General features: G+C 35.2%; 7 protein-coding genes and 1 long non-coding RNA gene across 15 annotated transcripts; 5 read left to right on the top strand and 3 right to left on the bottom strand.

The window, feature by feature from the left end:
• The first annotated feature begins 2388 nt into the window (after window positions 1–2388).
• On the top strand, window positions 2389–7549 carry LOC116176341 (phosphoacetylglucosamine mutase-like). Its single transcript, XM_031494858.1, has 9 exons — window positions 2389–2569; window positions 2666–2736; window positions 2781–2910; window positions 5201–5296; window positions 5352–5712; window positions 5762–6043; window positions 6479–6636; window positions 6684–6876; window positions 6925–7549. Exons 1-9 carry the CDS (start codon window positions 2469–2471, stop codon window positions 7180–7182), a joined length of 1650 nt encoding a protein of 549 aa, XP_031350718.1. The 5' UTR covers window positions 2389–2468; the 3' UTR covers window positions 7183–7549.
• A 3679-nt stretch (window positions 7550–11228) lies between these two features.
• Window positions 11229–16584, bottom strand: LOC116175708 (melanotransferrin-like). The gene is made up of 9 exons (XM_031493957.1): window positions 16422–16584; window positions 16187–16365; window positions 14198–14473; window positions 13211–14152; window positions 13000–13164; window positions 12522–12777; window positions 12251–12473; window positions 11710–11897; window positions 11229–11661 (listed from the first exon to the last, which is right to left on the bottom strand). The coding sequence occupies exons 1-9, from the start codon at window positions 16480–16482 to the stop codon at window positions 11264–11266; spliced, it is 2688 nt and encodes an 895-aa protein (XP_031349817.1). The 5' UTR covers window positions 16483–16584; the 3' UTR covers window positions 11229–11263.
• An 81-nt stretch (window positions 16585–16665) lies between these two features.
• LOC116175709 (tripartite motif-containing protein 3-like) lies at window positions 16666–41082 on the top strand. 7 transcript variants are annotated; one of them, XM_031493964.1, is made up of 8 exons: window positions 16666–16814; window positions 36107–36216; window positions 36618–36638; window positions 36805–37235; window positions 37288–37503; window positions 39348–40289; window positions 40364–40502; window positions 40549–41081. In XM_031493964.1, exons 2-8 carry the CDS (start codon window positions 36126–36128, stop codon window positions 40788–40790), a joined length of 2082 nt encoding a protein of 693 aa, XP_031349824.1. In that variant the 5' UTR covers window positions 16666–16814; window positions 36107–36125; the 3' UTR covers window positions 40791–41081. The 7 variants fall into 7 exon arrangements, with proteins under 7 accessions (XP_031349824.1, XP_031349825.1, XP_031349819.1 ...); XM_031493959.1 differs by lacking the exon at window positions 16666–16814 and adding an exon at window positions 19444–19773 and having other exon boundaries at window positions 40549–41082; XM_031493958.1 differs by lacking the exon at window positions 16666–16814 and adding an exon at window positions 28012–28184.
• Window positions 41083–43847: 2765 nt separating this feature from the next.
• On the bottom strand, window positions 43848–46004 carry LOC116175761 (methionine aminopeptidase 2). The gene is made up of 5 exons (XM_031494046.1): window positions 45821–46004; window positions 45422–45771; window positions 44647–45121; window positions 44240–44417; window positions 43848–44191 (listed from the first exon to the last, which is right to left on the bottom strand). The coding sequence occupies exons 1-5, from the start codon at window positions 45948–45950 to the stop codon at window positions 43939–43941; spliced, it is 1386 nt and encodes a 461-aa protein (XP_031349906.1). The 5' UTR covers window positions 45951–46004; the 3' UTR covers window positions 43848–43938.
• Window positions 46005–46052: 48 nt separating this feature from the next.
• On the top strand, window positions 46053–47587 carry LOC116175762 (WD repeat-containing protein 91). The gene is made up of 4 exons (XM_031494047.1): window positions 46053–46380; window positions 46430–46570; window positions 46976–47091; window positions 47145–47587. Exons 1-4 carry the CDS (start codon window positions 46137–46139, stop codon window positions 47508–47510), a joined length of 867 nt encoding a protein of 288 aa, XP_031349907.1. The 5' UTR covers window positions 46053–46136; the 3' UTR covers window positions 47511–47587.
• LOC116175763 (peroxisomal membrane protein 2) lies at window positions 47492–48368 on the bottom strand. Its single transcript, XM_031494048.1, has 3 exons — window positions 48163–48368; window positions 47735–48113; window positions 47492–47688 (listed from the first exon to the last, which is right to left on the bottom strand). Exons 1-3 carry the CDS (start codon window positions 48249–48251, stop codon window positions 47596–47598), a joined length of 561 nt encoding a protein of 186 aa, XP_031349908.1. The 5' UTR covers window positions 48252–48368; the 3' UTR covers window positions 47492–47595.
• Window positions 48369–48470: 102 nt separating this feature from the next.
• On the top strand, window positions 48471–50795 carry LOC116175765. Its single transcript, XR_004146349.1, has 4 exons — window positions 48471–48574; window positions 48631–48734; window positions 48789–50279; window positions 50332–50795. It is a non-coding gene; the product is annotated as an uncharacterized LOC116175765 (long non-coding RNA).
• A 9718-nt stretch (window positions 50796–60513) lies between these two features.
• Window positions 60514–71019, top strand: LOC116175405 (anillin-like). Of its 2 annotated transcripts, none has more exons than XM_031493513.1 (6): window positions 60514–61168; window positions 62020–62113; window positions 69138–69715; window positions 69759–69945; window positions 69999–70318; window positions 70368–71019. In XM_031493513.1, exons 1-6 carry the CDS (start codon window positions 61121–61123, stop codon window positions 70938–70940), a joined length of 1800 nt encoding a protein of 599 aa, XP_031349373.1. In that variant the 5' UTR covers window positions 60514–61120; the 3' UTR covers window positions 70941–71019. The 2 variants fall into 2 exon arrangements, with proteins under 2 accessions (XP_031349373.1, XP_031349374.1); XM_031493514.1 differs by having other exon boundaries at window positions 61095–61204.
• The last annotated feature ends 13 nt before the right edge of the window (window positions 71020–71032 follow it).

Raw genomic sequence — 71032 nt, forward strand, 5'->3', positions numbered from 1 at the left:
CCTCCTTAAATAAGCATTGTTAGTATAGTAAATAGCAGTTAAGAAACTAGAATGTAAGTAGTTGGCAACAGTTGATATTTTTCGTTAAGGGTAATTTAATTAGAATTACTGATTATTTATTGTTCATGTTTTAAACTAAATGTTTTATGAAAGAGAAATTTAATAACACCCGTCTGGGTGGAAAGATCAAACTGTGTTGGTCAGATTATTTTGTAAATTTGTTGGAGAGAAATCTTGTCTTTTATTTTGTAAGCGTAATAATTGTTAAATTTATTAAATTGTACACACCTTGATCTTATCTTAATTGTGATTTTTGAATATTTGTTTTTTTGCTAGTGGTCCAATTTAATTTTATCGTGTTAATGCTTTCCCTACACGCAGTTATTTGTCAGTTTTCAGTCAGTTCAGTCCAGGCGTTTGGGACAACCCAAGGAAGACAGGTTGAGGCAAGAACTGAAGAAACTATATAGGACTTGTTCAAGATTGACTGTTGTTTGATCGAGGAATGAATGCTTGCAAAAGAAGCTGGAGTGTCTGAAAGTACAATATATTCGAGATTATACACAAAGCTTTGGGCTTGGAAAAAATCCCTGCTTGATGGATTTTCCAACCTTTTCCACCAGAGCAGAACTGGGAAAGAAATTTGTCAGGAGCATTTGGACGCTTTGGCGAACGATAATATTTTTCGCGGATTGTGATGTAGGCGATGAAATGTCATGTGTCTAGTCACTCTGGACCGCATGGATATGTGAATTTCAGGGTAAACGAATCTGTCCGATGTCACACGATTTGAGACTGTCAATCTCATAATTAAAAACGTTAATTAATTAATCATCTAGACCTGCCAAAAAAAGCAAACTTCTTATTTGTGGACGTATAGAAGGCAATGAAGAGTTTGAGGGTAAGTAAGTATATATAATAATTTATTAAATTATTATACAGGCTGATCATATTTAATTGTTATTTTTCTTTAGGACGATCGGACCAATATAAGTAGTGTCCATTATCAAGGCCATAGCTACAATGAATTTACATTAGTCGTTATGTTACAAACAACAACTAGGTAAGTATAACGTAAATTCATTGTAGCTATGGCCTGATGATAAACACAATATTGGTCCGAAATCGATTGCCTAAAAAAATAACAAATGTAAATGCATTTTAGCTATAGCACAGCACAGTAAGAGTAATACAAAAAAAAACAGGGCACTAAAAAAGACTAAGTAATAAAAAAAATTATAGCAGCTAGTTTAGACCATACCGCGTATTTCAGTTTGCTACCATGGTGTTGCGTAATCTGATTCACCAATTCAGCAATTCTGGGGTGAAAGTTTAGTCAAGGCACATCGCAAATCATGCTGCGGATCCAATCGGTGCCTGGGGTTTTGACCGCAACTAAGATTGAGAAGCCTTGTTCACATAGATATATGTTGCCGCTTGTCGAGAACGGCAAAGAGCCAGTAAAATCCTCTCGTCTCATCGCTCCGCTCCGCCCCACCTCCAAATTGCACTAGTTCGTCTTATTGCTTATCCTTTTCTAATTTGTTAACTTTTTTTCTATAATTCAATTATCATGAAAACATCAGGTCGCGACCCTAAGAAATCGGCCCACGACCACACTTGGGGTCGCGACCCCAACTTTGGGAACTCCTGAGTTAGAGGAAAAAAGAGGGTTACGAGTAGCATTAGCATATGGGGTGTCGCATTAGTACCGTGAAAAGACCGAATAGAACAGAACCTTGATTTTTTGTTTACAAGCAGAAGCACTGGAAGCCCCTACGGCTGTACCCAGGAAGAGAATTTTTGACCTCTGATCGCGGGAGTCGCTACACCATAAGGTTCATTGCATTCCTCTGTGTACCTTCTGAGCTGATATTAGTTATAAATTCAATGATAGCAACAATAAAGATGATACATATACATGTAAAATTTAAATGTTGTTGAATTATCTTTGCACGCACGTATTTAATTACGACACAAATTGTCGTCTAACAGATCTTTTATTCAAGAGGCAAAGAGTTTAGACCCCCGTTACTTACCAGAGCCCTTGTGAATTGTGATTATGATCTAAAAAAAAGTGAAAAGCCAAAAATGCAGGCAGTAGGCCCACTTTAGTGATTGAATTTAATAATTGAACTCAATTAGACTGCCGGAAGACTCCAGTGTGAGAGAATTTATTTAAACTAAGTATCTACCATTTGAGAATGATTGTTTTATGAGATAGAAAGACCGCACGTATTTTGTCTTAACGCTTTTTGAATAAACCGCGTTTTTAACCTACCCCTACCTACCTAAAGTTTGCCTTCGGCACCTTCCACAGAAAGTGAAAGGTTGCTGCATTAATTAAAGAATCCGAGGGTATATTGTATGAGTCATATAAGTCTTTCTCTTTCTTATTCCTACGTACATTTCGCTTCAACCCGAGGAAAGGAAAGTTCATTCATTCCATTCCATCGAACACCTTCATCATGAGCACATCATACAGAACGGTATACGCTTTTGCAAGGGAAATGCACCCCAAGACAGTGAAACACGATATCCATTATGGCACTGCGGGATTTCGCACGAAGTGAGAATTCATTTATTTACAAATGTTTACTTTGTGTACCCAAATTAGGGTTATGTGCTTAACAGATGTATTAATTAGCGGCAATTAATATTCTAGGGCTTCAAATCTCGGTTACATAATGTACAGAATGGGTCTATTGGCTGTCCTTAGATCTCGTTACAAGCAAGGTATGTGATTCATTAAATTCTCATCTTAATACCTCACTTTGTAGGAGTTATCGGAATTATGATAACCGCTTCGCACAATCCAGAATGTGATAACGGTGTGAAATTAATCGATCCGCATGGAGAAATGATGGAGCAAAGTTGGGAAGAATTAGCCACAAGAGTAGCGAACGTTCAGTAAGTAGTAGTCGATCTGCAATTTTATGTGTAATATATTTTAAAATCACATTCTAGTAGTTGACAACCATAATAATATTAATGGTCATGTTTACTCAGTAGTTATGTTTTCTTAATTAAGATTCTATCTTTAACAAACCTTAATATCGCTATTTATAAACTGTACAGTTTAATGAGCTAGTTTGCAAATAATTAGCTTCAGCTTTTCCGTTTATTATTACTCTAATTTTTTTCCCTGATGGTATGTAGGTAGGCGAAGGAATGTGCAAAGTTATGATCAATACTATGTTTTTGTTACCATGGTTTTACAGACTATGCAAAACTTTCTTGCAATATTTTCTAAAGTACTGTCTTTATAACTTAAATGCATTTCCTAAGTTTCGGAAGAAATGCATTCCTAAGTTTTTAATAAAACCTCAAGAATGCATTCGTGACTCTTCTCATTAATCTTAATTAAAATGTTTTTATTTCAACTTGTGGTGGTTGTGGGAAATAGATTACAAATTGTTCACGTCTAAATTATATTTGTAATCTAATTTAGAACATGTTTATCTGTACCTCTGTGATATAACTTTTAGGTAGGAAAGTTAAAATCGAATTATAAATTTGGCATGAAAATTGCTTTGCTATCAAAGTATAGCGTAAAATAAATTAATAATCAAATTAAATGTACATTGGCACGGGTAATGTTCGAAAATATATTGATTGATGCTAGTAAATATTTACCGAGAGAGATTCGGAATTAGTATTCCAAATATAGCACTTTTTCCAGTCCAACTTTTATCTTATAGTGCATACAGTCTGCTTAAAATGAAGTCTACTTTGTTATCTTTGTTATTACAGGTTTTTTTATGTTTTTATCCTCATTTGGCACATTTTTATGGGTACAATTAGAACAAACTACTCACGGGGTGTATGAAATAAAAACTTTTTTTTAGAAAAAAGCAGGCTGTATGTTGTCACTTGTTTTCTAATTTAATTATCCAACGGCCACTATTATAAAGCATACTTAACTAATGTTGTCAAGGCATGTGATTGGATGTTTTTGCGAAGATAGATGTTATTCTTTGAAAAAACATCCAATCACATGCCTTAACAACATTGTTAGCTGACAACATAGTTAAGTATGCTTTATAATACCAGTCGTGTATCTCATAGTTCATAAACCTAAGTGTTCACATAATATTTATAATGCTAGCGGCACAAATCCCCTGGTCATCTAGTACCCACTAAAATCCTGTCCTGATAGATATGTAGTGCTAACTAAAAAACCATGATCCGCATAAATGGCTTTGGAAATGCTCTTTCTCGCTAGCTGTACACCCGGAGGCAGAACTTGTTTACACTCTCCTAATTGGGCGCTCCCGGGTTCTCCGTGTGGTCTCTTCACCCTGCCCTCACGCGTGTGAAGCCGCGAGTCTCTCAGTTATCATTGCACCTCCAACTCCTTCATACCGTCTACTCTCACCTTCACCTCAACATGGCTGGGAAAGGCCGCCAAAGACCAGATCATTGAGAAATGGCCAATAGTTAACCAACAAAGCCATACCTTTGCTTCTATTGGCTATTTCTTAATGATCTACTGATAGTGAACTAATGATAATGATTGCGTCAACCCACCATCAGTCTCAGCACCCTGTCGTATAGGACATTCCATAGTATGGTGACCCAAGACCGAAATTTAATTACTGATTATTTAATATATGTAAATCAAAATTTTATCCAATTTTTCGTATGCGACTAATTAAAATTGATTATATTAAATGTCAATGTTATGTAGTTTTTTGGTTCTTCTAGTTATCAAATGTAAGTAATTTAAGTAAACCTGTGTACAATTCTTAATTTTGCATTGTTTTACAGCTTAATGCCCTGATGATGCAGTCCGAAATAAGGTTTAAAAAAAAGTAAACCCAAACATACAGTTTTGATCTTAATCCTCGATGAAAAACATTAATTGATCCAAAAAAAGTGATTTATGCTCGGATTTATGTATAGGAGGGGCCCATTTAATGATGCTATGCACATTTTACATAACTGTCCCTTTTAAGGATCAAGTGTAGGGCACTTAACTTTTTCCAATAGAAACCTAATACTTTGTATTGAATATTCTTACTCTATATTGGAAAATAATAAACTTTCGTGGGATACATTTTTTCCCAACACTTACCAAATTTTAAAGGCACTCTTCCACATCCGCGATTTTTGGTTTGAAGTAGGAAGCTGTTCTGTTAAGAATTTGCCACATTTTTTTGTGTGCATGTGAGTAAATTTAAAATTCATATTCTTTTAGGGATGACGAATTGGAGGGAACAATTAAGGAAATTGTTCAACAGTATAACATTGACATGTCAGTTAGGGTTAACATTTTAATAGGAAAAGATACAAGGTAAGTGCTAATACTTGAAGTTGCAACTTAGCCATCCATCATTCACACTCCATAGGCCCAGCAGCCCGAGTTTAGCCAAATCCGTCATCGACGGCGTCTTGGCTCTGTCTGGTAAACCAATTGACTTTGGTATCGTAACCACACCGCAGATGCATTACTTTGTGAAGTGCAGAAATACCCAGAATGCATATGGAATCGGTACAGAAGAAGGATATTACACTAAATTAGTGAGCGCATTTAAGAAACTGAGGGGTGATAACTTTAATAACAAGAATTATGTGAATAAAGTTTTGTATGATGGTGCTAATGGGGTTGGTGCAAAGAAAATCAAATATTTTATGAAGCGATTGGGCGACTGCTTGGAGATTGAGCTTTACAATGACGCCGGTATAGGGACTGGGAAATTAAATTATTTGGTAAATATCTTTTAGTGGGATGTATATAATTAAATAATCTTTTAATTAGTGCGGTGCTGATCATGTTAAGTCGCAGCAGCTATTCCCTACTGGTGTACCTAATATACCAAATCAACGCTGTGTGTCGGTCGATGGAGATGCGGACAGGGTGGTTTATTACTATAATGATGAAAATAATAAATTCCATTTATTAGATGGTGACAGAATAGCCACTTTGGTAGCTGAGTATCTTAAGGAATTGGTTTCGACCTGTGGTATTGATCTCAATTTAGGATTAATTCAAACTGCCTACGCTAACGGTGCCTCTACGGATTATATTACTAAGACTTTGGTAGGCTTAAATCAGAGTACTAAATATAAAGAGATTCACTCATATACAAATATATGCTGGCACGTTAGTAGTTGATAATATGAAACCAATTAATAGGGGACAGTACCCGCGAAATTATAGAATCTAGCACATTTGGAGCTAATACATAACAGCAATCGGGTACTGGAACTGGGTATTTTCATACATTAATGATATACATTTTTTTTGTTTAAATAGGGAGAGATCTAAGTGAAAATCCAAAACCTCCCCATAAAATGTAATGAAGTAGAGCTCTACTGAGAGATCCCCATAATTAACCTTACAATTACTGGTTTTAGTTTCATAATATACAACAAAGGCAAGACCTACATGTTGGATCTCTTTATAGTAATTGCTCTTTGCATATAGTGTACTAATCCAAGCTAACGAAGTTGTATGAATTTTTTATCTCTGCAGAAAGTACCAGTTGCTTGTGTTTCCACCGGGGTTAAGCATTTACACCACAAAGCACTAGAATATGATATTGGCGTCTATTTTGAAGCGAACGGTCATGGCACCGTGATCTTCAGCAAAAATGCAAAGGATAAATTAAACGAAGCGGCCAAAAATAATAAGTAAAAACTGGATTGACTGTACAATTACCTAATGCAGATTTTTGCAGATTATCAGAGGAACAACAAGAAGCTGCTGCTAAACTGCTAGCTTTAATTGATGTAATCAATGAAACTGTAGGTGACGCCATTTCGGATATGTTGTTGGTGGAAACTATTCTCAATGCAAAGGGTTGGAATATACAGCAATGGGAACAGACGTACACAGATTTACCGAATAAACTTCTTAAAGTGACCGTTCAGGTAGGTATTTAGTAATTCGTTGTCTTTGTAATAACAGAAATTTGTTAGGATCGAAGTGTACTCACTACAAAGGACGCAGAAAGAGTGTGTGTCACACCAGAAGGCCTACAAGAGGAAATCGACTCATTAGTAGAAAAGTACAGTAAAGGAAGGTCATTTGTAAGGCCGTCAGGTACTGAAGATATTGTGCGAATTTATGCTGAAGCTGAGACTCGTGAGGAATGTGAGAAATTAGCCGCTGAGGTGGCACAAAAAGTGTACGATCTTGCAGGAGGAATCGGTGCCCCGCCAATTATACCGCAATAGTTTTACCAATTTTTGTACTGATCCCCTTTTGTAACTCTTTTTAACCTACTTATTATAATTCTTATACCTATTTACAGAATTAATATTTATACATAGAGGCTTAACGAATTTTATAAACAACCGACGCATAATGTACTGGCACATTATAGGACATTCCAAATTTGTTTGGCGCGATTATTTAAAAAAAAAACATTCCGTTTTGGTATGAAAAATGTAGATTTGCAAATTTAAAACTTATGTAAGTATAGGTGCAATAAGTGAGCATTTGACTATAACTTTGGTTATGTTTTTGAATTTTATTAGATTAAGATCCTATTGTACATTTTTTATCTTTTAATATAATTGTTATTAGAGATTAGTGCGTAGAGTGAGTGTTTTCTTTTCCATTTTTCTAACCTGACTGATTAGACCAAACACTGGAGCATCATGTCAGATTCATAGTACAGGGTAAAAAAAATTCGGCCTGATATAAATCTTGCTTGTGCTTGTGCTATATTGTATGTCTAATTGAAGTCTTTAGTTTAGCATGACCTGTAAAAAACCTGTCCAAATTTTAAAGTTTATTTACCTATGTGATAACCAAAACCAATAAAAAAAAACAAAAAATGTAAATTGTTTAGGGTATTCAACTTAAATTTGCATGAATACGATAAGTCCATTTGTTTTGAATAGGGACCCCGCCTCCCAAATCTTATACTTCACTTGGCAGACCATAGGGAAAGAAAATAAAGTTAGCTGACAAGTGTTGAGCCACCCTGAATGTTAGTAGGATTAGCTGTTCTAGAAGAACACATAACTGCTAATATTAACAAGTTTTTACTCTGCAATACAACATCCCACATAAGGTCAACTTTCGCTTATCTGTTTACATAGTGAAATACATTTTTTAGCAATTTTAATATGTAAACAAACACATTGCAAATGGTTGCCAAAAAAATTAAGTTAATACTACCCTTACATAAAATTAATGTAAATAATATTTCTGTCTGTTTCTTTCTAATTTAAATAGAGATGTGCGCCCTTTCAACTCTGTTATGTATTTATGCAGATTTTTTTGAAAATTTAACCACATGCTTCTAGTAAAGACTAGCATATCACATACTGTAAAAATCAGGTGTCCGCATAAATATTTTTTAAAATTGTTAGCTTTTACAAGTTAGTGACTGTAAACAATTAATTTTACTCTCATAAACTGCTATGTTTGGTAATTAACTTTTGTAAATTCTTAAGTTCTGTAAATTTAATTAAAAATACAAATTGTGTAAAAAATATAGTAGGGGAGCTAGCTCGAAATCCATTGAACGAAAGTGATCAAAATTTTAATCGACAGAGTTCCACTTTGGTCTATCCGAGTATGCTAAAATCGATTGTCTGTCGACTCAGGTCATATGACTTTCAGGCGCTGCGGTACCAATTTTAAATGATTGTTTTTTGAGAAAATAAGTTGTAGACCAAATGAAAACTTTGATAATAAAATCGCGAACATTTGATAATAATAATCTTTATTTGTCATTCCACCAATCCTTGGCTTCGACACATCATTGATAACTTTTTATTCCCCAAATTTCTCCGAATTTCTCTAGAATTTCGTCCATATTTCCCATCTAATTCCTCAAAATTTCCTATATGAGGGACAAGAATTTCCTCGTTATCAACCCCTTGAAGGATTCTTTAAAGCGTGAACTTTTTTTATGCTTCTATTTGACCAAAATATATTCTTTTTATTAATCAGAGTGCCACAGGCATATTATATAGTTACCTTTCTTGTTATATTTCGGGAGGTATTCCATTTGTTAGTTAACTAACAAAACACAGTCCGACAATTTTTGTAAATGGTTGTCTTAGGGTTCCACTACCATCTGTAAAAAATTGAGATCGCTCTGGCAATCACCCAGTTTGGAAGACAAAGCATAGGTAGTTTGTTTAAAATTTGTTTATTTGATTGATCAATAACTATGAAACTATGGTGATCGGGTTTGTCATATTGTTTTGTTATCAAAAGAAGTGGCCAAATACGGATTTTCAAAAAATCGAATGTTGTTTAACTTTAGTATAATGAAGTGGTACTTACTAAAGATAGAAGAAAGAATATTCCTTTGAATAAAAAGCGAAATCAGTTTTCCATCACATTTTTTTAGTACGTGTACAGTCTGCCAAAGTATAATGACCGTCTAATAGGCAAACTCTACAGCCCAAAGCTACCAATATGCCTATCAAATCGGGCTCCGTCGGTTTCTTGCAGGAGGAGATACCCTAATTTGATGGTTCGCATTTCCAAATTGCACAATATGTACAAATGTTGGTTGTGTATGCTGTAGGATTTACCTATTTGGCGATCATTACTTTTGTCAATGAAGTACATCTGTATGAACATTGATACGTTCGATTAGACTATATTTTAAGAAAAATTGAAAATAAACCAACTATCTCTAATGTTCTATATGTTGTAAAGTTGATGTGGAAGACGCTGATGTATTCGTATTTTTTGTATTAATTATTTATCACCCGTGTAGGGGTGGGAAAGAATACCTCTACCGCAGAAAGCACTGCGTGTCGTAAGAGGCGACTAAACAATTGCGAATCGGCCACATCCCTAGTGATTGGAAGGAAATGGAAATATTCTGCAGAATGCGAGATTTGTTTTTAGTGCATTTTTCAATTTATGTTGGAAGGCGCTATTATGGCCACTTTCTCTGTCTACTCCTACACTTTTCAATATATTTAATTGGTTGCATTTGGTAGTTTACATACAGCTCTGGTACGTCAACGAAGAAAAACATTTGACGATTAATGGGCGTTTCTTTTCTTATTTGTCGAGATATTTTTTTGAAATTTTAACCACAGATACTTCTAACATATACAATGCTTCTAGTAACGGCCAGCATGTCACATATTATAAAAATCAGATGTGCGCATGCGCAAAGCCAACGTTCTTATTTACACTTTTTTTTTTTAATTAGCTTTTGACACGGTGAATCGCAACTCACTACTAGAAAAACTGTACAGATATGGTGCTCGTGGGAATGTTCTAAGTTTATTTCAATCATATCTATTAAATAGAACTCAAATTGTAGAAATGCCATCGGGGGAAAGAAGTACTTGTGTGACACATCTGGTGTTCCACAGGGTTCTATCCTGGGTCCCAACTTGTTTGTCGTATTTGTGAACGATGTTCCATCTTTTATTTCTGGTAAATGTAATGACGAAATATTTGTAACATGTTACGTGGATGATGGTAACATCATAATTAAATTTGGAAAGATCATGATCTTTGCTGGAAGTAAAGAATCTTAGGCAAATAAAACTAAACTCATTTTTGATAGATGTTGTACGTGGTGTAAAAATAATCACTCAATTATTAATCACAGCAAGACCAGTCCTATTCACTTTACGCATGGCGAAATCCTTCTGGTGTTTTTATTTATCCATTTTTATTTCACATTTATTTATCCATTTATCATTATCCGCCAAAATAGTAAATTGAAATAACTTTAAAACTTGCACAAAGTTTAGTTTGTCCTAAACTCTGCCCACAGAAAAATATGACATAAACTTATACATAAATAAAATTATGTGAATAATTCTCAGTTGTACCGGTTGTACTTCAAACCAATTTCATTGAAAAAAAAGTAGTAAATTATAGTGACAGTAGGGTTAATTATTGTCTAAAAATGCTTAGATTTTCTTATACTCATGTATAACAATAGTCTAAAATATATAAAAATTGTTTATTTAAAAAATATATAAAATTCGTAACAAATGAAAATGGACGTTTCAAATTTCACGGACGGATCAATTATCATACAATCTAATACCTAAGGTTTCTTAATCTACATCTAAGAATTACTTTCACTCGATAGTTAAATGCTTGCAGTTATATCAATTGTACACCATACTTAAAAATGTCCACATCAAACCATCTAAAATTGACAAATTTTTACAATTTGGAATTAAAACCACATTCTTATTTTTAATTTTCCTCTACACAAGTATTTTTTAAAAATGAATTGTCAAGGCACAGCATTTAATGCTTTTAAAGAGCATGATGTTAATTTGTACAAAGTTCCTACAGATCTAAATTTTATCTTTGGAAGTAGATGACTACTAAGAGTCCTAAGAGTGAGTAAAACGGCAGTGGAACTTTGCTAGAGGTAGATCGACAATCGACTATACGTCGCGCTCTCATATAGTCAGGGCCTAAATAGGTGGAATAGTACCGCTCATTAGGTTCAATGACTTTCAATTGTTGAGTGGCATCTTGAAATATCAAATCCGTAAAAGGGGGCGGTGACGAAAACATACTGAAACTAAACTCATCTGTAGTCTTTCTGCCGTAGTACGTTTGCGAGTACATGAACAGATTAATGAAAGCATTTATTTCTAGTTCCTTGAATTGATCTCCGCCTCTCGTTACAATGGCGTTTGACTTTACTTTTCCCAAGTTACACTTCTTGTAATCTTGAACCTCCGCACGAGTTGCTAAAATGATAATGTTGTACACGAGCAAAGGCTGAAATTTGTAAATACCATCGGGACAAAGTAATTCAAAGTCGTCCATCAAGTTATCTCTCGCCCACCACTCGCGCCTTTCGCCGCCTGTATTTTCCATTACTGTAGTGTGCTTTACAAAGGCCACGTGACCGCCACCTTCTACCAGACATCTGAAGGCGCCTGTATGACCATAGTAATCTTCTGCTGCGTCTCTTCGACAGAATCTAAAATATTTGTAAGAAGATTGAATAAACCCCTCTCTTTGTACCAGTCTTAGGGATGACTTTTGTCGTGGGCTCAAAAATTTGGCGCGCATCTTTTTCGCAAGAAGTGAAAGTTACTATTTTTAAATTAATAAATGACGTCAACTACTATGTGATCAAAAATGAGTTGATGTCGAGTCACTTTTGGAATTTTTGTTTACCTGGTAAACCGTACCTACTTAACTTGAACTTCCAGAGGCGACTGGACAGCAACTCATTTTTTTATCGCCCCTTATTACCTCGCTTATTACATATTGTACCTAAGTATAATAAGTATACAGGGACGAAGATTAAGAATTTTTTTAAGTACTTACCTAAAACTTGCGCCATGACACAAATCACACAAGTTTTCATAAGGTACACCTGTATTGTATTCTGTACTCAAAGCACCAGGTACACAACTTTTGGTGAAATATTCAGCTGCCGCTCTAATACTGTTACATCCATACGGCCTAATCCAACCATTACTTATAAGATAGGCAAGCGGATACACCCACCCAGCTGCCGAATGAATACCACCATGGCAAGTATTTTTCCCTAAAATCAACAAAACCATAATTAAGTGACAAATCTAAGATCACAAACCTCGTAAATATGTCAGTTCAGTACTGGGATCTTCCTCTTTTGCAACTGCAACTACATAATACTCAGGTTCGCCCAAATTGTAAATCTCACTTATAAATGGAATTAGGTCGTAATTTAATCCTGCCGTATATACGTCGCTGGCGTCCAAAACGGCAACATCAGCGCTGCCCGCCTGAATTTTTTGCATACAATTTATTTGTGAGTGCGCTTTTTCGCATCGCATTTCTGGTTTGACCAATTGAGCCTTTAGTGCAGTCTGGAAAATAACGTTTTTATGTATCAAATTTCTGTATTAACGCACAGGGTGTTACTGCTCATGTGCGACTGAGTTTCAGGGTATGCAATTTTTATGAAACTCCCTGAAAGGTACATTTGATTGACAAAGAAACATACACAGTGGTAATCACAGTAATTTTCTTCCAGAGCATTTTGGTGCAGTTGCGTCCAGTATTTATTAACACTCTGTATAGAGACTTACTTTCATTTTAACACATTTTTCCAATTCTTGATCGGAAGTAACACACAATGTCATATGGTCAACTGGACATTGTCGGATACCCATAATCACATCCAGCGCCTCGGCTAGAAATCCCGTAAATGTTTGCTGATTATCAGACAAAGCTGCAAAGTTTCTTGTAGTATCCTAAAAATGCTATATTAGGGTTGCTTTAAAAAATATACTGTCATACTTGAAAGAGCAAATTTGCATGAGGTCCGTACTTGGGAGACGACTCGAACAAATTAAAAGATTCATAAAAACTAATATTGGGCCGGTTGCGATCGAAATTATCACGAGTATTGTTAATGCGATTATCGTGGTAAGTTTCATCTTCACGGTTATAATTTATATTGGTACCATAAGGATCAACATTTACACCATATCTATCTCTGTCAATCGAGTAAGGATCTTTGGCAAACGGATCCTGGTTACTATCCCGGTTGTATTGATCGCGATTGTAAGGATCTTGATTATATCGATCTCTGTTCGCAGGGTTTCTGTTATATGAATCACCAAACTGGTCATTTTGATTATTGTTACTACCAAAGTCACTGAAGCTTTGGCGTTTAAATCTGTTACCAAACTGATCATAATCACGATTGTCATAGGGAGTGTCATCAACTCCTCTGTAAGTGTCATTACCAGGAAAATGGGAGTACAACGTTGCTGCCTTCTGTAGAAACTTCTGATATTTCTTTCTTAACTCGTATGTTAAAGCTGATGATGTAACAATTGCGTTGCCAGGCACAACACCCCAATTACAAATTTGATAATCACTCAACGGGCGACGCGTACCATCCTTACAAAGCAGTTGAAAACTGTCCTTTGACACGCCGCTAAATTCAATTCCCGACACTTGCTCTTCCACCGTTGTATGCTTTAAAAATGCGACTTCCCCCACTTCGAGCAGACAGCGAAATGCTCCCTCGAACCCAGCATAGGGATCAGCATCTGTACATTTACCCCCCGGAACCTTACCAATACAAATCTGACATAATTTATCAGAGTTATCTCCGATCGGATTGTATTTATCTGTAAGTGAATTAACTGCGCACGATGGACCGAAAAATTCCGTCGCCGATTTTACATGATTGTTGCAATCGATTATATCCATACCCCCCTCATTCATCAGCTAAAATTGTCAGTTAGAAGGTGATTATAATTTAGTTAATCGTACCGTGTGAATGGGTACGACCCATCCGGCCATAGTTCCAACTCCCGCAAAGCAGGCCTTTTTACCTCTTAGACCTCGCAAATGGTTTACATCGGTTAGGGTATTTACGCGAACTACGGCGACTGCATAGTGATAGTTGATGTTTCCCTCTGCAATTTCTTGCGAGATTGGTATTAAACTGTGATATCGTCCACCGACAAATACTTCTCCGGCGTCTAAGGAGGTGAGGGTAACTTTTTCTTCGTCCAGAAGTACCATGCATTCATCTTTGTTGAACGCCTAAAAATGCATAAACATTTTCAATTAATGAATTGTGACCGGCTAAGACCCCACTTCTTGTCTCGCTATCTCCTCCCTTTCAACTATGCCTTAACCTGTTCAACATTGTATCAGATCATAAAACGAGGTACTGGTACCGGCACGTAAGAAGGCGAAAGATGACGCATTCTATTAATTGCACCTACTACAGTGCCATAGAGATAGTTGGCTCCTCCTACAGACTCTAAATTGTTTACCTAATAAAATAATTCTTTATTTTTTTCTAATTTTCTTGAAACTTGGTATTTTGTTAAGTATTTGTCTGATCGCAAAAGTGCAATAGGGTTTTCTATTCCGTGTTCTCTGGGAATTAAGCCCTCATTGTTCGTGGGCACGAATTTTATAACACCCTGTATAACATACTTTATGATGATTTATTTTAAACAAGTTGTAAATCAGCATATGCATGATTAAAGCGCATTTTTGGTAATGCAGGTCAATATTTTATTAGCGAAGGTTAAAATTATCGATCTCACGAGTAATTTTGGCTGCGTTAAATAATTAATTTTATTTAATTTCAATTCTATATCTAGTGACTTTAAAGTTTTTATACTGGTAGCGCTATCTAACGGTAAAATTATAGCACCTCCGAAACCCATATCGAAATTATTTTCTTCAATTATCGATCTCACAAGTAATCTAACTCAAAATAGACTAGTGCCTGCACATCTACACTATAGCAGAAAGCTTTTAGTGAAAATTTGAATTCTCTAGCTATTGTAGTTGTGGAGATCTCACGCGGACAGCCGGCCTGCCAGCAATAACGAATATAATAGCGTATTTTTTTCAAAAATGCGCTAAAAATAAAACGCTGTACTTAAATAGATTGTAGTTTATTGCACTAGAGAGCACCACATACATACCTACATACGTATTTGATTTGTTGAAAAAAATTGATAGGTACCTAATAAATTTCAAATTGTTAATAAGTGCTGTTCAGAAATCGTCTACTAGTTCTTGTTAGGCGGTCCGTTATGTATTATTATTATTATCACCATTATTAATGAAGGAGCCAATGTCACAAATTATCCAGAATTCCCAGACATTTTCATCGCTTTTAAAAAACTGGACTGTCCGAGTGACCCTTAACTTGGACACAGTGTATAGCAACAAAGGTTGAATACATGATTCACAATAAAAATAAATAAATGTTTAATCAAGTAAACAACAACCGTGTACTACACAGGGTACCCAAAAGAGAACAGTATTGTCTTAGAACTTTCTTTACTAAGTTTTTCATAGCTAAAACCCTTTTAGAGGTGTATGCTCGGCTCGGGTGTATCAGTACCTATTAGTAGATTTATTCTCTTTTGCATCCCCTGCAGGGTCCCACTGGACAGTAGGGATACCAGGAGTTTTCTCCGGGGCACCTGGCCATCATAGCCTTCTAATTCAATGCAATCAGTTCTGAAGTAAATGTACCTGCAGCTAACTAAATGATAAAAACGATTTTCCGGAAAAAAATCTTGTATGAACTAGGTATTTCCCGGTAGAAATATACAAACCAGCCCAGCCTTGGCCCCCTCCCCCCCACCGATTGAATGAAATTATTTCTTTAAAGCTAAGAATGATTAATTTCTACTGTAAATTATCCGTGAGCATTTCTTTTTTTTTTAATTACTAATTCTACTCTTAGTTTTAATTTTCAACTTGACCATTGTTCGGGGTGCATACCTGATGACAGTCCAGTTTAAAATGATCATAGCCAACTCGGATCTGATCCCTTTCGACGGCCATCGCAAAGTTCTGGCACTTCCTCTGCTCTTCATTGCTTACTGTGCACCAGACGATTTTTTCGCTATTATCCGAGGGAAGTTTTTCGGTGGCGGAATGTATCTTCCAATAATTTTGACCTAAAGACAAAAGCGCCGCATTAATACCACCCCCTTCGCTTAAACAACTACAATACCTGATGTAGTAGCGATAAAAGTATAAAACACGATATGTAGATAGCATCTTTTGATAAACATTTTATTAATTATTATCACAGAGATATGAATGAAATCGTTTATTTACATATGATCGTAAAACACACCCAACGATGATAAATACTTGGTTACATCTTTACATAATGCCAACCACGCGACACGAACGTAAACAAAACTGGTGGGACAGGTATTTCGATTGGTAACACTTAATGTCACTGACCGTTTATGAACAGCTGAGCGCCAAACAACGTGCGGTAGTCGAGGTGTGTGGCTACAACTTTCGTAGCGTAGTTGTATACGATTTGGTAATAAACAGTGCAGTGCAGTGATTAATTGCTAATGAAAACGGCATGATTATTTGAATTGTGAAACAGGTAAGCCGTTTATGTAACCTTCATTTGTTTTTGTGATTACCTGTACCCAGTGCATGCAGGAATGGATGTAGAATTTTCAAAAGAGCATTGTCGCCAAGGCGTGAAAAAATTATCCGAATCTCAATTTAATTTTAATTTTTGGGGAACCTGCAATAAAAACGTGTTCTTGATTTTTGCACTGGCGACGTTGGAACTCCCATAATAGCTAACGCCAGAATGCCAGATGCTTAAAAGCTCTTCAAATAGCTTTCTTATTGTCATGTCATTTCGGCCAATAAAAAAGTGATTAAAATCTTACAGTCTAGAGAATTTTTAATTTTTTTTGGTCACTGATCCCACACTCGCTGCACGAACCAGTGGTTACAGTTTTTAATTGCAGGTAGAATAATTTCAGTCGCATTCTTTGGGTACGTATTGATGATTCATTGTCTTTAAATTTAAATGTAGATATTTTGAATAAAAATGTAAGTTTTTGAAGAGCCCAAAAATGAGCAAAATGTATTTAAGACTCGAAATAAATTACAAACGACCGAGTGAGTTCATGATTTTGGACTTTCTGTTCGTCCGTCCCTCCGTCTGCTTACATCTCGGTGTACCTATTTGATAACTCGCGAACGGTTTCGGTTTCTGTTTTCAGGAACAGGTAGACAATGGCCACGAGACTAACTGATTTCAGTGACCCTGGAGCTCGTTACAAGTTTACTGGTAATGGTAAGTGATTGCCACCTGGCCTCACTGGCCTGTAAATCATAATAGAACTGTGTTTGACGGCAGTATTACAGTTTCTTGCTTTAATGAATTTTTTGTTGGACATTGTTACCAAAAATGTTTCTTATAAATTCAGTTTTCTTTAAAACAAAAGTACTTCATATATTCACTATACTTATAATAAAAAAGTCGTACTACCTCGACAACTACACGTAGAATTAAAAAATGCATTCACACACAGGAGGTTCCATCGGATTCCATTTAAGAAAATGTGGAGAATATTCAACCATATCATAATACAAAAACACTCTATCGTCTCTATCGAAAAATCTTATCTTCATGGCATTAAGTGTGTAAGCAATGAGAGCACATTTTAAGTTGTTTCGATTCTGGTGTAAAGTAGTGAATTGGGAAACTACTTTGTACATACCTAAACAAATGATAAAGAAATATTATTACTAACACGCGTTGCATTTGATTTATTTGAAAGAGAATCTATAAAAAAATTAAATAAACAAAAGCTGTATGTCGAAATCTTCGGATTAGCATATTAAGATTAAAAATTATTTAATTTCGTCGCGACGTCCTTTCGTGCAGATCTCGATGTAGATTTAGAACATCTGTGCTAGTATTATGAAAGTTTTAGCATTTTGAAATAGTCCGATTTATTTATATGTTAATGTGTATCAATTGTTTATGTATAGAAAACTATAAGTACTCGCTCTGAACACTTTCGCAACTTTTGTTTATTCTTGACTGACAGAAATACTATTAATAGGTAAATCAGGTCAAAATAAAATTCAATATGGTCGTTGTTCTGTCCTACTCAATCATTTTGAAAGTAAGGTAGTTCTTGCCTGTATAGCTATGTAAATATTTACGAAGCTCGGCAAATAAGTACATATACGAAAGTACTTTCAAGTAGTTAGGGCTTCCTGCTGCATATAAATGAACCTAATAAGAAACTTGAGAATAACCACAAGGACCACTGCAAGAAGTATTTCTAAAATTTAAATATAGGTGCGCTCAAAAATAGCGTGTAACTTCCTGGTTTGTTAGTTAAGGAAAAATTAAAATTAGATTTAATTTCATGTGTGTTTAAATTAGACGAAAGAGTCTCTGTTTGTTTGCTTTAAACCGTGATATTTAATTTTTAACTAATGTTTATATATTTATTAATTTGCTGCAATACAATTTATCTCAACTGTGAAGAAAGGACCTTTGTTAACAATGCGGTAGGTAATCTTCATCTTTACATCATAAAACCAAATGAATAGACCACACAGCAAGCACAGGTTGAACATGAATTTTTCTACTGCGGCCCATTTGCACTTAGAAACGCTCTGTTGTGGCATTATTTACTTACCTAATGTTGCATTAAATTGTTTAGTATACCGTGTGTTTCAAAATGTGATTTAAATGATTTGATTTTTCGCTTTAGATTGACATGATTTTGATATTTGATATACTGATTATTACTGTGTAGCTTCTTACTAGTAGCTGTCGTTTAACGTTTCTACCTTTGTTTTAGACACTGTTAGTTTTTATTAACGATAACATGAAATAAATACCCCGTCAGAAGGAGTGCATATGTGATGTATGTTAATTATGGATCAATATACCAAAAACTTCTACAAAGTTGTGTACGGTTAAAATTTTCACCCTAATTGAATAATGCATTGAATGATTTAAGTGCGCAGTGGTAAAACAATGGTGTAGTGGAAATATGAACGATGCTCGATCTCTTTTTTAAACCCCCATTTAAATCTCGATTATTTCAAGTTGTGTACACAAAAAAGAAGTGTAATTAGTATGTATTCATTCAGCAACCCCTACATAGTCGCGGAGGCGCCACTTGGTCGGTGGTCGGGGGGGCCGTAGGTAGTAGGTCGCGAAATATTGATCTTATTTCTGAAGCTTTTGCCCAGCTGAAAGTGCACTCAACAGCTGAAACTTGCAAACAAACAACATTTTGATTCGAAACGGGACGTTCTTTGTGTGATTCACTGTTAAGACGTGTATTCGCCCAAAATATTTAAGTTATTCTTAAACTGAGCACGATTGTCAGTTGAGTGACTTTTTGTTTTCCTAACTTGTTTTATTTATTCTATACTCGTGTGGTGCATGTTGTGTGTCCGTCCTTAATGAGGAGTTTTTAATATGAGCCAATAACTTATTAATTAAAATTGCAAACAGTTAAATCCGAACGTCTCTGCAGTTGATGTGCTCTTATGTTTTGCTGTACACGATTGTAAGTATCTCAGTCTTTTATTTTTCTCACTATTGTCAACTCCTCTACAAGTGTAGTCAATTAAAAAGAAATCCTTGTGTGCATTTGTAAATTTAGTATCGTTTTAATTTGTCATTCAGCATCACCTTGCAAGTCAATGACCGTCTTTATTGTCCTTTGGGAAATTAGAGGAATGTGGATTGCTTACTATTTGACATCTCTGCAATTTAATTATGTTATACCGCTCCTGTAATCTAATTAAGCATAATGTTAATGTTTGTTGTACCTACATAATACTACCTACTGGAAATTGGAAAATATAATACATATGTGGAAGATTTCCTGGAAGTGTGGTTCAGGGTGGTTCAAATTCGTGACTCACCAGCACCACTGTGATGTTCGTAACGGTGAGAGATACAGTGTATGTTAATGGGGGCAACTTTTTGTGACTTGAAAACCCTCGAGAAAACCTATTTGAACTTTTTGAAAAATCTTGAAAGCAACTGAGATATCACCGAAAAAATGAAATCACTTTTTTGGAATTAACGAATACAGTTTAGTTTGTTTTCCAACAAAATTGACGAATAAATAACGATTTTGGGCAACAACGTGATGGAAGCTAAAGTTAATTTTTCATAGAACGCGTAAGCAAAATCATAGAACCGTTTTTTGAAAATGCTTTTTAGTTTTTTTGTAATAAAGCTTTATTTTTGAAAAAAAGTTCGTTCCCCTCCAAAATTTTTTCCCCTTATTTTTCGTGTCTGTATATGTCTAATATACATATCTAAAATTTGAACAAAATCCGCCTAGCAGTTACATCGGAAAATTGCCAAGGTACGATGGAAAACATGTTGTTCTTTAACACTTCCTTAAAGAGATCTAAAACGGTGACATTTGATGAAATTTTAATGTCTAAAACCCCGTGATTGCAATACCCAACCTTGCTCGAGTGAAGAAGCTAAAAACAAGGCTAAAAATGGATACTTGTTTAATTTACTGTTCGATATGGATGCATATCAGACGAAATGGGCTATTTGAAACAGTGCTTCGATTGCCCGATTCCAGATTGGCTTTTTTTTTTGTTAAAAAAAGGTTTCCCTATGCGTGTTAACAGAAAAATTGATAGAGTCTTTCCTGGAAGTTGTTTTTACTTTGCAAATCGGTAAATCAGGTGGCCTTGGGAGCCAGACGATTTCTCTTCGCAAAGAGATGAGACGTCCAGGTAATAAGAATGCTGAGAAGTGTGAGCTGTCATTCCGTTTTGCTGTAATCAAACTTCTTGCTGGGAATATGAAAACGAAATTTGATATTTTCAGGGCAACATTGCCCCCATTTAATATACATTGTATCCCACCTTTATAGAGATCCCAATGGTAAGTCAGGAATTTGTACCACCCTGTACATGGCGCTTCGCCTTTTGATCTATTCTAATTTAAAAAAATCCAATTCGTTTTGTTCGATGTAGGTATCGCACGTATTTTTAAAAATATCCGAAAATATCGCAAAAATAGAGTCGGAAGTTATTTGTACTTGAAGCACAAAGTGTTGCTTTTTGAAAGGGATTCTGTTCATAAAAACGCAAAGTTTTTTGTATGTTTCATTTGAAAAGTGGAACTTGTGCTATAACTCAATCCCCATAACAGTCCAACACCAGAAAAAGCTAAATGTTTTTCGGTATTTTAAAAAAAACTTGGAAATTGGAATACTTAGGAATCTCAGAAAATGTCACTTATCTTTCACATGGGATCTAGGTTTCGCTTGCACACATATGGTTAAAACTTCAGAAAAAAACCTGGAGATTTTCTTGGGTCATGGCGTGACCGCGGTTTTCATGCATTAACCTATCTTCACTCAGGGTCGTAAACTTGAAATTCTGTTTCCCTCACAAAAAACCTACTGCACTTTATACTCGTATTAGAAATGCTATGAACGAGGCCTCTTTAGGAATTTTAATTTCCGTTAAGATTTCGTGCTTAAGCCAGTACTAGTTGACACACTTCGAAGGGAATGTACGGAAATGCTCAGGTAATTTTTGCAAAAAGATCAATACATTATTGAAATTGACCACCAATCGTAATATCAATCTAATGAACAATTTAATCCATTTGGACCAGTTACTCAGGTCGGGTCAAGAGAGGCGTCGAAGAGGTTAACTATGATAATTAAATTACCTACAGTTGCAAATTGTTAATTTCTCTCATTTCTCACCCACCGTCCACAAAAAATAATAAATTAATTGTAAAAAATTAACCAGACTTACTACAAATACACGAAAGTCGTTAAAATAATTATGCTAATTTCTCGCTGTTTTTTTAGTAGGTATGCCGGATCTCTTCCGTGTTTAGTGAACTGCACAATAGAAGACACTATTAAATCGAACCTACATTCACTAAAATCGCTCATTTAGAACGATTGCTTTGTTACTTTTTATTACTCGGCCAATCCTTTCGTAGATCCATATCCGAGCATGTGTAATTAAATCAAATTAATAAAGATACATACCTGTGATCGATTTTCACCAGTATCAAAATAAACATTAGCAGATGCTAAAGTTAGCAAGGTGCAAGGAAGTGGTCATGTTGAAGAAAATGTAATTTAAAGTTCGTTACGGCTGTTAACGATTTATTTTAAGGATTTGAGGATTCTTAAGTTCTGGCAGTGATACTTCAAAATAAGAAAACAAGGTTTTCGCTATTATTAGCTAATCCACTGCACTCAAGGTAACCAAATAATGTCGGCCAATAATTCCTTACGTCAATTGCCCGAAGGTACAAACTTTTATGCGATTGTTTAACTGGGAACCAACGACGTAGATTGGCAAAAGTATATGGTGGTAATAACACTTTTAAACTAATTAACGTTACTCCTGTTGCCTTTTTCGAGCTATGGGAGATATTGAAATGAAACTATCGGTTAATCATTAAACGTAGTTCGTTGCTTTATATAGTCATGCAATTACTTAATAACAAAGTATACACTTGCGCATAATTCACCCAATTGTATAATTTGAGTTCCTTATCAATTACTTCTCTGCATTGGTTGCCACTTAACGCATCCCAGGAGGCGTTTAAACATCTTCCTGCTTCTGGCATTGTCAATCGAGAGAGAAGATAGTTGAATACTTTCGTTGCATAAGCCTCATTTCAACCCTCGTCGCTATGCGGCTCGTGTTGGTAACTCGTATTGGAGATGGCCTTTTGCTTTCCTGGTCTAAAGGTTTGAATATACTATTGTACCACTAATTAAACTCGTACCGTGAAGTAGGCAAATATAATCAATTCAACACGCCTATGTCGTCATAATTGCACTTGTAATTAGAGTTCAATTATTATGTTTATTGTCAGAACCAAGCAAGTAGAAAATAAGCTAGGAAGTAGCGAACCTCATATTCCTTGCCACTCCTACCACAGATCAGGGTAATCTACGTATACGTATACATGTCTGGTCGTACACATCTATTAAAAAAATTACCAAATATAATTAGCGCTGAGAAAGAGGTGGCGATGAACTAAAAATTGCAAAAACCTTGATATTAAGACTCTTATTACGGTTACGAATCGAAAGGACTTATTCGAGAACGTTAACCCTGCCATGCAAACCGTGAAACATTCCATGTTCGAGTATAATGCTCTGTAGCGTTTGTAAAGAAATGGATCACATTTCTATTCAACTGTTCGTTGGTACAGAGAAAAACTGCAGAAATGTGAATAAATAAAATTACGGAATCGTAACCGTAACGGTGTGAAAATTATTTATTTCCATCATATAGTTGTCACTGTCATTTTTTTCTTGAATTGGTCATCGTACAATGTGCTGGTTTTATTTCTAGTCCGTCCAGTCCGTTGGGGACGATATTGAGTGTAGTGTCGTTATTAACTTGGACAATTGGGGAAGGTCTGTCATAGTTCCACGACTGAGGGGTCATTGCAAGAGGAATTAAGAAATAAGTAAAATACTAATTAAAATTTTGGTGGAAAGGTAAAAAGCGCTAGTAAGTTTCTCGTTTAACAAACGTTATAATCGAATTTATTATACGTATTTATTTAAACAATAATCAACAAAAATTATATTTAATCGGCACATTTATTTATTCGTAAGTTAAACATCGCCTATTAAAAACTCGTAATTTGCACTGGCAGCACATAAGTCTATATTGTATCCGAATTTTTTTAGAAAATATGGCATTTTGTTGTTCAAAAGGACAGCTACTACTGAATGTATAAAGTAGGACGACAAATAATGTTGTTTTACGCGATCTAAAAGTGTAACGCTCGACCTGCATAGGTTCTCCTCGAAAGTTTTAGCAAGAATCCTGCTCTCCCACCAGATTTTTACTTAAGTATTCCCCAAATTCCAAATACAAAACGAGCCCACCGCAACTGACCTCTGTTTTTATACATCCAAAGGTATTGCAGAAAATACTCCTCATTCTCCGTCGGATTTTAGAACCGGCAACACTGTAACGTTTCGACTGTTATCTGCTGAACACTTGTTTCTTATCCTAACGCGCTCCATTCTATTGCATATTAGTTCCGTTTCGCTATGAAGCGGTACACGTATAAAATTTCTTGTATTGGAAAATTTGAGAATTTAACACCTAAAGCTTTAGAAATATTAGATACGACATTTTTTTGAATATATTTAAAATTAACGACTGTCCCCTCTCCCTCTTTCGAATTAAATGTTATGATTATGTATTGTCATTCCGCTAGTGCCTTGATAATATGTAATCAAAAACCGTTTCACAAAATTTTCCAATCGATCTTCTGGTATTTTTGAATATTTTTTAGTTTCTTGTATGGGTAAATTATACTTCAGAGGGGTACGTTTTCAATATGACATCCTCACCAACACTAATTATTTTTATTTCGACTTGAAGCCTGTTTAACTCTACCTTACGTGGGTATAAGAGATAGTCGATCTTTTAATAAACACTATTTGGACAGGAGGTGGAATTTCACCTGGAGTGAGTTTTCTTATGGGCATAATTCTCTTTAGACGACTCCTTTGGAAACGTTTTTCGAAACCTTAGATATCTTAAGATTCGAAATTTAATTTTGATTAGAAGGGGTCATATTATTATAAACCTCATTAAAAAGCGTCTTCGTAATTTTCAAATTTTTCTTGAAGATTATCTTAGGGATTTTTTCGAAGTCTATACATCGGGAAACTTTAATAAAAAGGTGTGAAAATATTTTTTTCTCTCTTCAATAATGTCCACGGTTTTTTAGTGGCCTTTGGGGAGTGTTAACTTTGGAGAGGCGTTAAGACCATTTAACAGTCTTGAAGAAGCCTCTTACGAACTTTAAGGGTCTCTAAGTGCATTTAATGACTTGGATAGCTTTTAAGAGTCACCTACGGTTGCTAAGGTGTTCCAAGAGTATAAAGATTCGAGATAAGAATCATATCTCTTTTATTTGGCGAAATACGAAAAATTTGTCAAATATTATTTTATATATGACATTACAATCCATCCGATCGCATATTGAAACTTCCGGTGTCACCTCCGGCGTAACCGTGAATCGATGCAACTTTTGTTTTCCAAATGTTTTTACGATATTTGAAAAGAGCAATCAATTTTCTGTACGCCAACATAAAATATGCATATGGTTGATAAAAGGTTTTCGCCCTAAGGAGAGTAACTTCAGCGCATTTTCCATGCATTGATCAGTACTTCCCAAAAGGCATATAGTATGTGCCGAAGTTTTTCTTTACTAAAGGCATCTATGGTTAAAATTTCAAAGAAATATCTTCATAAATAAGGAAGTTGACACAGCGCAGAATGCGCATGCGCGCATCTAATGTTTATAATATGAGATATGGCATCTGTGATTAAAATTTCAAAAAGATATCTCGATAAATAAGATAGTTGCTATTGCGCATCCTATGCATGCGCACATTAATCTGATGTTTACAATATGCGATACGTTTGCTTTTACTAAAATAAGCATTTTTGATTAAAATTTCAAAGAAATATATCCAAAAATAAGAAAGTTAGCGTTGCGTGGAACCGTTTCTACAAGGAAACCAGTCCCAATTAAATAGTAAGAGCGCTAAAACAGAAAGATTTGCAATTATGATTTGGGCTGCAACTATTTTTGATGTAAAAATTAAAATGTACCAAAAATGTAGGAATTTTACTTAGGATCCAAAAATGTATAAAAATAATGTACAGGGTATTTCACTTGAAAATAAGCAAGTTCCTGTTTCCTGTATGTATACCTACATGTTTTCCGCCAGAAACGATTACCTAGTAGGTACGCGAAAAACTGAACGACGTAAATCGTGTGCAGCAAAACTGAGTACCTACCAAAATGAAACAAATTTTCAGAAACTTTGGCATTTTTGGGGGATACAAACCCCATGCCCACTGAATTATTAATTGTTTGTACTTTATGTAAACTTATATGGTTGTACACCTAGTTTTGGAAGTGTCTTCTCAGAATCAGTTGAGGCAACTAACCAAATCCGAGCCCAAATCTTTGGCGAAGCTCTTCGTTAGATTTCGGAAACGTCTATAACTGAATTTCCTTGCATAAATCTATGGCTACTTAAATAAACTTAATTCTAATGCGTTACTTGAGAATGTCCAAAACAGTACCTCGCATTCATCGACATATCAGTATTACACAATAGACGATATGCCGTTGCCCAAAAATTATGACGCGCATGGTAAACGAGAAGATCGAGGGCAAACCATTATTCTTTTTTCTAATTTTTGATGGAAAAAGGTCAACAAGCAGCATACAACATTTGATCCACCACTTCCGGCATTTTAATTCATAGTTACAGATAAGTGTTGCACCAGACAAAAAATATTAAGGCCTAATTAACATTTATCAATTCCATTGCGTGCGACGTTCGGCTTAATTAAGATTAGAATTTTACTAATCATAGAGCCGCAATGAGGAAGTGAATTTTAAAGTCGACATTAAAAATTGACACTAGAAAGTACTACTTGAAATTGTTTATTATGTTTCAAATGAACTTAAATTGAGTGGCAAAATGTGTCATCCATTTGTTCGAAATATTAAGTTTCATGTAGGTACCAATTACGCCATGTACTACTTCTGTTAATTGAATTCAAAGGTTGCACTTAGAAATTAAATGTTAAATCAGTATAAATTTATTGTGAAAGAAAAACACAACATAAAAATTACACAGTTTGTGTAAATACACGGTGTATTTATTTAAATTTGTACTGCATGTTTTTTGATAACGTTGGAGATATGTAAACATTTTTGTAAATATTTGTACAGCACACCGCGCGCCGATTGATTTACATTTCGGCATATGTTTGAGATAGTAGGTCACTTCGGAAGTTTATTTTTGCTCATTTCTGTGCAGATTAAACTATATAGTTATATTTTGTTACAAATGCGTAATTTAGTTTCGATAAACAGGTTATTTATAATCATTTCTACGTTGTTCCTGTCTAAAAGGCGTGCATGCATCGGAACCAAATCTTTGCTCTCGTAAAGTGCTTTTTGCAACTTGGGGAAAAGATAGTAGTCGCAGGGTCCTACATTCGGACGATACGGCGGAAGTCTTACTTCCTGGAAGCCACATTCATCGATAACTATTTGAACCGTGTGCACCCTGCAATTGTCCTTTAGCAGTATGGATTTTATAGGCAAAAAACAGAATCCTGAATCCCCTCACAATCTCACAAAAACGTTCCCACATTGCATTTTCGCTTTTTCCGGTGGTGAGGTTTCTTTCTGGGTCGCCACTCTTGTTTCATTGGGGGTGATAATTTTTGAACAAAATATCTTATGTTAAATTATCCAAATTTTCTTGGCAAATTTCTTCTCTGGGTCACTTTGTTCTTCTCCATATCTGGAACTGGAAACTTAATCCCTGGATTTGTCAACACCATCTTTTCAATTCGTTTTATTGCCTCCTACCAGATCTTGGATGGTTCTGTGTGGATTCTCGACTCGTTCGACATGGAATTTGCTTGGTATGACGACAATATACTCGTGCGTGGATTTTTGGGCTTGTGCCCTCCTTAGTAAGCGATTACAAAAATCTGGCAATGTGTACATTCCGCCTGTTCACTGCTATCGAGCGACAACCTCTACTGTTACTGTAACAATACCATCGATACCGAAACGATGACATTTCCTCTAAATATGCTTTAAAAGGAAAACTATGGGATTAAAGATTGACTGATTTTGTAATCCTGTACTTTTGCATTTTGTCATGCGCGTTTTGAATAAAAACAAGTTTACGTACGGTAGCCGATCCTACGGGTCAGTTCAGTCGAGTTTAACTCTGCTGTAAGTAATATTACTTTATGTGCTGGAATTCGCTTTGTTCTGCGGTCGAAGTTTCCTTTAATAAAAAGTGAATTTAACGGCCCAAATAAATCATGTCTTCCCAAGAATGAATGAAACTTAAAAAATGGAGGCGTTAAGATTGGCAATTCAGTAAGTAACGTTTAAAATTAACACAACAAATTTTTTGGTATGCACCTTACATTTTTGAGTCGCACGTAATTTGAAATTCAAAGGAATGAATATAGTAGTTTCCTTCAATTGTAATTATCTTTATTAACATTTGTCAATATAACCCAGACAGGAATTAGGTATATTAACGAAGGTTTTAGTTTTGTTTATAATTTCGTGTTTGTTTATATACTGCATATGTTGCCCTTGTCGTTTAAAAAGAACCACGTGTATTTGAAGTTGCTTTTTGCCATGTAATTTCATTTCCGCATGCAATCATACTTGAGAAAAAAACTGTTTGTAGTTGCCAAGGTTTTCTTTGTGAATTATCGATGTTTCGCACCTGTTTGTTTTTGTAATCTTCAGTAGGCGCTGCCTGTGTACAATCATGCAGCGATAAATTGATTCGTCGAAGTAATTTAATTTAATTACGATAGAAAACTGTTACGGATGTTGCGGCTCGCCGAAGTGTAAATAAGATACCGAAATTTACCTTGAACTCGGAATATTCAACTTGTGGTCAGGCTTTGACTACGAAGTCCTCATATAGTTCGTTCCACTCCTCATTCCATACTGGTAGGTCTAGGTTTGGAGAGTACCTACTTCCACTGGTAACCCAAAAGCCAAAAGAATTATTTGCCTCCTTACATCTTACCACGATTTTTCATGCAAGATTGTTTGTCTAACTGATTGAATCGAGAATCGGATTCCTCAGTATTGCTTTGAATTATGAGCACCTTTGCCCGGATAATTTTGGACCCTTTTTCGATGATTGTTTGAATCATCGATTGCAAAAATCTTGAATTTATTACGATACCATACAATTAATAAATTATAACAATCAAGCAGTTGATCGAATGAGATGGTGACGAGGGGTTGATCACGAGGGACATTCTTGTCCCTCTACTTGTCCCTCTATAGGAAATTTTGAGGAACTAGATGGGAAATGGATGAAATTAGAGGAAATTCTGGGGAAATAGGGAATTTCAAAAGAATGACGAAATTCTAGAGAAATTCTTTAGATAAGTAACCTCGGAGAAATTGAAGGCAATGATAGAAATTTTACGGCGATGCGCAAGTAAAAATTTATGATCATGCCTTAAAGAAAACAATAGAATTTCGATTACTTCCGAAGATATGCCAGAAAAAACGAAATTTTCCGATTTCGATTTAATTTTTTTTCTGATTTATAAGATAAATAAAATAAAAAACATTTTCCAATTGCCATTTTGTAAGCTCTAAAAGACACCGTTCAAAGATTTTGAATGCAACGTTTCGTTTCGGAGAAATCATCCCCAAAATTATTTTTTTTATATTGCCCGTAAAGAAGGACATACTGTATTGAGTAGCATTTTTTATTACAAACGATGCACCTACGCGGCACAAAAAAAAACAAAAGTTGGCACCTCTTGGTTTCAACAGGACGGTGCACCCGCCTATAACACCCTAATCGTGCGATAATACCTTTCCAGGAATTTGTCCAATGACGCCAGAGGCAAAGATCCGTGACTACAATTATATGCATATTATAGAATCTTCTCTTTCTTGTTCCAATACCCATGAACAGATTACAGAAATTGCGTCTGTATGTCTTGTAAAGCCATAGCGATACAGTGATATGCATAACAAACAGTGGATATACTTTATGTCTTTGGACACTAATTGTATCAAATGTTGCGATTGATATCAAAGTTGTACATTACATCCCTTCAAAACCCCAATAAAATGTATAGAAATCGTCGAAATTTTTTCATCGTAATACAATGATGTTTTGCGGATATCTCAAGAATAGATTGTCGGAGGAGGGTTCTCACAAAGGGCGATTGGGACGTCTGGAAGAAATATATCCATTGGTGAAGAAGGTAAACCTCTATAAATATAGCATGCCACTACCTTATAACCCAACCACTGACTAAGCTATTTCGGTTTAAAAAAATGCGCTTTATCTGCACAAGAGTTATTTTAAATAATTTTGAAACTTAACCGTTATCCTTAAGTGAACGTAGTGGCGAACTTTTATTAATTGGTCTCTGCAAAATCTAATTTTGGGAAAATACGTTCATGCATCTGATGTAGGGACTGGACTGCACCCTTTCAATAGTCTTTTGTCTTCAATTTTTTTATATTAGGGCGGCAATTTGAATTTAAACGCTGATTAATTGACGACTAATCATGCAGATTAAAAGGCAATCTTCAAAAATGCTACATCGATATTACCTAACCTCGCTATTTTGCTAATACACATTAACTCCATGCCCACATTTCCTGTTCTTGAAAAAGTGTTATTAACAAAAATTACTGTCTAAAAAAGTTATGTAAACGCAATACAGATTTTTTTAGGTCAACATATGTTATAAAAATACAAATAAAGTAGCACATTAATTTGTTGTATGTGACTAGTTGTTGTTTCTATATTTAGAACATTAATTTTAAATTAATCATGCCATGATCTCCGAAATAATTACGTACAACTATCTAAACAAAGTGATAAATTACTATCGATCATTCTATTTGCGTTAATAGAAAATTAGTGCAGGATGTTTCGCTTATCGTAATAACGCGAAAGGCTGTTAGTTTAATGGGAAAATACATTGTATTGATTGGAATTCAAATAAAATTCCCTATGGTGCAGGCCATTACTGATTATTTAACATGGTTCATTTTTAATTGTGGCATGGACACTGGAAGTACACCACGAATTTTAAAGTTTACATTTCCATGCAATTAGGGGAGTTTTCCACATTTACAAAATGAGATCTAAACATCCAGATTGCCATATTTTAAATGGGATGTGAAACCATTCTGAAAGGATGTCATTCTTCCACTTGTTCACATAATTTGACAAGGTGATTTTCCTAATAACGTCCACATTTTAGTTACACTTCGGCAATTCTCAACATCCGTAACACTTTCCTATCATTACTAAATTACATACCTCTCCATTACTATATCTCAAATCAATTTTGGTGCCTGTAAATTCACTGTGTACAAATCCTATAGTAATAGTCGAACAAATCGATACTTTACAAAGAAAACCTTGACATTATTTCTCAGCTTTGTACTCATCAATCCTGTTGTTAAATTCCAAGTTTGGGTGGCGACAAGGGCATCATAGGTATGTCGGCACGAATGTTTTAAACAAAGAACGGTGCTACTTATTTAGATGAATGATATGCAGAAATTTTTAAGATAAAAAACCACCAGTTCGTAGGTATTTTCATTACGATTGCAATTATACCACTATGTGGGACTGAAATTAATAGAAACTGCCCGAAGCGGACTTCCACAAACGAATTTTTACCGTTGAAATTGAAAAATGCGAATAAATGTAGAAGTTTTAGCAATGTTTCGGTAATGTGTGTATGAAATGTTGGAAACAGCTGAAATTAGACGAAATCAATCAGAGGAAGCTTTCCGAAATAATTTCGCAACTTGGCACTGAAAATTATCAAATGGATAGCTTGGGTATAGCAACGCTTTGCTATGAACTTTGTCGCGGATGTTTTATATCATTCAATTGAATTGAATTGAATTCAAATGAAATTTGGAAAAATCTTCCTCGCCGACGACTCGCCAATCTGGAGTTGCGGAAATTCTCACTGATCAATTATCAAAACATCGATAAGATCAATATCCTATTGACATAACAATTTTAGGTGTGAAAGAATGTTGTAGAAAAACATTCCTTATTTGGTTCTCCTTAATAATTGAGCTACTCTTAAAAAATTCATTATCAATGATAACTATTGATTGCGACAGTAATTATTTTGGTTGCACAATTGCCACTCCAGATTTTCGACGGAGATTTACTGCGAGCAACTCAGACTTGGTAATTCTCAAAATGTTGCAAAATTCTATGTGCAATTTTGAAACTATGAACAATACCTTTCGGCAATATGAGATTTTGGGATTTGGAGGTGAGCTCCCTAACGCACAAAACGCGTTCTCCAGTTACCTCCTTGTAGCTTTGCGTGGGTTTATTAAATTTGACTGTGAGAAACATATTTAAATTGTTGCAGAAAAGTATTAAATGACCTCGAAAAATAAAATAATCATTTCGTACAACAAAATCGAAAATCTACAGGAACGATTTATCTCCTCTTATTTAACACCGATTTTGCAAACAAGCTATACTTCAAGCCGGGTTTTGCTTTTTAGCACAGTATTTGGCAACATTATTGGTATGTAAAAATAATCTGTTTTTTCCGTGAATACGTCGTTTTACTGTCATTACTTTACGTGGAACAACAACATCTACAGTCACACGCGCGGTTCATGAACTTATATCCATAAGGTCTTTGCCATCGACTTGTTTATTATGCCTTCTATGCACCTTAAAAGCATTGCAAATGGAATTTCTCCGTTGTGAACGTTTCAATTGGCATTTTCTGCCAAAAACTGATTTATTTATCTCCATATTACACTTATGATCCATCGGCATATTTTTAGAGAAGTCCCATAATTGATTAATAACACAAAAACCATTTATTTTTATTACTCCCGTCCATTAACGGTTTATTTATAATAGTCGCGCGTAACTGACTGTGAATAAATAATTAGCTAATGATATGTTATTGTTTTGATTGTATATTCTTCTATGTGGCAATGTTTACTAAATTGGTTTCTACTATCATTTATTTTATTATTTATTAGTATGCTAATCAATAGCGATTAGCATAGTATTGGTTTCGTTGTGCCTATGCGTTCTTTCGCGCGATAACTCGAGATCGAAAACGGATTTTCGAATTCCGTTTCCGCAACAAATAGCCAAAAGGACTAAAGTTCATACAAGTCTTATATACTTAGTTTGTAAGCCCTCCAGGGGAATGGTATATCTATATGATATGATTCATCGAATAAATTAGTTCTCCAAAATTTACTGATCCGCCCCAGCAGGATGCGCCTGCAACACTTCGATCCGAAACGATCCACATAGGCCAATGACGAAGTTTTTAATATTTTTTAAATATGGTGTGTGAAATTATGAATTTTATAAGTTTAATATTTCATTTTCTAGAATTGTTTGCGTATGCACGAAAATTACATAGTAAATCAATACACGCTCGCTTGAAACACGCATTGCAGGTGAACTAAAATGGGCTTTGTAAAGGATAGGCTATAGTACTGTACATTTGAATTTATAATATAATCCATTGCATTGAAGTATTTTTGTTGCGGTAATTTGAAAATCTGCGCGTAAGCATTAGTTTGATTTGTGGTAATAACTAAATAACGCCATAAAAGTAGTACGGTTGTGTAGATTATTATGCAATCGTAAGTTTTCAGGCATTTGGAAACGAGACTTTTAATCCGGTTCATATTCAATAGCACTAATCCTTGAACTCGTAGAAATCAATCGGCGAAGGTTTGACGCTGTATCTTTTCGTTCTCGAGTTAGGCGAGGAACAGACGGACAAAACCATCACAAGGGGAATTTTTTTTCTTTCGAAAAATTGGCTTAAAAATATTGTTGTATATACACAGAAAGAACGAAAAACTACAGAAATAAAGAGGATTATTTTTAAAGTAGTTAACGGTAAATGGTTGAACTGATTTGATCCAAATTTGATACACATATAGACATAAAAGAAAAAGCTGACAAGTTTTTGGGCAGAACACGCATCTGTGATAACCACAGCAATTTTGTTTTGTTGCATTTAATATTTACCTACTGATTTTGAACACTGGACTTCTACGTGCTTTTTGATGGGATCTTGAGTGTTATTCTTCAAATGTTATTTTGTTTTTCGACTTCCACTTCGGAGCCATGTTATAGTTATGCGAGTCGGTGGGAGCTTCTTCCTTTCCACTAATAAATCCGTCTTGATTCCCCACCTTCTTCTCACGACCTTTTCCAGCCCTGTGCTGGTGGCGGCTACCGTCAGATCGTTGTCGATTTCGAAAGAGTTGCTAAATCTTCCTGATACTTTACGAGAATTTATGCATGTTGAGTTCTTGCAAGACTGCAAGTAAAGCAACAGACAATTTTGTAAATGTTCAGTTAATTTCGTTAATACCGCAAATGTTTAATTTGTTGCACACGATTTCTCTGGGGGGCAGGGCCGTAGCTAGAACTAAAATTGTAAGGGTGCAAACGAAATGTTGGAGGGTGCACTTATTGTTTACAAAAATGAAGTCTCGAGAGACTTGTTTGTCAAAAAATCAAAAAATATATAAAAACACTAATTTTATCCAATATATATTATATATTAAAAAAAACAAAAGATGTAACATAAAATAAACGTAACATAAATATAAGTCAATCGAATCAATATTTAAGCATACATAAAAATATTAGATAAAGATATAGTTTATCTAATACAATTTATTTATAACAATTGAAAAAAGCTGGAGTATATTCATTAAAATAGTTGCAACCTTCTCTCTTTGGCATTATGAAATTCTCTTAGAAGTGTGTTCATGTCTATATTTTTAGTTCTTTCCTTTTCGAATGCTAAAAATATCAAATTGGCCATCCTTTGATGGCTTATAGAGAGCCTTTGTGGTCGATTAATTCTTGTCAGTACCGAAAATGTAGATTCGCATACTGCGGTACTACATGCAAATGTTTTACACGCAGCTAGAAAGTTATCTATCTATGAATGCTATTCTTTGTTTGTATAGTTCCCCTTCATCAGTGTTTCTTTCAAGATAGCTTTTAACCACCATTATTTCTTCCTTTTTTGGAATTTTGATCCAAGTCTTTGTAGACATTCAGAATTTTTCATGTTAAGTTCTTCTGCATTTATAATTCCATCGATAATATCGCTGTTCTGTGAAAAACCCCTCATTTTTATTCAATTTTATTGTAAATAATTATGAACAACAATAATATTATATATTTGTGATGATAATTAATTTACAATAATGTACAAAAATAGCACTATTGTAAATTTTTATTTTACGATTCTGATCGTGATCGGTCAGAGGGCGCCACTTAATATCCAGAGGGCGCCTGGGCACCCTCTGGCACTCCCCTGGCTACGGCCCTGCTGGGAGGTGGACGTTGATCGATGTAATGCTACACTGTGTTGGTAAAAATCTTACTTTTTTCAATCATTTTTTTAAAATTTAAATCGAATTTTTAAAATTCAGATTGGGTTGATTTTTTGTCATAGGTATCGTCTGTCAAATAATTTCACTACATGTAGAATAAAAAAAAGTTACGCCAAAAAAAGCATAAGAAACGTGATATCTATACAATACCATCTACAATGCCCGTTTGCATTCGCAAATTGTCGCGACAATTCTTGCCAAGGATTTTAAGCTGGGGTTTTTTTAATGCTCAGCTTAAATTTGTCTACGCAAGTGGGCATAAGTCATTATAACTAATCTGTGTTTTATGATTGTGTTTGTATAATGAATTTTTAATTTAGCCAATAGTACGACCATTGACTTAAATCGAGTAATTGCATAAATAACATCTAAAAACCTAGCTTCTTAGTTACTGAGAAATGAAAGAAAAGTCTAAATTGTTTACAAACTATTTATTATTGTCATAGCCGGGTATAATTTTAGCTGGGCACATTTTTGAAATATTTATGTATGCGAACAGATATATGAACCAATCTTGATATTTTCTAATAACTTTGTAATTATAATTATAATACATACTCCTATAATTGAAAAGGTGAGTTTCTTAATTTCTATTTGCGCTGAAATTTACAGGAAACGATAAGCTTTTCCGGTGATATTGCGATTGTTTGCTGTAGGAAGTTAAAAAAGGTAGTAGGGTACAATGGGAACTTTTCAATATTGTTGTATCAATTACACCTGCGGTACCTAAATGTGCGATCTATTTTGAACACTTGTACGAGTGGGTTTCCTAATTGTTTTTACAAAAAAATTATTGTATATAATTGTATACACATACACTGCGACACTTATCGATTCCTTCTTTTCAGAACTCGACTTGGGGAGAGAATGTCAAGTATGAGCTCAACCCTGGTCGAAACAGTAAGCATTAATTATGAAGATTTCAATGAAAGTTTTCTGACCTGCGGAACTTGCTTGTGTAAGTATTCCTAAGTTTTCGCTTAAAGTGCGCAAAGTGGCAAGTAATAATTTTTTGCAATGACTGCTAAACCATGCCAGAATGTCCCTTTTAAAGAAACACCGTTTTTGTTGCACCAGAACCATGCGAGACTCGTTTAACAGAAACCCATTGTTTTACTGCATAATTTCCAAATACTTAGGTTTATTGTGAACTGCTTTTTTTCGGAGGATTCGTATTAATCATGCTTCCACCAAAATTGCGGAAATTGGTGGATAAATAAACACTAGCATATTACGTCTGATTGAATTTTGAGACAATTCCTGAGCAGATTGTTTGACCTAGAGGGTTTCTGTTAAAAAAGTCTCATACTTCACAGACTCAATGAGTAGTAATCCTCACACCCTTTTTCGTTGTTACAGATGGCTTATGGATTGGTGGAAGTATGCATTAGATGGTTTAAATTGGTTGTAATAAATAAATCATTTAGAAAATTCTACTGCATGGTTTTGGATTTTAATTTCAACTTGTGTAGAAATTATTTAACTGCTTGCTAACTACCTTCCCGCTAGCCTACCCTCTGATATTTCTATTTGGAATTTTTTACAGGTATGTATGATGGTAATGAGCATACACCTAAGCTTCTGCAATGTTCTCACACAGTTTGTCTGCACTGCCTTACGAGAATAGCCGCGTCACAAACGCGCGACACTGGCTCATTTCGATGTCCGATTTGTCGAGAGTTAATTACCATACCAAGAGGGGGCGTACAAGCACTGCCACCATCCTTTCTGGTCAACCAGTTGCTCGATCTCATGTCCAGACAGAGAAGGGAAGTTATACCTAAATGCTCTGTACATCTTAACCAAGAATTGTTGTTTTGCGAAACGTGCGATACGGTTTTTTGTACGATTTGCACGGGTGGCTCACACAACGATTCGACAAGTACATGCGCAGAACACACGATTATACCATTTTCAATAGCAATTAAGAGAATGTCGGAAATATTACTGTATAAAGCTAACGAATGTATTTCAAAGGTTTGCGTTTTGATTTTTGCGCTAATTTTATTTAAACTGTAATCTCTAACAGTTATCCCAAGCGCAAGAAGGGGTCGCCAAAGAGCTTCAGCGATTAAACGACTCCAAGGAAGCATGCTTGGAGAAGGTTAATTCAACTTTTCAACAATTACAGATGATGCTTGATAAAAGAAGACAGGACATGGTGGCTGCAGTGGAAGGACTTTGCGCGGAGAAACGAAAAGTACTTGAGGAACAACACTCTCTTATAGAAGCCGAAAAGAATAAGGTATTTAACTAACTTCTATACATTACTCAGAAGGTATGAACGAATCAACGATATATCTCTACTGTGTGCGTCATTTATCAAATGACCACAATAAATGCTAATCTATGGTTGAATAAAAAAGTTAAACAATTTGAATTAGTTGTTAGATCAATCTCGTATAAATGATCAAAAACAACCTTTTGAGTGTGAAATTGAGGGTCACTTCCTGTTAAACCGGATGTGATAGGAAAATACTACTTTTGAGTATTCACTTTATCACTCACAATAATAATTATTTCCACTGACCACTAATCTAAATTACGGTATTTGTACCAACATTTAAAATAAAAAGCGAAAGCTTTTTAATTTTTTAAAATGTATGTTTGCAGCTTAAGAGTAACCAGAAGTGCAACATTGGAATAATTATTGAGCTCTAAAAACACCCTGTAGCAATTTTCATATTTTTTTAGTTTTTTTCATTCGCATAAATTGCAATAAAAAAACATTAAGTTGGTAGTACATGTTTCATTTTTTTTTCGTCCCTGTCACACAATTCTGCAATCCCATGGTATCGATTCCCGAAGTTAGTCGATATGCTCCGTGATGTGCATGTGATGTGACCGGCTGCCATGACGTCATGATCGTATACGATAGGGATAAGTTCAAGTTTAGCTGCATTCCCGAATCGCGAACAAACTGTATGCGCTAACCAATCACAGACAAGAATTGAACTGTCATTTGTCAGTTTTGTATTTTGTTTCGTTTTTGCATTAAGGATACTGTTATTAATAACCAGAAAATCCTCGAACAATTCCATGTTTTATTTCACAGAAAATATGTGAATTTATAGGTTAGGGCACTGAATAACCTCTTTAGCAAAACAGCTGCAAGATCCGTCCTGTAGCTGGAACTGCGCATGACTTTCACGCAACGAGTAGTCTAGACCAGTCGTTGCGTTCGATCAACTTTTCGCTCGATGTGGTAGGTTCGAGAATGCAGTGACATTCACGTTCACATCAAGGTCAGTCGATGTGAACAAAGGACATCTTCGGGAATCGACGCCCAGATCTGACGCCTTGCGGAACAAATAGCATCAAAGTGTAGTTTGTTTTCAAAAATCGCTTCCATGAAAGACACGCAAAAAATCAAAAGGCGTCTTTTGTTTTTTCTGGTTATCTTCAAAAGTATTCGGAATTCGGATTCCCTTACTTTCTAAGCTGCCTTGGACAGTGGCGGATTTAAATTTTTGCGCCTAGACACACCGAAAGATATGTGCCCCTCCAAAAATAATCTTTAAATTGCAATAAATTTTAAGATATAACTTGAAATGTTTAAAACTAATATGAAAAGAAACACAGTATACCTAAGATTAAGTCACGTCACGTCAAAACTTGCATTGACGATTATCGTTCTTACAGTTACAGTTTGTTTAAACTATCTACCAACTCCAATTTATTTAATAATTTTAATTAAAGATTATTGTCATTTGTAAGGACTTATTTTAAAACTTAAAATGTTTCCTAAAATAAATATAGTGCAAAAAATGCCGCCCTCTAAAGCTGCCGCCCCTAGGCACGTGCCTAGTGTGCCTATATGTAAATCCGCCACTGGCCGTAGATCCAGTCCCAAAATGCGCAAATTTGCTTCCATTTAACCGACTTCGTATTTCGTAGGTTACCCTCGAATTTGTGACACTCTGTGAATTGTTGGAAACCTGCACAGGCAATGAATTTTGCACCCCTCTCTCCCTCCTTCAGCTCATCCAAGTTTTGTTTTTTAGTTTATCTCCGCTGATCAAAATAAAAGTTTATCCAAGAAAACCATGTGAAAAATGAGAAAATGTAATTTGATTATTGTCACAACAGGTGGAACAAGAATGTCAAGGTCTCCAGTATCAAGTAGAAGTAAGAAATATAACGCAGAGGATAGAAAGCTTAAGTGAAAAGTTGGACGCAGCTACAAACTTAGGGGAGCCGCGCGAAAATTCCTTTTTGAGCTGTGATTTTACGCACAACGATTGTTTTTCGACAATTGACCGGAACTTAAACGATTTAGGTAGAGTACGAACAAGTACAACATTTCCTAGCTTGTGTACGGCACATATTGATGATGAAGCTGTGGCCGGAATCGAGGCCGTCGTTACATTATCAACTGTCGACTACCACGGTGATCTCAGACGTACTGGTGGTGATCCAGTACAAGCGGAAGTACTTGCAGTTGAACCGGAGGGTTCACCTGTTCCTCTTTCTATAAAAGTGACTGACTGTGATGACGGAACTTATAAATTGTACTTCAGGCCTCCTAAACCGGGAAGGTACGGCATTAAAATAGAGGTCTTTGAGCGCCCCATCAAGGATAACCCCCTCTACTTTGATGTCACTGAGCACAACAATCCCATCCAAGTGTATGGAGGTAGAGGTAGTGGAAAAGATGAATTTATGCAACCAGTGTCAGTTGCCATTGACGATATGGATCAATTGGTCTACGTTCTCGACACTGGGAATTCTAGAATTAAAGTGTTAAATTACGATCTTGAATTTATCAAGCACATTACTAACGAGGGCTTAAATGGACGTAGTTGTACAGGGATTGCTGTCTCAAACCATGGTTTGGTCGTGGTGAATTGGCGAACGAAAGCCGTGACCGAAATGACAATATTAGGACAAACTTTAAAATCATTTACCTATAATGCTTTTCAAGAACCGATTGATGTGGCTGTTGATAAGAATTATGGGCATATTCTTGTGGCGGATAATGGGATGAGGTGCGTCTTCGTTTTTGATGCAGAAGGGAAAATGCTATTTCAAGTAAGGCAATACATATTTAAATTCAACAAACGTTGGTGATTTTAAAAATCAATCTATCTCATTTTTATTTTTAGGTAGGTAAAAAGGGGTTGTTCAACCTAATTTCATCAGTAGCTGTTGGCGTTACTAGTGAAATTGTCGTTGCTGATTCACGTATACAAGTGTTTTCGGCAAAAGGCGATTTCCTGGAGGTTGTTTACGACGAAGGGAAAGGTAAGTGGAGGTGCTGATTACAGTTTTGCTTAAATTTCGTCCTTAGGAAAAGGAAGATACGGCGGAATAGTTCTAGACTCTGAAAATAGAATTCTTGCCAGCAGGTCTGAGCAGAAGGGTCGAAACTACTTACAAGTGCTCTCTTTGACAGACAGCGCATTGAATAATATTCTGGATTCCAATGAATCCAAACTGAAACGTCCTAGTGGTATTGCAGTTACGTCAGATAACCATGTAATCGTTGTAGATTTGGGTAATAACTGCATTAAGAAATATCGATACTGGTAATATTTGTTACTTACGATTTTCAAAGTATACTCTTTTATTTTATATTTTTATACATAGTGTAAATAATCAAATATTTTATATGTGAATACTCAAAGTGAAAGCTTTTAAAATTTGGCAGTGTTTAAACTATTTGTTATAGAGTACTTAATAAGCACATAACAATTGTTCTTAACATTTGTTGATTGATAAAAATCGTGGAATTGCGATTTTTAAAGAAAGTATTAACGTTGTAGGTAGTTTGCAATGTTGTCAGTTATAAAAATGTTACAAGTTTCTTTTTCTAGTCATTAGTTTATTTCCTTTTATATTTGTCTATTTTAGCCTTTTTCATTAAAATTTATTAAAGTCTAAAGTGTATGTTTTGCGCATAATTATTTCCCATCCAAGTGTATTTTAAAATTTAAATTTCGTTATAGTTCGGTGAATTTTAAATTTAAGCACTATAACTGTAAATTACAGCGTATTGCACCTTATTTAGTTCCTTTTTTAACATTCAACAGAACAAATCCAATAGCAATCATTTTAAATCTACGTAATTGGGCATTTGTTACTTGAATAACAGTCAAGCATCTCACTAACTGCTTGGTCGAGCATTGGGAAATTTTTTACTAATTGATTAGTTGTACAGTAACACAATTAATTTTGAAGTATTGCGCGCATACTTTGCGTCCTGAAGGAGCCTACAACGCGTGAATGCGAATAACCTGCTGTGGAAAATGTGGAGTTGAACTAATTAAGTACCTACTCGCTCTGAATTTCGCGCGTATTCTGGACGCAACATGGCGTCACCAGATCTCTTAGGAACTCAACCCACTCGCGCGAAATTGGCGTCTAGAGTCTGGCGAAGTGCACGCGATTTACGCGCTTTCGAATCCGCCCGATGTATTGGCGCTTAGTATTTCGCCAGCGCGCGTATATTCACTACTATTTATTATAAAATTTGCCCTATACTTACCCCGGAAAACTCCGCCTCGGAAATTCATTTCCTGAAGAATTGAAATGGGACGAATATTTCAGGGGCGAATATTACTATGTGCAAATATATCACGATTTACCAGGGCGAATATTCCGGACGCGAGTTTTCATGTGCTAAATATTCCAATCAGGCTTACGTTTTCTGCTGGTCTTTTCAACGACTGGCTTGGATGTAGATTGATAGTTGGAGGAAGGCTTATATTATTACACTTTTTAAGTTCTCAAATATTAACAACGATATAGTATATTTCATAATGAGTGTCGAATGTGACTGATATCATGCGAGTGCCGTTAGACAAACGAGGCGAAGCCGAGTTTGGCTAATAAGCATGAGCATGATAGTCACTTTCAACACGAGTCGTGAACACTATTTTTTAGACGACTTGAACAATAAAAGCTTTCACTAGTATCCCTAATATTTCAAGAATATGTTACGCCATTTTTTTTAAATTTTACTGTGTTGGTTGGGGACGACCGTGGGTTGCTATGGATTGTTAATTGTTTTGTTTTGCTAGTTCTGTCATACAGTGCAGCGATTATTACTAAAACGAATTTTAAGTGGTGCGTAAAATGGAGAGCGATAAAGAAGACGATGTTTTACAACTCACACCACCATCAGTAGTTGAAGCGGCCAGCAAGAATACTTTGGTGTTGCTCCAAACGAAATCGCGACTGCGTTACGAAGATGCATACACCAAATTTATGGAATGGCGCAAGTTATCCCAAGTGAAATCGTCATTTTCGGAAAACGTTTTGCTGGCGTATTTTGGCGAATTGTGTCCCTCAATTTGCATAATGAACCGAAATCAATTTATATGTAATTGATTATTATTTGACAATCCAGTAAAGCTTCCATCAAACTGAATTTCTAGCTGACTTATGAAAACAACCTCCCTACTCTTATCACGCACAGTGCATGATAAATTTCATATCCACATCAGTATGTTCAATTGTTAACTTTCTAAGGTAGGCTACAATATTTGATATGTGTCATTATCGAATCAAGTCGTCTAAAAAATAAATTACAGGAATTTTACACTAAGTAGCAGTGGTTTGTTTTCAAACGTTCCTTTATATGTTAGTTAACAAATGAAATTATAATCATGTACGAATTTTTGCATAGAACGGCGTGATTGAAGCCTATTTGCGATTATTCCATCTTCTTCCATGACAACACGTTTTGGCTTGCTTGTTACAATTTGTATGTAATCATATCTCCTTTTTACTTTCCGACTACATACAAAGTATTTATAAAGGAAAGTATTGTAATCGTGATAAATTTTCGATATGCCAATATTGCGTTTTCTGGACGTTTTTAAGCACACAGACTCCAAAAAAGTGATTTTTAGCTTGACGTCTGTGTGTGTATGTGGTTCGTTTTTTGTGACCACGATAACTGAAAACCCCTTAACAGATTTGGACGAAATTTAGGGTGCATATAGGGTGGTATGGGGAATCGAAAACGTCCTATTTTGGTTTTGATCCGTAACCATCTTCATGGTTGTCGAGGGTGTCAAAAGTTTAAAAGATCCATAGCGGCTTGAAAAATTTTTTTTTCTTCTTTTAACTTACACTGGCCAAAATGGCTTAAAACTATAAAAAATTCATTACAGTTTTTTTGTATTCTTTTGGTTTTGAATTGAAAAGTTAAACTATTTATTTTAATTTGCATTTTCCTCTAAAAGTAAGCATCAAAGTGAAAAGTGTTAATTACAAAAAAGAAGGGTATTGAGGAGATCTACAAAAAAACTTCTACACTTTTTGCGTCGGGTTCAAAATAAAGGCGCTAGAGAGCATTTTCTAAATGTTACACTATCACCAAAGATAATAATTGCAATGACTATTAAAAGTAGTCGGAAAGTCAAGTCAGGAGTTTACCTGACAACTAGTTTTGTTAGGAATTAAAAATACTTGTTTAGCCAGCATTGAAACGCCATGATCAAGTTTACCAAACACTATCCAGGTATATGTACACCTCATATCTACTTGTTTTATCCATGATTATAGACAAAATTAATTATACTTTCAAATTTTATTGGATTGTACAATAGAAAATCAAGACTAAACAAATTAATGGATCAATAACATTTTTGCATGAGTTTATGTACAAAAATTAATTTACATCCAAAATTTAAGCGTTATTTAGCAAAATAATCAGTACAATACATTCAAATTAATAATCATCTCCACGTGATACAACTTCCTTGCAGGTAGGTCGCAGAATAATTGTATGTTCAAATTGGGCAGTATAACATCCTTTTATGTCACAGAGAGGAGGATACGCATCCACTATCCCTTTGTCACATAAATCTTTTAACGCCATCTGATACTTCGTTGCACCAGCACGGTCCAGCCATCTTTTACAAAATGCCAGTGTGCCAAAGTTCTTGTTAATAATGTTAAGCAGACCTTTGGAAGAGTTTAATCTAAAACAATCCTTGTTAGGCCGCAAATCAATTTCCAATCCAACTTACCGCAATGGCACATAAGAAGGCATGTCGTAATTTTTCATGTAGTGAGAACAATCCATATCATCGTGAACCACTCCTCTTCCGGTTGAACCAAAAGTTTCAATTGCATAAAACTCATTTTCTTCCATTACAGTTGCCTCTCCGCCTTTTACAATTGGCACAGTTTTGCCAGAGTGAATTCCTGGAATGAGAGAATTTAAATTTACTGGTCATGCCTAGGTTTAATATTCCTTACACTGAACATTTACACCATTTACTATTCTTTTTTTGCAAAATTGAGAAAAAAGTACTTGAACTTAGGGTGAATGCCCTTAAAAACTTTAAATGAGTTGTATGATATCCCATTGGAACACCCTGTTGTTATGCAATGTGCTTTTTTCAACACTGAGCAAATGGAACATGATACTTACGATATGGAGAAATGGAGTGCCCATTTAAATTACGAATGGACTTGACCGGATAAGTTTTTCCATTTAATTCCACTTCATACGACTCCATAACTTCTTGAATTGCCGCCCCAATTTCGCACAACTGCACATCAATTCCTGCAGTTCGAATTCCCGTATTTGTAGCGTCGCGAACGGCCTCTACAAGTTTGTCGTATTTCGGATTAAAAGTGAGAGTGAATGCACAATCTATTATTCGTCCATTAATGTGCGTTCCAAAGTCTATCTTTGTCACGTCGTCATATTCTAAAACAGTGGGATCACCGGCGTTTGGAGTGTAGTGCGCTGCACAGTGGTTTCGCGAGCAGCCTGTGGGAAACGCGAGACCTGCCTGCAGGCCGTTCTCTTTAATTAGCTTTCTGGCTGTATTTTCCAGCTCTTCACAAATTTCTATCATCGTCATTCCCGGCTTAATCCAGCGTTGCATGTGTTGACGTGTCTGCCGAAAAAATTCTTGGATTAACATCAAAATTTACAAAAGAGAGCTAGAATCATTGAGAAGGATCTGTACATTTTTGTGTAAAGACCTTTTTTTCGAGAAAAGTGAGCCCTTTTCATATTTTTTGGAAAGTCAATCTTTACTTTTACTTAATGTCACTCTGAAAGGTTTGATAGGTTCGCTACAGGTCCAAACTGCTCCCAAAAATGTTTGAAACGCTTTAGGATTAGGACTTAGTTGTGAAAGGGTCTACATTTAACAAGAGCACATGAAAGTAAAACATTTAATTTGAATATCTACCTGTCTGTGAGCTTCAGCAGCTAATCTAACTTCATTGTAAGTATCATTTTGCATGCGATCCAAAGCTCGTTTCTCTTCAGATGTAAAACGATCCTTTGCGGTACGATCGTCTTTACTCGGAGCATACTGCATTATCTCTCCCTCAGGAAATACTTGATTGGGGAATAAATCCGCAATCGGAATTGAAGGAGGATCTGTTTGTGCAGACTTTCCCCCCTTTCCTTTCTTACTTTTCTTCTTCTTCTTTTTGTCCGCTTCATTTTCCGCGGAATTTGCTTTCTCATCGGCGGCTCCCTCGTTCGTGTCACCTGTATTCTCCTCGTTTAGTGAGGGAACCTCATTTTCCCCTTCTGCAAAAGCCACGTGCATTTACAATTCCCGTTTGTTGGTTTACTTTACCTTTTTTCTTTTTCTTCTTCCTCCGTTTCTTTTTGCCACTTGTGTTGTCGTTGACATCGTCTAATGCGTCTTCACCGACCTCCTCTTTTTCATTTTCATCGGCTTCAATTTCAGTTTTTAAAGCCGCCATTTTTACAGATTTAGAATAGCCAACACAAATGCAGCCTAAAGGAAATATCCCTATTTTGTAGATCTTTAATGCATGTTTAGGTGGCGAAACTGTCACAACTGTCATAGCTAACAGCTGTTTTTAGTCAGCTGATTTGATTAGTACCTTTTTTGCGGTTTGTTGTGGAAAAACATTCCTTTACAATAAATGGCCCATGTACAGTACTTAGACGAATTAATAAGAGAATACTTAGTGCACCGTGGCTTTGGTACAACAGTCAAAGCACTCGATATAGACTTAAAATCGGACAAAGAGAAGAGTTTTCGTGTTGATAAAATTGTGGAGCAACTAGTTCAATTTGTTAATAATTACGATTTAATCTCATTGAGGGAATTATGGGGTCATCTAGAAACTCATATGTTCACCAAACTTGAGAGTCATTTCGTTCCGGGTGAGCTGTAATTTGGACGTAAACCCACTGCTAAAACTTGAACTTTTAGCAACAAAGAAACTGGAAAATGCGATTCTAAAGTTGTATTTGATCAATGTGATTGTTAATAATAAGTCGGAAAAAATGGCAGAATTTTTCATGAAAATGACTCCAGAAATTCATAACCAAAGTGAATGGAAAGACTGGTTTAGTACGTATAATTAACCTCTCTCAAATATCGTACAGAAATTGCTTTGCCTTTACAGTTTGCAATCATCTATCACCTTTGTTTCATTTAGGGAAATATTGTTTTTTGATTTTCATTTTCTTTAACAAGAAATATGATGATCAAGGGTTTGCTTGATAAGACTTTAGAATATCTCAAATCTCATGTACCTACCTAATAGCACAGATGTAATTTCTGTGTTAATGGAACGATATGTAGAGATGATATCCAGACTGTGGGTATATTTGGGTCTTTGATAGTCCATTGATTTAGGCATAGACTGATCCAAATATATCCAGGGTGTATATTACAAGGGTTACCTACTACTATGTCATGCAATATCTATTTTGTTTTAATTTAAATTTATAATGTCTATTAATTCTATTTTAGTGTTGCCCTACATAAAAAATCCTGAGGAAAATCCTACATTTTCTCTGCATTTTACAAGACAGTGGCAGGATACTTTATTGGTGTCTCTACACAATTTTTTAGCCACCATTTTTCAGGTAATCCATGTGTGTGGTGGTAACTTTGTAAAGCTGATTTGTTGTTTTTCTAGTACATGCCAACACCTGCTTTAATGCATTTCGAAGAGGACGCCAACAAAATCCGCAAATTAGAAGAAAAAAATGAATCCTTAAAGAACCGTTTAGCACAATTGATCGATAAAGGACCTGAAACTACAGTCACTCCCTGCCATGTAGAACCACCCCTACACCTTCTAGACGATTTTTACATTATTGCCCAGGAAAGTACAACCACTGACAACCAAGCGAAAAGCTTAAAGAATCTCATACGAAATATGGGAACCGGTTCCAGTCCAATTTTGGGCAGAAAGGAAACATCATCAAATACAAACAAAAAGAAACTATCGACAATCACTTCAAAAACAAAGTCCTCCCAGAATTATTTTCACGAACAATAAATTTATTTGATAATAATTATGTATAAATATAAAACTGTAACATTAACAAGATACCACCCATAAACCATATGATTTCATCTTAGTTTTAAGAGCCACTCTTCATCTCAGCCTGCCGCCGTTTATTAGCAATATAAATGGTCCAAAAGAATCCAATAAGGTTAACAATTAACACTCGAAGCTGCAAAAGAGGCTTTAATTTGAAGTAATAATGATTTATTACATACCAATGGTGGCACAAATTGGAAGTTTAAAAATTGTATTATAGACAGATACTTCCAACTGGATGATAAAACCGGCCAGTAGAGGTGTTCCACTTGTTGCGTTGCTTGTGCATGTGTCTTACCCTCTAACCTTGCGATCATATACAAAGTAAATGCATGGTAGATAGGGGAAAATATTAATCGTTCAACTAAGAGCTTTTTCAAGACGGCCATCGGTACCTGTTCTGGTATTGCCCTCTCCAGAAAGCCATAAAAGTAGTGAGGGATAGTTCCACCAAAAAGCAGTCCATATATACCATACGCAAGCAGGCTGTCTTGCGCTAAGGATTTGCTTCCACTAATATATTGCGAGGCAAGGTTCCCTGCGGCCGCAACAATACAACTGAAAATGATGGAAATTTCCACTATTTTGTCGACAATTTGGTACTCACCAACTGATTGCCTTTGTCTTCACTGGGTGATAGTATAGCTGTTCGAAGTAGAATCCTAAGAAATCGTACAGTGGTTTTGACAAAATCATTTTCTACCGTTACAAAAGTAACTCTAAACGTAAAAAAGTGTATCCGTAAACTGACGTTATCGATATTAGGGTCAGAATTGTTAAGACTTTGATCTGTTTATCAAAGTTACGTGTCAGAAGTTCAAATTTGATTACGGAACATAACCTCGTTTTATTACATTTTAAAAACATTTTCCCACTTGTTAAATGTTTCATTACGAGGTATATTGCCCATTATCAATAATTTTATGGGGTCGTTTATAAGACACTATTATAGTAGGTAGTGCTTTTGCAACAACAAGAATGAATTGGGTGAGTTCGTCATAGGCATGTTACGCTCTTGGGTGAGTTAAACGAAACGAAAAAATCAAAATATACGAGGAATGCAAATTCCCTTTAGGAATCCACCCAAGTTGCATTTCAAATCATTCAAGGCAATGAAAGACTATCAGTTTTGAATTGCCCCACCACTAAAGTTAACAAACGGAAAACTAATAATGACAGGTAAAACCATCATCAGACTCTAGATTGTGAAATATCACCTAGGTATAACTTCAGGTTTTGCAGCAATGTCGGCCTAGGTTCTCGAATTGAGACATGGCAATTACACCAGGGACGATACTCTTGACATACCTACCTAGACCTTTTAAAAGAGGAGCATTGATCTGCAAAGATTCTTTCCTGCATATAAGGATGAACTAGGTTGTTGGAGTGAAGGTACTCACTTGGTGTACCCTGCTTCGTTCATTCTTGGTTGTAGGTTTAGGTTTCTTATCTAAGGATTGTAAGTCTAACTCCGCCTGGGATAGCTGATAGGTGAATTGAGTAGTATATAACTCATTGGTTATCTCTGCCGGTCCCAAGCCCGGATAAAGGAGGAGGGTTGGTGAATAGGGCTAGTTGCCCATTCGTCGTAAAACTTTAAGAAATGTACACAGACAGCGGTGGCGAGTCTCTATGATGTCGGTCTATTTGTCTGCACAAAACCGATTGGAACCAAATTTGGTACACATATTTATAGACATAAAAGGAAGAGCTTAGCAGAATTGCGAATGCTCAAGTGTGTCAAAGTTCCAAAACTGCCAATTTTTGACGTTTTTCCATATTATGGCTAAACTATTGCATCGTGCGGGTGGTATGTGGGCTAGCCACAGTATTTTTTAAAATTTGTTTGATTCCGTTTTAAATTTCTTTCCTAGTCACAGTTAAAAAAGTTATACAATGCTTATTTTGGGTACTTACATTTTTACGGTTTATACGGTTTTTTACGGTTAAATGATCCATGCAAAATACTGCATCACAATATTTGCAAAATTTAAGACGAAGGTGAATAAATGTGAACTAATAGTTCACACTGCGTTTACGAAAATGCATATGCGTTAGTACTTTTTAGATGCATTCATGTAATACGATTTCTTCATAATTCTACTCACTAAGCAGAAATTGTAAAGTGTTTGTCCAAATAAATCCTAAATGAATATAGAAAGAATTTCATTTTATGTGGGAGCATTTTTTAACATTTAATATTGTATTCTTTCTACCCAATTTTTTAGAACATAAATTTGACTGTTAAAAACAATATACCGCTGCGTTTGAATTCTATTCAAGTGCATTTTTGGGGCCGTAGGTAATGTGTTACAAGTTTGCCGTTTTTTAAATTGTATTGTGTGTTGCCTACATTATGTAGGTACATTATCATCAAACCCTCAAACAAAACAGTTTCAAAAACAGATTCACTGAAAGCTACTCAAAAAAGCAAGCATAATTGTAACTGTAGAATTGGACATTATCCTACACCAGAAAAAATACTGAAATTTAAAAATACGACATGATTAGGGATAAAGTTACGCGCTATACAAAATTAGAGCATAATATTTAAGGATTATGTTTTTTAAATCAATTTTCAGGATACCTTTTTAAAATGTTGGTGTTATGTACCTAATCGACTTAGTCATGAAAACAATGACGAAACGCATTAATTTCCAAACAGCTTCAGCATTTAACGGTGCGCGGCGGAAGTGACGCCGTTGAGTGAATCGTTATCCAATGGTGACGCCCAAATTGCAAGATTTATTAAATTTTAGTAACGGGTTGAATGCAGTTTATGGTGAGAATGGTCCATCATATTTATTAAGTGTCCATTAATGGACCAGAATTCTGGTTGAATAAATTTCGTCGGTGTTAAGGATCCATACAAGATGATCTAAAATTTCGTAGACCTCTTGAGACAAAGAATTGAAAAGTACAGAATTAAAGCTCCAGTTATTGTAAGCGAAGTGCACGTGTCAGAGGCGACAGTTTCGAAAATATATAAGAGATATCGATATTTTTGAAAAAAATTATTATTGGTGATCCTCTAATAAGACAAGAACCGATGTACTGGGTGATAAGGGATACCTACCACCAAAAAAAAGCGAAAACGGAGTGTTCACCGGGAGCTTAGTATTATCATAATATATAATATAATAATATATATAATAATTGTATTATACTATGGTATTATGTACCTAACTGTGACATTATTACTAAATTTTGACATTTTATTAAAAGCAAATATGTAATCCACATGTTCGTCAATGTTAAAACTTTAAATGTAGGATCGAGAAGTGCGAACTTGTTGTGGAGGCGAGCTTCCTATAAAAGCTCGAAATTAATTGCATCGAAAAATCGCTCTACAACTATACTGCTCGTAATAATAAGTAGTACGTAACAGTTTAAAGTCGCCATTTTGAAGGAAAATGTGATATCGCCATCGTGTAGAAAATGTCCTAAGCAACGAGCATACCTACCGGACAAATTTCCTGGAAAATAAAAATTTTTCCGTACCCTCGCACGATTAGGGCGTTGTGCGCGGTTGCACCATCCTGTTTAAACCAACAGTTTTCAACTTTGGTATTGTTTTGTGCCGTACATCGTTGTATTCGTAATGAAAAATACAGTACGCAATTTTTTTACGAGCCATATACAAAAATTAAATTGATCATGATTGCTCCATAACAAAACAGTGTATTGAAAATCTCTTACCGCTCTCTTGTAGAACTCAAAAAGCGGCATATATCTTTCCAAATAACACAAGAAAAAAACAAAAACCAATGGGCAAATTTCTGTTTTTCTTTAATTGCGCTTTTTTTCTCTAATTTGACCATCGTCGGTTTCTGAAATCCCCATGATAGGCATCCTTATCTTGTACACAGTAGGTATATACAAGGAATATAGGTTGCCATTTCATGTCTATAGTCTGTCTAAAATTGACGCGAAGTAATAAATATAGTTGACAGACAGAGACAGAGAAGCACTTCCATACAAAAATACTATTTCTATTTCACCAATTTATAATTTATTACTTCGCGTCAATTTTAGACAGACTATAGTGGTAAATGTTGGTATTTCCAGACAGCGGTAGTTTTAGATGCATCGTGGTAAGGGACGCAATAAAAAAATGCGTTAAAAATACACTAAAGTAGAAATTCCAAGGTTCCAAGACTGGTACCCATATAAACCATATACCTACCTAAATATATCATTAATTTACAAATTAATATTTTTAATGAGCGATTTGATAATTAATCAAAGAAGAAATCAGGATCATTAATCAAACCGAGCTAAAGTAAAGAAGCATTGCTTATTACCAACCATTCAAAAATAGATAAACATCTAAACAGTCGTAAAACAAAGTACCTACTTCAAATCCTAAGATCATTATTGCTATCTGATTAGCATAAGAATATGTGGATCAATTTTCGGCTGTCAGAAAATACCGCACCTTAAATCTTTTTAATGGTTCTATCTTGTCAATATGTGATATCTTATTAATGGACGTGTACCATATGTATTTACAACCTATCTTAGGGAAATTGAAAAATTTTAATGTTATCTGCAAAACTTTTTAGCGCAGTTACTGCCCCAGATTCGCAGAAAGTTGAATGTTAAACAATAATGAGCTTCAAATGCCGTTTCAAAGTTTTGCATAGGTATATTGGTATTTGGTATCTACCACAAGAAGAAGGACAAATCTTGACAAAAAAAGTGAAATACATCCAAAAGGTTTCCACATTGATAAAAAAATTTAGGTTTTGAAAAATAGGTAAAATGGCAAAAGGGTGTTATAGTCCTTTATAGTAAGATTTCATTATTAAAAAAAAGCAACTGTTATTTATTTGTATAAGAGTTACAGTAGCGTAATATAAAAAATATCAAATTGACTAGATAAATGCTAAACCCCTAATAAATTTAAACAATATAGAAAATTAATAATTAACATCACTTATATACATGAAAGTTTGATTTTAAGACACAAGTTTTATCCTAACAATAACGATAAAATGATTATTACTCGAATATTTCATTTTAGCAACAATAAATAGTTCTTACTATTACTATTTACATGTATGAAATAGTACAAAGTTACAAAGACGAATAATGTTCAATACAGAGCGAGTGGTTTACTACAAAAGAAAACGTAATTAAATTGTTTAAAAACGATATACTAAGCTTTAGAGACTGATCTATCATTAAGAAAGAAAATCTTGTCGTCCGATGTCAACTCGAATGCCATTAAACTACTTTAGTGCCGTACTAGACCGGCAAATCCATCAGATTAGTATTTAAAAAAGACACTTTTACATTTATAAAGGTAATCTCGTACCTTGGCAATGTAAAGCGCCCGAGTTAAAGCTTTAATCTATCGTTTAAATAAAAAGCCTCCTACAAACCGCTCATCATAAATTGTGTCGAAAATAGTCCACCTACTCGATATGGAATTAAAAAACATGTATACCGATGCTCACCGCTTTTAATTGGAAGACGATGTCCGTCCGATATGTCAATCTACTTTTGACTTCGTTTTCGGATTAGCTCATGTATTTCACTTATGACCCGTTACAACATTTGTCACATATGACCACAATGACTATTAATAGTAACCGAGCATGTAGATACTTTCACTAACATGCATACAAATTAGCACAAGATTAAGTTAATCTATGGAAATAAATAGGTGTATAAATACAATTTCAACTTACAAGCAATTGTGCTCTAATCCCTAATTTTCTATGTATGTGCATACATTTTTGACAAACATTGGCACCCTAAAAAATAGAAGTTAGTACCTAATACATTTCAATCTTTGTACATTTACAGTTACAAGTTAAAGCTAAAGCTAAACGTCTTTTGAGCCTCTACACCGGGTAAATTACATTGTACTATCAACAATCAGCGTTATGTCCATAGAAGACATTATCTTAACAATCATTACAACTCTCTTAACAATATAACAATAAAACGTAGGTATACACATTTTCAGTTTATTCCGGCGTTCCGTTACTATCTTCTGTATGTGATCCACAGGAATCTTCGGCAGAATCTGGATGACTGTTCTTCGATTGAATTTTACAGGAAGAACACGAACCCGGCGCGCCCCCGCTTAAGTACATTTTTCCGCATATGTTGCATTCTTCTTGTGGATCGCCTGAAAGGAGATAGAGGCTTATTAGTCGTCAAAGACGTTTTTTAGGGTTCGAAGTCACTCTTTGTCGTAAAATGCAAGTTTTATTCGAATATGCAGCTCTGATACAGTTTAAGGTGAAAACCCTATTGAAAATTACCTATTATGTATTGAGTAAGAGGCAAAATATATCCCTCAAATTGTGCATGGTGCATTATTATCAGGCCGGGAAGCTCTAATTTTCACACGCACATGGTGCAGTTTGGAATTTATCTGGATCTATGAAATCTATATTTCAGTTTCAGTGCGAAATAGCCAAAGGAACAGGGACAAGCGCATCTCTGTGCCCCTCTCTCCATTAGTAATTACACCGCTGTTTACAATTTTTGTTAGTCGCTGTATGAGTTTCAAAAACTGCAAACTATAGGTGAGATCTTTTCAGATACTCGGACATCCTCAGAAATCCTTTGCAATCGATCTACTTTCCGGATTACATTCGCGAAATACAGACCTAGATACAGGGGCGGGGTAGCCGTACATTAGATCGTCATAAGGTAAAATCAACCCCGCAGTTTCCAACCTAAAGGAAAATTTGAGCCAGCTGGAACATTTGTTTATTAAGAATTTGCTCCATGGAAAATTCTCATTCAAAAATGCTCGATTCCAAAGAAAAATTTGACACTAGATATTTTCGTTTGCAAAATTGACCCCTAAAATACACGTCCTTGTTTACCAAGAATTCGCCTCAAAGAAAATTCACGTTCAAGACATCAGTTAATATAACAGTGGTCGTTTTGTCGTTTCAAAAAATCAATTAAGTTCACATTAGTATTTATTCGAGTTCACTCAAACAAGAGCATTAGATTTTGAATTTCAGGCTTTCAGATGAGATAAAAAAGACCAAATTTCCGAAAAGTAACGTATTACTAAGCTAGCCGTGGGTCAAATACAAAAATTAATTGTCATACACATTGCCGTAGAGCAGTGGATCTCAAACTTTTGTCCATGGCGACCTATTTATTTAAAAAAATTATAGGGTCATTTTTACTGTACGAGTTCATTGAATATTATAGTGAGCTAATTTGTGCATGACATATTGAACATGTCATGCACAAATTAGCTGTCGAAGTAATTTTGAGGATTTTTTTTGTTGTGGATACAAGTGCAGTTGTAATTTTTTTTCAAAATTTTGAAACTACGGTTGGACTCGTTAGTCTCATTCAAAGACATCCAAATGAATTTCGTTGAGATTGTAATTTTTTTCGCACCCCCACCCCGATATTTATCTAAAGTCAAATTCAAATAGTATAGTATAAATTGTGCACAACTCTTGTGCAGGAAAAGCGCATTTTTTAAAACCGAAGTAGCTTAGTAAATGGTTGCGTTGTGTAGGCCTTGCTTATCGATGTTCTTTCTTGTTAGATCATTAATGGGGCGACTCAGTTCAGCAATAGATATGTCTCGTCCAGACAATTCATTTCGCCTTTGTGGGTACTTTCCTCCGACAAAGCGTTTTCGAGATATTCGCTCGTACAGTTTTGACGTCAACAATAGATATATTTCCTCCAGACGTCCCAATTGCCCTTTGTGCGTACCCATCCACTTATACACTGTCTTTTTTGAGCCCCGAAAAAAAATTGTCTCACATTGACCCGGAAAAAAAATTTTCGTATAGAATGTGGCCTGTAGAATCCATAATCTCAAACAGTTCCAAGATTGGGCTACTAGTTCAAAAGTTACAGCCCTTTGAATTTTCTTTCGAAATTGGTTTCTAGTCTATAACTTTTGATTGAGAAGTCTGATCGAAAAAGTGCGAATTGTTTTGGATTCTACGCACCAAAATTAATAAGAAAAAGTGTTTTCCCGAGAAATTTTGGTGTAGTCGATTTTTGGTAAAAAAGGAAGGTTATACAATGCCTTTTTTTGAGCCCCGAAAAAAAAGTGTCTCAGATCGACCCGGAAAAAAAATTTTCTTATAGAATGTGGCCTGTAGAATCCATAATTTCAAACAGTTCCAAGATTGGACTACTAGTTGAAAAGTTACAGCCCTTTGAATTTTTTTTATGTTATGTTATGGTATGGTAGAAATTACTTCCTTCCGTTGAGACCTTTCATTAGAGTTCCATGAACAACAAAAACCTGTCCCCCCTTCCATCCTCTCTTTTGATAAGGAGTCAGAAAGTAGGGCGGTAGTTGGTAGAAAACAGTTCCTTTTGTTGAGATCTTTAATTGGAATACCATGAAAGATAAAATTAATTTCTGCCCCCTTCCTTCCTCCCCCGGCCACCTACTGATCTCGGATTCATATTGTAAAAACATTCAGAACTCTAGGACCATTCCCCTAAAAGTAGTTCGAAACCGCAGAAGTGGGTCCGGACGGATAAAACGCAACCAATGCACATTTTTTAAATTCTAAAATAAAATGCGCTAAAAATGATTTAGTCTCTACCATCTAGATTTCTTTCACATACTTAGGTAATTGTTACACCCTGTATTCAGTAATTCACGAGCTCGCATGCAGTTGTGGTAAAATAAGAATTCGTAAAGTTTCAGATTTTCGTTTGTTGGTTACTTGTAAACAAGAAGTTACAGAAGACTGCCTTTAAGCGGTATGAAACCCGAAAGTTATTTTAAAAACTGATGCAAATTTACAACTGGATTAATAGCTTCCTTTATTCAGTTTCTTTAAAATAGTATCGCGATTCCCGTAGACACAAAAATAATGTTAATAATATTACACATTAATACATGTAGACATGAGCACCCTTTCCTTTAGACCCATGGAATAAATCCTATTATGCCTTATGACCTTATGGGTAATCCGCACTGCTCAGGAAACCTCCAAGAACTATTCACAAGCCATCCCTTAACGATACTTGAATGATCATTTCTGGTAAACTTCTAGCAGACTGTTTGCAAAAAAGGTGGAGAACTTTACCAGAAACAACTTTCCCTTTTTGTCAAATTAAATTCCTAATAAAATTAATAAAGCAACATAGATGGGCGAATGGGAGTGACATGTAGTTTTCAACGTTGTTTCGCAATGTCGTTCGTCGCACCCAATGTTTTTAATCAAGACGATTAGGTCTAAATAATACAGTTGCTAAATTTCTTGCGGTAAACTCCTCAAAGGTGCACACCTCGTTTCCTCATACTAACCACCAATTACAACAACCAGAAGTACCCACCTCTCATAATTTAGTGACTAATAATAGAATTCCCCCATATAGATCTCATAGATAACTACTCTTTTCTCGAAAAAAAGGATTCGACATATTTTCAAAATTAGATAATTATTTTATATATTATATTATGTTGCGACGTAATTTTGGGAACCGAAAGGTAGGTACGGTTATTTCACCTATTATAATTTCAAATGGTTGTGCTAATGCAATATAAATTGGCCGAATTCGAAGAGAAATCCCGGGGGCTTGAATTATAGACTGGGCTAATGTTCTTGGGCTAGACTAAACTGAAATTATTTCGCCTTAACAATATGTCTACTTGCGGTAATTGTAGAGAACAAACAGGAATTATAGTACTTTCGGTGTCATTTAATTTATTGTGTGGTACTGTCGTGATATTAAAGATAATTATTGTTTTGGTTGCTTGGGAATTTAGAATCTAATGTGCCATACTGCGCACAATAAAGTTGAGCGGATGTATACAGTTGTTTAATAATGTTACAGGAAGCTGCATTATGCGTTAGTGTACTAAAATGTTTAATACCTTTAAAACCTGTTGTAGCCGTTTCCTAAGATTTATTTGATTGCGCTCTATACATACGTATAATATCAGGGAACGAACGGCTTTTATTTTATTATTTAACCATAAACCGATCTTTAATGGGGATTTTTCTTTACTTACCTTCGTGCGTCTTCATATGCGCTCTTAGATTACACGCGAGGGCGAATTTTTTATTGCAGAGATCACAGGCGTGCGGTTTATCACCTGAAACAAATATTCACATTTCAGTAATTTTTATAAATTTACAATTTAAAAGATTCTCTGTCGATCCCGTCAACCTATCAATTAAAGTTAGATTATTTTAGTCGGATAAGCGAAACGGGTTTCGTATTTTAATGTAACCTGTTTTATCATATGGTTCATAATCTATAATGCATGAGTCTATTAATTATTTATGATGGGCTCCTTCATTATCCCAATTATTTTATTATTATGTGAAGGAAATTGTCTATCGAAAGCAAACCGAGAGGTGTGTTATTATAATAAAGACATTTCAGTTTATAGCATGTTTAGGGGTAGGTCTGTTGCGTAATGGGGTTACATTTTCGCACATGCTTGAGAATCTACATACAAATTTCAAGCGGAGCTCTGGAAATAAACGACCTTTAATATCACATTTTAAAATGTCTGTTATCTTGTGTTAAAAGGTCATCCACTTCATAACTCTGCCTTTAAAGGGGTAAGTCAGAGATGAAACCATTGTGGATTTTTCGGATGATGTGCGTACTTTAGTCTAAATGCCAAACATTCAGATTCCCATAAATTTTCGCAGGGTAACATCAAATTATACAATTTAGTATTGCCTTATATCCTCGAGAATCTGATAACATTTTGAATACATAATGCACTTGACAGATTATACCTATTTTTTTTGTTATTATAGAAAAGCAATAGGTAATAATTGCACTTTTACAAGATCAATGTAATGGATCAATTCGTTGGAGTTAAGTTTCTCGGCATAATTTACTTAGGGCTGTTTTCTTCCGGGATAATAATTCGGGAAAACTCCCTTCATACGAATATTTCGGAGAGGAGCTTTCGGCGAAAATTTTCCACCGTGTTACTAGTTCAGAACGAACATTCGTAAATTTGAATGTAAAAGGTTGTCCTCGGTATACAACATCTCAAGAAATTGGTACGCAGGTAACTTGCCCTCAGTGAAATAAAAATCGACCCACCAGAAAGGCCTATTACAAAACACATATATAGTTCGATTTTGAAACTGAAAAAAATTTACTGAGCCTAGCCCAAAAGCTTTTCAGCTATTCCTTTTATGTATAAGAATATATGTGTACCAAATTTGGTTCTAATCGGTTCAGACTTTTAACCGGAAATGAGAGTACAGACAGACAGACCGACATCATCGAGGTTTTGTTTGATTCGGGTACCCGGTGCTTCAAAACGTGTATTTTCGTAAAAAAAAAGTGGGAAGTTATTACTACCCTTTACTAACGTGCGGGTGCTAAAAAGGGGTTGCAAAATCGTCTAATCTGAATTTCATTCCATCCTCTTTAATTCTTCATGTTCTAAATCAGTTGTAACGTGAGTAACAGAAGAATTCTTCACCTGAGGAATGTTCTAAATAAAAAATCCATACAGTAGTAAAATATGTAATATTAGAACCAATGTTTTTAGTTTTTTGTGGCTATCCGTGGGTTGTTGTTGACTTACCAAAAGTCAAATGGAATTTTCTTTCCTAGAAAATTCTTCCCTCACAAGAACAGGTCAATCGTGAATTCAATTTTGGGAGATTTTCCAATAACTAATTTCGCTACTAGATAACAAAAACAAGAAACAAGAAATTTTGTAAAAATAGCAACATTAAATAACAAATAACAGTGCAAATTTTTTATTTACATTTTAACGACTATGGTGTGAAAGTTGATAGTTTCTGTGTGTATAAACACTTAGTGCATGTTTTGAGTCAAAGTGAATGTCACCTTTGAGTAATACCTACACGTATACATCACTGTACCTATTCGTGTACGTTATGGTGTGTGTGTTTTTTTTAAATCAATTTGCATTGAATTGTATCTGGATTGGTGTTGAGCAATACACAAAAAAGCTACACGTTACGAATATCGGAAAATTGTCTTTGGCATCTCAATGGATTTACATTCCTTGCATACAGTTAACATTTGAGTCGTTAAAATCCCTGCATTATTTGTTTTATTCTATGTTGTTATATAAAAACATCTCCTGGTTTTGAAAAATAAGAATAACTAAAAAAATTACAAGTGTGAGTACCTACACGTTAAACACCAAATAAATACAGTTGAATAGGAATTTAACACACTAAACCTTCCCCATACTTCTTTATTAAAAAATTGTGAATAAAATCACATAGCGACTATAGTTTCGACCTAAGTCATTTTCAAGCTGTAGGAAAATTGTAACTAATAACGAGTAACAATCTTGAAATATACATACCTTAAAATTTAAAACATCAACAACAGAAAATAGGAAATTGAAAGTACAGAAGTCGTTGACTATATTTGTACAAGATGGCTGCGTCCATTTTCTAATGGCATGAATTAATTAATTAATCGTCGTTGTATCATGACTATGTTAATTTTGTTCCACTTTTCTATGTCCTAACACCAACTGTTTTATATTTGATAAAAAATTTTTTCCTCATACTGATAAAAAATGTAACTTCTGTACTTTCAATTTCCTATTTTCTGTTGTTGATGTTTTAAATTTTAAGCTTGAAAATGACTTAGGTCGAAACTATAGTCGCTATGTGATTTTATTCACAATTTTTTAATAAAGAAGTATGGGGAAGGTTTAGTGTGTTAAATTCCTATTCAACTGTAACTGTAACCCCGTTTTGAGCTTTACCACCATGGATTCCCACCAAGACCAAATAAATATGTACATTCGAAATGTTTTGGCTTCCAATATTACTGCAAAATCGCAATGAAGTTAAAGTTAATTATTGGAAATCCTACTTAAATGGAGTGAATATCTCAAAAAAGATTTCTCATGTCAATGAAAGTTTACTGCGGATTGCGTTTAAATACCTACTCGTATACATGGAAACTATTTCCAAAAAAGCAGTCCTTAATGTGCTTATTATAAGCAGCAACTATTTTTAAACAATAATACAGCAGGGGTAAATGACCAATTGGCGAAATAAAAAAAAGTTCGCCACAATATAAATATTAACGCAAAAGAAATTGAAACGAATCAGTCACGTACAGAATTTTAAATTAATGGTGTCTCAAAGTCTCTTTACGAATAGATAAGATCCAGAACACATAACATAAATATTTCATAGTGTCGAATCAGTAGGGTTTAAAAACAAGATGGCACATAAGCTTCCCAAACTCGAGCAGTTTTTCTATAAGCACCGCCGCGTTTATAGAAACCTTTAGTAGTCAAAAACCGGACTGTCTGCAAGGCAGACGAAACAGATAAATACATCCCATCTTTATGGATTTGTCGCAAAATTCTTTTGGGGAGTTTCAAGGGCAATGCACATCGTACGAATCCATTGTCTTAAAGAAGCTTAACGAGAACGTGACGTATGGATTTCTTTTACATTGATGAATCCTTAATCAAACATACGACAATATTTTCTTCTTTGTCGTAATGGTAATCGCTGCACATGCCGATTATGGCTCTAAATATATCTGTGCACAAACATTTAAATGTTTGTAAAACGGCGCATTCAGTTTGTTAGTTACGTGTTACAAACATGATAAATACGGAGCAGTACTGCCACTTGACTTCAGTGATAAAATTAGTGAGTAATTTCTATTTACAAACCAATATATGATAGGTAAATAGTAGATACTAATATAATTAGATGCCTTACAATCAAAACGGATTATAAGTTGTAAAAAAAAAGTGGCGAGGATGCGGATGTGCCTACATTTTTGAGTCCTGTTTAGAATGATTTTTGTATGTTTGCCTTCCTTAATCTATTCCAAGTAGATCTTATTAAATCCGAAATGGAATCTTTGCAAGAGCAATAGACCAGCATCAGTTTTACATAATTAAGCATTACGTGCAATTAAAAATTTAGCGCTTCATTTTACAGTTCAATTCCTGATAATAACTACCCATACTGGTTGGGTTGTACCAATTACCAAGAAAACACCTGCGTCGTAAAATTAAAACTGTTTAGGCCTAAACCAATTATAGCTTAAGAAAATAATACTAAAGGAGCATGAATTTCTCGATGAGTAATACAAATGGTCAACTATCATTCACACTTGTGGCTTTTCCTTTAAAGTATTACTGTTAACAAATCGAACTAAATTTTACGTCATAAGGTTGTAATAGTTCGTATTACAGGAGAGAAAATTGCGCACGAAGCCGCGAAACGACAATTCTATAGGAAGCTGTACTTAAATACGCAAATTTCAACCGAATTACGCACCATACTTTTTCTACAACTTCCGTAAATTTTGAAATGAAAATAAGGCAAAACCCAAAACGACGTCTATTGACAGTTTTGACATTTGTAATCACTTCCAAACGTACATGATCTATTCTAATTTTGGGTGATGCCTCTAAATTATACATTATGACCTCCTTTTCAGAGAGGTCTTAGAAAATATACTATATTATAGCAGCTTATGTTAATTTCAGTGGATAGCCAACTGCAAATGTAACAGGAAAAGAACCATGTTACTCAGGATGTTATACTATTTATATTATGAGAAGAACCAAGTTCTTGATGAGGGTAAGTTTCAACTATGGCACGCGAGGGAGAGTTCACTTTAAAAAATTAGTACCGGTATACTTCCTATATTGACAACAATTCGTGCAATTTTTTAAGTAATTTTCTAAAAATATTGTAAACGTAGTTTAGGTAATTTGAAGTAATTTGGTAAAGCATAATTGGATTTCGATTACTTTTTGAGCTTCCATAATACCGCATTACAATTATATTCCGTATAGTGTAAAATCGAGAAAATTCGTTAATCCATCATAACAAATGATATAAAACATGTTTTACAATTTAACCATCAAGCTTTGTGAGCTATACCCATAAACACCCAAAATTTGTGATAGTTCTTTAATTTGTTTTTCAGTAACCCTATATATAGAAGCATGAAAGTAACGGTTTTACCTAGGTTTTTAGGAAGCTCTTGCCGACTTTATAAACATGTTTCCATAACAGTTTCCTTCAAAGTGACATGACGGGGCGTGAAATTATGATCTCTGCAGAATATAACGAATAAAGGGTTCCGTGTATTCCTATACACATACATCATAGTGGGCGGTACATTTCCCTTCATTAATTAGTGAAGCTGGTGCCAAGTACCATACTGTTAAAAATGTGTACCTACACAGTACAAGCAAAATTCTATCCATTTTTTGGTCTGGACAAGACCCATAATTAGAATCTTTTTTAATTTGTTTTGAAAGGGCACGCGCGCGCTTTGCATTAAAACTGTTAACAGGGGAAAAACGTCTTCCTTCATTTATTGGTCCAGGAGTTAGTGATAATAATAATAATAATAATATCCAGCAAAAACCCAAGCAACCTCTCAAATACAACCTCAAGAACAAAGAAACACCATAAATACAACTAACGCAACATGCACTACAAAGACAGGTCCACCCAATAAAATTACACGCCCTAGCACATTTAAAAAACACAAAACTCCTTCTTCACAGAAACACACCACATTTTCACAACCCACTCGTATTCAACCGCAACGCAAAAACCTTAACAGAACTACAGGCTCACAACATACTAAAATATCTCCACCAAAAACCCAAGCAACTTCACAAATACAACCTCAAGAACAAAGAAACATCATAAATACAAGTAACGCAACATGTACTACAAAGACAGGTCCATCCAATAAAGTTACACGCCCTAGCACAGTTAAAAAACACAATACTCCTTCTTCTCAGAAACAACCCACTCGTATACAACCGAAACGCAAAAACCTTAACAGCACCACAGGCTCACAAAATACTGCAATATCTCCACCAAAAACCCAAGCAACCTCACAAATACGACCTCAGGAACAAAGAAACACCATAAATACAATTGAAAAACACAAAACTCCTTCTTCACAGAAGCACACCACGTTATCACAACCCACTCGTATTCAACCCAAACGCAAAGCCAAAGAAACACTTACACAATAAACTCTATTTAATAAAATTACAGGAATTATTATAATGATTTTTTGTTTTGTTTTGTTTTCCTCTTTCCTGATAGCGTTGGCTATTGTGCCCATCAATAGGTATGTTGGTAAGTACGAATTACATTATCCCTAGATGTCCAATGTACGTGTGTGATTTTTATTTTTATTTTTTTTTTATTTTTTTATTTTTTTTTTTTAAGGACCCTACATAACTTCACCAGACACAGACACAGACACTAATCGTTACTTGATTTTAATCCGTGCGATTAGTTAACCAGGCTAGACCTGAGTTCTCACAAGATACACCGACAATAATAATAACGCAAAAGCCTAAACAGCACTTTAGACTCACAACATGACACACAACATACTGTAATATCTCCACCCTTAACTCAACCAACCACACAAACACAACTTCCTGAACAAACAAACGCAATAAATACAAGTACCGCAACATGCACTACAAAGACGCCCTCACCCAATAAAGTTACACGGCCTAGCACAGCTAAAAAACACAATACTCTTTCCTCTCAGAAACACACCACGTTATCACAACCCACTCGTACTCAACGCAAACGCAGCAACCTTAACAGCACTAGAGGCTCACAAAATACCGTAATGTCTCCACCAATAATGCAAGCAACAACACAAACACAACCTCTAGAACAAATAAACACCATAAATACAAGTAACGCAACTTGCACTACAAAGACAGGTCCACCCAATAAAGTTACACGTCCTAGCACAGTTAAAAAACGCAATACTCCTTCTTCACATAAACACACCACGTTATCACAACCCACTCGTATTCAACCGAAACGCGAAAACCTTAACAGAACTACACGCTCACAACATACTGTAATATCTCCACCAAAAACCCAAGCAACCACACAAATACAACCTCAAGAACAAAGAAACACCATAAATACAAGTAAGGCAACATGTACCACAAAGACAGGTCCACCGAATAAAGTTACACGTCCTAGCACAGTTAAAAAACACAAAACTCCTTCTTCACATAAACACACCACGTTATCACAACCCACTCGTATTCAACCCAAACGCAAAGCCAAAGAAACACTTACACAATAAACTCTATTTAATAAAATTACAGGAATTATTATAATGATATTTTTGTTTTGTTTTCTTCTTTCCTGATAGCGTTGACTATTGGGGCCATTAATAGCTCTGTTGGTAAGTATGAATTACATACTATCTCTAGATTTCCAATGTGAGTGTGTGAATATTTATTTTATTTTTTATTTTTCTTTAGAACCCTGCATAACTTCACCAGACACAGACACAGACACTAATCGTTACTTGATTTAATCCGTGCGATTAGTTAACCAGGCTAGACCTGAGTTCTCACAAGAAACACCGACAATAATAATAAGGCAACTTCACAAATACAACCTCAAGAACAAAGAAACACATAAAATTACAAGTAACGCAACATGCACTTACAAAGGACAGAGGTCCACCCAATTTAAAGTTACCACGCCCTTAGCACAATTAAAAAAACACATGTAACTACACGCCCTAGCACAATTAAAAAAACATAACTCCTTTTCACCGAAGCACACCACGTTATCACAACCCACTCGTATTCAACCCAAACGCAAAAACCTATACAGCACTACTAGCTCACAAAATACTGTAATATCTCCATCAATAACCCAAGCAACCTCACAAATACAACCTCAAGAACAAAAAAACACCATAAACACAAGTAACGCAACATGTACTACAAAGGACAGGTCCATCCAATAAAGTTACACGCCCTAGCACAGTTAAAAAACACAATACTCCTTCTTCTCAGAAACAACCCACTCGTATACAACCGAAACGCAAAAAACCTTAACAGCACCACAGGCTCACAAAATACTGCAATATCTCCACCAAAAACCCAAGCAACCTCACAAATACGACCTCAGGAACAAAGAAACACCATAAATACAATTAAAAAACACAAAAGCTCCTTCTTCACAGAAGCACACCACGTTATCACAACCCACTCGTATTCAACCCAAACGCAAAGCCAAAGAAACACTTACACAATAAACTCCATTTAATAAAATTACAGGAATTATTATAATGATTTTTTGTTTGTTTTGTTTTCCTCTTTCCTGATAGCGTTGGCTATTGTGCCCATCAATAGGTATGTTGGTAAGTACGAATTACATTATCCCTAGATGTCCAATGTACGTGTGTGATTTTTTATTTTTTTTATTTTTTTTTTTTTTTTTTTTTAAGGACCCTACATAACTTCACCAGACACAGACACAGACACTAATCGTTACTTGATTTTAATCCGTGCGATTAGTTAACCAGGCTAGACCTGAGTTCTCACAAGAAACACCGACCATAATATTTATTAGTATTTTAGTGCGGTTCTTGCGAAAGCACTAAAATAAACGTCAAAAGATTTACAATAAGCCAAATACGTTTTAAACTAAGGTTTTACAAATTGATAGAATTCGTCCATATTATAAAAACAATTTGATACCAATAATTCTTTTAAATTTTGTTTATAGTTTATTTTTTTCGAGGATTTATTAATAAAACGTGATAGCGAGTTAAAAATTTTAGTTGCGTTGTAACAAAAGTTCTTCTCAAAAAGTGATGTCTTGTGGGATGTTGATATGAAAGACTGGAAATTGTACAGGCTTCCACAAAAAATTTAAAATCGGGTCCGGCTGAAACCTTATAAGGAATAAGCATAAATTAGTTTAGTTCCGTGCAGAGCTGGGCAGTATTCGATTTTGTAAATACTTTTTAGTATTCAAATCCTTTAAAGTATTCAAATACTTTGTAATTAAATACTTTTATGGAAGCAGCTATAATTTTACATTTTTTTCTAATGTTCATCTTAATTCTCAAGGATTTGATCTGTTATTGGAAGTTTTTCTTCTGTTGATCAATAAACTATTATTACATATTTGTACTTGTAACTCAAATACTTTCACAAATATTTAGTATTCGAATACTTCGCAAAGTATTTGAATACTTTGAGAAGTATTCGAATACTTCGCATAGTATTTGAATACTTAACCTTCCTTTTTTTTAACCAAAAATCGACTACTCCAAAATTTCTCGGGAAAACACCTTTTCTTATTAATTTTGGCGCGTAGAATCCAAAACAATTCGTACTTTTTCGATCAGACTTCTCAATCAAAAGTTATAGACTAGAAACCAATTTCGAAAGAAAATTCAAAGGGCTGTAACTTTTGAACTAGTAGCCCAATCTTGGAACTGTTTGAAATTATGGATTCTACAGGCCACATTCTATTAGTAAATTTTTTCCGGGTCGATCTGAGACAATTTTTTTTGCGGGCCTTTTTTACCAAAAATCGACTACACCAAAATTTCTCGGGAAAACACTTTTTCTTATTAATTTTGGTGCGTAGAATCCAAAACAATTCGTACTTTTTCGATCAGACCTCTCAATCAAAAGTTATAGACTAGAAACCAATTTCGAAAGAAAATTCAAAGGGCTGTAACTTTTGAACTAGTAGCCCAATTTGAAACTGTTTGAAATTATGGATTCTACAGGCCACATTCTATAAGTAAATTTTTTTCCGGGTCGATCTGAGACAATTTTTTTTGCGGGCCTCAAAAAAAGGCAGTGTATAACCTTCCTTTTTTACCAAAATTCGACTGCACCAAAACTTCTCGGGAAAACACTTTTTCTTATTAATTTTGGTGCGTAGAATCCAACACAATTCGTACTTTTTCCATCAGACTTCTCAATCAAAAGTTATAGACTAGAAACCAATTTCGAAAGAAAATTCAAAGGGCCGTAACTTTTGAAATAGTAGCCCAATCTTGGAACTGTTTGAAATTATGGATTCTTTTCCGGGTCGACCTGAGACAATATTTTTGGGGTACTCAAAAAAAGGCAGTGTATAACCTTCCTTTTTTTTACCAAAAATCGACTACACCAAAATTTCTCGGGAAAACACTTTTTCTTATTAATTTTGGTGCGTAGAATCCAAAACAATTCATACGTTTTCGATTAGACCTCTCAATAAAAAGTTATGGGCAAAAAACAAATTTCGAAAAAAAATTCAAAGGGCTGTAACTTTTGATCTAGTAGCCCAATCTTCAAAGTGTTTGAAATTATGGACTTTCGATCGATCTCGATCTCAGACAATTTTTTTTTCCGGCCTCAAAAAAAGGCAGTACTTTTAAGTTATTCAAATATTTGAGAACAATTTAGAAATGTTTAGGGAAAGTTTCCATTGTCACAAAATCAAATATAAAAATCCGATACATCTGAATACCGAACTCGATAGTCTACGTAACTAAAAAACAATAGGGACCTTTCTTATATCCACCATGTGTACCAATTTTCAAAGCGATCGCACGTTTCTAAACAAGTTATCATGCACACGGACAAACGGATGGTCAAAAATGGATCTGTTCCACAATCGCTAGGATTCATTTCAGAAAGGCGTACGTATCATGTGCACGACGTACGATCGCTTTGAAAACTGGTACACGTATTCTTAAGGATATAACTGGTATAAGAAGAGTCCTGGTAGGTACCTCCTATATAATAATATAATAATAATAATACGCTTTTACTCCCCTTAAATTTGTATGTAACAATAGAAATATAAAAAAAAAGCTAACCTCATACAAAGTATAACTTGATTTTTTAAGTAGTATTAAGCCTTTTATCTAGTACACTATTTTAAATTTTTTATGTATTTGAGTGACAAGTATTTGAATACTTTTTACTCTATTCGAATACTTTTCAAAGTAAGATAATGAAATACTTTTCAAAGTATTCGAATACTCTTTATAGTATTCGAATACCTTTGATAGTATTAGAATACTTTTGAAAGTATTCGAATACGTTCTAAAGTATTTGAATACTTATTTTTTTTAAGTATTTGAATACTTTTCAATGTATCTGTATCTAGTATTCGCTTGTGCTGGACGTAAAAGTATTTAGTATTTAAATACCTTTGATTTGTGTAAAGTATTTACTATTTAGTATTCAAATACTTTTTGAAAGTATTCTGCCCAGCTCTGGTTCCGTGCACATTTTCATAATTTAAAATCAGAGTCAGCTTCATCACTTTTAAGATAAACGCGTAAGTAAATTACGCAGGTTTGAATAAAAATTACACAAACTTTAGTCGTGTGTACCTTTTCTAATGCGAAATTCTGCAGGTTTAAGCGAGAAGTTTAAAATCAATTAATTAATAAATAAAATTAAATAAACAGTAAAATAAAATAATTGAATCAGTTCAGTATAGCGTGTATCTACACAGCAAATGTAAAATTCTGTTCATTTTTGTGGTCTGCGAAAAAATTTTCTTTAAATCCGCAAAAACGAATTGTTTATATATTTTTGAAATTTAGGATGGTATGGGTTCCCACTTCATAGAATCGTAACGGTTTTTAGTAGTATTAGTACCTTTAATAAAAAAGAAGCTTTTTAAATGTTCACCGTGTATTTGCCCATTCATGCTTTGAATTTATCAACCGTAATCTCAGTAACACAAATACTGTTTCGGTTACACCTAATTCGAGTAGTGAACTCCCCCTCGACGAAATGCAAACAAAACTGAAAGGTATACAACTTTATAGTGTCGAAATTTAATTTCACCAATTCTATTATTCTTGAGGAGAAGGAAATTATACAGTCCGATCCACATATTAGTTTAGAAAGTAGTAAAATTACCGAAGATCCAATAGATACCAAAGTACATAACACACATGAATCATCATTCAAAGTGAGACAATTAAGACGGAAAGACATTAGGGATTACCCAGAAAGTATTAGGTATAAGATCCAGTTCTTCGAATCGATGTCAAGCAAACAAATGTCTACAGATAAGAGTTGGTCAACAAATGTGGGTAAATTGCGGACAAATACTTCAGTGGAAGTAGTTGCGCGTCCACCACCCGTAGTGGTTGGAATGGTCCTTAAGCAAAACTCTTGCGAAATTGATAACTGTGATACGTATTCGTTCGACAAACGTAAATCCTTCCAACAGTCCAGTGTGATGTCTAGCAAAAGTAAGGGCAACGAGAGATTTTTAGTCAACATTCTCGAGCCGAGGACGACTAAGAATCCAAAAAAATCTACAGACATAAATAGGTCAATTATCACCATGGATTCCCAGTTGTACATTAAACCGCACGAAGACAACGCAACGGATGAGGTTTGAAACAATTCCACTTGACCATTTTTAATTACTTTTCCAGGAGCGCGATTCTGTTAGCGAATCCGTGCGGAATTTAAATGAAGCCATTCGCGAACTTGTCCATAAAGCCTACGACCAGAGCCAAATACTGAAACAAGCAGCCAAAGCGGTTGATGTCTGTCGGAGATCAAAGGTTTTTTATAACAGCATCCAACGAGCAGAAGCTGAACGAATTTTGCTGACAGCAAGTAAGTATCATCAATCATCATTCCCTGAATCCATATCAGTGTCTCTCTAAAAGGCTTGAAACGAGCGCACTACTTGCACCGAATCGAAAAGGAGGAGCTGCAATACCCAAGCGATTCCAAAAACACGGCCGATCTCACAATTTCCAATATTAAATTTCCATTTAACGTTGAAGAAATTGATTCGAAACGTCGCTACTGGTATCTTGTAACGTGCGTAACCGATCGCAGGTTTCACGTTTCTTCCATGCTGGAGCTCAACCTTAAAAGATCCTACTTGCAGTTGCCCGAAATGTACAGCTTTCAAGGCGTGTCCCCCGACTTTAAAATTAAACTTCACGTGTACGAGCTTAACTCTGACAATGCAGATCGGAGGGTGAGTACTTTACTTACAAAATTTGCTGATTGGTGAGTTTAACTTGCAGAAACCGAGGCGTTTACATCAGAAGTTGAAGCAGAAAATTTTGCATGGAGCGCACTTTGAAGCAACGCTCGAAGGAAAAATCCGCCCTGCTTTTAAGAAATGCGGGTGGTTGGAGCTGACTATTAATAACCTCAGCCAAAATGTTTTGACATTGAATAAAAAAGGGGACGGTACACCTTTGAGTGTCGTTCATCTTTCAGCGAGTGCGTTCAGTCAGGCTTTGAATCTCAAGCATAGCGGGTTTCTAACGATTGGCGCCGAAAGCAACGGTCACTTGGTGTGGGATAAAAATTGGTGTAGGCTTCTTAATTCCGTCCTACACTTCTGGAGTAATCCCAGTGAGGAATCCCTAAACGGTTATAAGCTCTTTATCGACTTAAGGCACTGCGTTATCATCGACATCCACAACGTGTGCTTAAGACCGAACACTTTAGCTTTAGAGCATACGAGCTTAGAGCAAGCTTCAAGGTATTACTTATCCTGCGACACGTTGGAGGAAATAGATGAGTGGAAAAGGTGCATCACCTCAATTTTGGATACATTTAAAGGTTGGAAGGCCTTAATGTACGTTTAATTTATTGTATACGTAATCTAAGTGACGACATTTTTATACGATGACTAGACTAATAAAGACAGAAGTGTATAAAATAGAAGATACGGCTTAAT

This window comes from Photinus pyralis, unplaced genomic scaffold (genome assembly GCF_008802855.1).
Source record: "Photinus pyralis isolate 1611_PpyrPB1 unplaced genomic scaffold, Ppyr1.3 Ppyr1.4_LG7, whole genome shotgun sequence".
Classification (NCBI taxonomy): domain Eukaryota; kingdom Metazoa; phylum Arthropoda; class Insecta; order Coleoptera; family Lampyridae; genus Photinus; species Photinus pyralis.

Coding starts and splice junctions, on each gene's coding strand:
- LOC116176341 (XM_031494858.1), top strand. CDS start 2,469: ATGAGCACATCATACAGAACGGTATACGCTTTTGCAAGGGAAATGCAC. Junction 2,911..5,200: donor ACAAGAGTAGCGAACGTTCA/GTAAGTAGTAGT, acceptor ATATTCTTTTAG/GGATGACGAATTGGAGGGAA. Junction 5,713..5,761: donor CTGGGAAATTAAATTATTTG/GTAAATATCTTT, acceptor TCTTTTAATTAG/TGCGGTGCTGATCATGTTAA.
- LOC116175708 (XM_031493957.1), bottom strand. CDS start 16,482: ATGTTTATCAAAAGATGCTATCTACATATCGTGTTTTATACTTTTATC. Junction 14,153..14,197: donor GGGTCGTACCCATTCACACG/GTACGATTAACT, acceptor TGACAATTTTAG/CTGATGAATGAGGGGGGTAT. Junction 12,474..12,521: donor TGAACTGACATATTTACGAG/GTTTGTGATCTT, acceptor TGTTGATTTTAG/GGAAAAATACTTGCCATGGT.
- LOC116175709 (XM_031493958.1), top strand. CDS start 28,159: ATGGAGGCGTTAAGATTGGCAATTCA. Junction 28,185..36,106: donor GCGTTAAGATTGGCAATTCA/GTAAGTAACGTT, acceptor CCTTCTTTTCAG/AACTCGACTTGGGGAGAGAA. Junction 36,217..36,617: donor GACCTGCGGAACTTGCTTGT/GTAAGTATTCCT, acceptor TCGTTGTTACAG/ATGGCTTATGGATTGGTGGA.
- LOC116175761 (XM_031494046.1), bottom strand. CDS start 45,950: ATGGCGGCTTTAAAAACTGAAATTGAAGCCGATGAAAATGAAAAAGAG. Junction 45,772..45,820: donor GAAGAAGAAAAAGAAAAAAG/GTAAAGTAAACC, acceptor TGGCTTTTGCAG/AAGGGGAAAATGAGGTTCCC. Junction 44,418..44,646: donor GCACTCCATTTCTCCATATC/GTAAGTATCATG, acceptor CTCTCATTCCAG/GAATTCACTCTGGCAAAACT.
- LOC116175762 (XM_031494047.1), top strand. CDS start 46,137: ATGGCCCATGTACAGTACTTAGACGAATTAATAAGAGAATACTTAGTG. Junction 46,381..46,429: donor TGAGAGTCATTTCGTTCCGG/GTGAGCTGTAAT, acceptor TTGAACTTTTAG/CAACAAAGAAACTGGAAAAT. Junction 47,092..47,144: donor TTTTAGCCACCATTTTTCAG/GTAATCCATGTG, acceptor TTGTTTTTCTAG/TACATGCCAACACCTGCTTT.
- LOC116175763 (XM_031494048.1), bottom strand. CDS start 48,251: ATGATTTTGTCAAAACCACTGTACGATTTCTTAGGATTCTACTTCGAA. Junction 48,114..48,162: donor AAGACAAAGGCAATCAGTTG/GTGAGTACCAAA, acceptor CATCATTTTCAG/TTGTATTGTTGCGGCCGCAG. Junction 47,689..47,734: donor TCCAATTTGTGCCACCATTG/GTATGTAATAAA, acceptor CCTCTTTTGCAG/CTTCGAGTGTTAATTGTTAA.
- LOC116175405 (XM_031493513.1), top strand. CDS start 61,121: ATGATAAATACGGAGCAGTACTGCCACTTGACTTCAGTGATAAAATTA. Junction 62,114..69,137: donor GAACCAAGTTCTTGATGAGG/GTAAGTTTCAAC, acceptor ACAACTTTATAG/TGTCGAAATTTAATTTCACC. Junction 70,319..70,367: donor CTGACAATGCAGATCGGAGG/GTGAGTACTTTA, acceptor TTTAACTTGCAG/AAACCGAGGCGTTTACATCA.